The sequence below is a fragment of the Eschrichtius robustus genome, chromosome 16, assembly GCF_028021215.1.
Source record: "Eschrichtius robustus isolate mEscRob2 chromosome 16, mEscRob2.pri, whole genome shotgun sequence".
NCBI classification, from domain to species: Eukaryota; Metazoa; Chordata; class Mammalia; order Artiodactyla; family Eschrichtiidae; genus Eschrichtius; species Eschrichtius robustus.
Genome location: NC_090839.1, coordinates 6,100,008 through 6,172,096, shown reverse-complemented (window position 1 = coordinate 6,172,096; position 72,089 = coordinate 6,100,008).

The window sequence follows — 72,089 nt, the reverse complement described above, 5'->3', positions numbered from 1 at the left end:
CCTATCATTTCCTGCATCTCTTTCCATCAATATTTGCACACATACACACAGCTGCATATATGCATCTCCCCTTTTACACTGGAAGTTAATATACTCTATACTTTGTTATGCATTTTGCTCTTTTCACTTACAGACTCTGGATCAGTATTCCTTGGTGTGGACACTTAGGTTGGGCTCAGTCTTTTGTTACTACAAACAATATTCTTCTCGCACAGGTAAACTAGAACTGTTGTTAAATTCCCAGCAGTGGAAATGACTTAAAAGATATGTGCATTCAAAACTTAACAGCTCTTGCCAAAATGTCCTCTGAAGAAATCCTTCCAATTTGCACTCCCCAAAATCAGGTCTGAGAGGACCCATTTCCCTATACCTTCGCCTTCTCAGTGCCTTGTCAACTTTTTAATTTCTGTTAATCAGATCTGTGGAAATGGCTGAATGATATTTTGATGGCTAAATAGCCTACATGACTTTGGATCCGAACCCAGTCTCAAAGGGAGGATGGAGTAATGGGCTCCAATCCCGCACTGAGCCAGTAGTTCAAAATTCCTGGGAATGTTGGCCCCATGGAGCCCCTCCCCCCCCAAGAGGGGGAAGGAGAACAGCCCGTGGCAGTGTTTACCCTGCATGAATGGGGGAGGGCCCGTGCCCTTGTTTGGGGTGCGGCCCTCCCTCTGGCTGGCGTCACCCTGCCGCCGACAGTCACTCTACCCTCGGGCTAAGGGCTCCCTGGGACCCCAGCAGCGGAAATACCACCCAGCTGTGCTGGGAGGTCAAACCCCAGGACAGGACCCAGGTATCAGGCATGATGCACCTGCTTAGGCAGATGTGACCACAGTAGGTGGCTAGATCTCCATATTCTCAGACTCGACCACAGCCTTCATCCAAAGCCTTCTGGAAATCCCCATCCCCTCCCCACTCCACCCTGCCCAACGAATAAAAGGGGCGGATTGCATTGGAAACGGACAAAATTGCATATTCCTTTCGGATAAGCAAGGAGACCTGAGCAAGAATCTTGCAGGGGATACGGCTCTCCCTCAAGGCCTTGTCTTTGCACGGAAGCTCGTAAAACCTACTCTAAAGATCTGGTCTAAAATACCCTCTTTCGGCTGTGATTTCGGGTATGACTGAGGAACTCTGGGCATTTCAGCTCTTTAACCTGTTAAAACAGACCACTCAACCTTTTTTATGCCTTAGAGCCCTCCCAGCATTCCGCTTCCTTTTAAATGCGTGCCCGGGGCGGGGTGGGGTCTGGAGCCCGTTGTGCTTTGCTCTTCCAAGCTGCTCTGTAACCAGTTTTCTGCGCCTGTCCCAGCCAGCAGCGTTTTCTGTGAAAACACAGTTCTCTCTCAGTTTCTTTCTCAGGATCTTCAGCTCCTTTTGCCCCAGTGAAAATGATCCTCGGCCATGGTGGAACGTTACTCTGTGTCTTTGGAAATTGGTAAAGGCCATGAAAAAATACTTTAAAGCTTAAAGCTTCTGCTGCAACAGTACCTCGATCTAATTTTACTGGCTGTTGTTTCAGAAAAATACCTTACGTGTTGGTTTAAGAAAAATTTTCAGGTTGTCGTTATTTTTACCTTCTCTTTATCGTTGCCTGTTAAGTCTTTTTCAGGAGCTGGAAATAAATAATCTGCAAACAGCCAAAGGGGGAAAGGGTTCTGTTGTGCAGGGCTGGCGCTTTGGTTTGGTTTGGTTTGTTTTCTCTCTCCAAAGAGGACACTATCCACTCGTTCTCTGATAGAGCTCTCAGGTGTTACATCCTCAGCCAGCTCTGGTGGATTTGAGCACCTGAAGCCAGGACATCAAAGAGTTAAATGTAAATAGCTTGACTTTGCAGGACGTCTGGCTCCTACCTCACGTAGGTAGAGTTTGGAATCTGGGGTCCCACAAACCCCTTGCATTTTTGGTTGATTGTCTTTAATTACTTTTGAGGGCTGAGCAAGGTTGCTTGTGCCTCAGGGCTCTCATGACAGACAAGGAATGTTTTCCATGCCATTTATAAGGAACACATCATGAAGCATCAAACAGAGCAAAAATGACAAGAACAGCGAGTGTCTCATCATAGGCTTTATTTAAGTAGAGGATGCAGTAAACAGAAAGAAAAACTAACCACATTGGGGGGGGGGTGGATTCATTTGCTTTGATTGCCTGTTATTCAGAAAGGCATTTATACCCTGATTTTTACAGTATTTGCTGAAGCCCTAATTTCTCTGGTTGAAGGATGGAGGGACAGAGTTGGTGGGGCACGGTGGTGGGCAAAGAGGTGCTGACCTACCCTCACAGCCCAGTTAAATCCAGTTTAGTGTCTAAGAGAGAAAAAGTACTTGCTAATTATTTTTTAGAATTTATTTCTGGGGAGAGTAGCAAATATGGAGAAGTTGTTCCCATATAGCCAGAATTAGGATCATCAGATTTATCAAATAAAAATACAGGCTGGCCATATACACAAATATTGAATCGTTATGGTGCACACCTGAAATTAATACAATGTTGTGTGTCACTTATACCTCAAAAAGAAGAAGAAGAGGAGGAGAAGGAAAAAATACAGGATGGTTAGCTCCGTTTGAACCTCAGGTAAACAATAAAGAATTTCTAAGTACCAGTATGTCCCAGGCAATATTTGGGACCGATTTATATTTGAAAAACTTGTTTGCTGTTTATCTGAAATTTATTTAACTGGATGAAATTTGGCAACTCTGTCAGAGGTAGGGATATAAACTCTGGTTGCTTGCAATTCCATCGTCTGTATGTCTGGATCACAGGAAAATTAAGTGCTACTCCACAAAAAGAGAAGTTAAGGGGGGAGGTAGCACACACATTAGTCAAAGGCTAAATAATCTTCACTAAGCTGTACTTTACCCCCAAGAGCATACGTTTGTATTGGTAACTGTGGAAGCACGTGGAGGTGCCATGATGGAAACTGCACTGTGGAAGCAGAAGGGTGGGGCGTGGCCTGAGGACTCGAGCAAGGCCTCTGGCTGCTTCCTCAGGTGTGACCCTGAGAAAGTTGCTTACACTCGCAGAGCCTCAGTTTTCTCATCTGTTAACAGGAATATCTGTCCCTCTCTCCTGGAGTGTCCTCATCCAGGTAACACGAGGCTCAGTGATGGACATGTAGCCCTTTGGAAGTGGTGGGTTTTCACAGGCGGAGAGGCTGCGTCTCCTGATGGTATGGGGCCCTGGCCTTGAGAGACGGGGGGACCCGTGGTTCTGTGGCTGTGTGGCCAATGCCTTCGGTGTCCTCACTTGTGATCCTTTTGAAATTTAAACCACAGTCACCTTTTTAAAATGGAAATGCCAGTTTTCCTTATCCCTGTTCAGATATTTGAAGTGGCTTCTTATCACCCTCGGAATGAAATCAAAGTTTTTAACATGACTTAGGAGAACTTTCCTGAGGTCCCTCCCATCCACCCACCCACGTGGTTGTACCTCCCTCACCAAGTTCCTGCCACTCTGGCCTCCTTGCTGCCGTCTCAGACTCTGCAGCCGGGACTGGGTGAGGCAAGAGAGGGATCCTGGATGCAGAATTTAGGGCAGTCCTTATCCCTCTGTAGGAGCTCATCCTTTCTGCGACGGATGCAGAGCTGGTCCCTCTCGGACTAAGAAATGGCAGCTCACCCACTCATACATGGACAATTAATTTATGACAAAGGAGCAAAGAACATACAATGGAGAAAGGGATAGTCTCTTCAATATGTGATGCTGGGAAAACTGGAGAGGCATATGCAAGTGGAACTAGACCACTATCTTAGACCATGCAGAAAAATTAAATCAAAATGGATTAAAGGCTGGAATGTAAGACTTGAAACCGTAAAACTCCTAGAAGAACACATAGGTGACAACCTCACTGACATCGGGCTTAGTGATGTTTTTGTGGATCTGATTCCAAAGGCAAGGGAAACAAAAACGAAAATAAATAAATGGGATTACATCAAACTAAAAAGCTTCTGCACAGTGAAGGAAACCATCATAAAAACCAAAAGGCCACCTACTGAATGGGAGAACATATTTGCGAATCATATATCTATTACGGGGTTTATATCCAAGCTATAAAGGACTCATAACTCAACAACAAAAAAAACCAAGCAACCCAACTAAAAAATGCGCAGAGGATCTGAATAGACGTTTTCTTCCAAAGAGGACATACAGGTGGCCAGCAGGCACATGAAAAGATGTTCAGCATCACTAATTATTAGGAAAATACAAATCAAATCCACAGTGAAGTATCACCTCACCCCCATTAGAATGGCTATTATCAAAAAGACAAGAAATAACAAGTATTGGGTAAGATGTGGAGAAAAGGGAACCCTCCTGCACTGTTGGTGGGAATGTAATTTGTTGCAGCCGCTATGGGAAACATTAGGGAGATTCCTTGAACAATTAAGAATAGAACTACCATATAGCCCAACTATCCACTTCTAGGCATTTATTTAACCAAAGAACATGAAAACACTAACTCAAAAAGATAGATGCAGCCCTATGTTCTTTGCAGTGTTATTTACAATAGCCAAGATATGAGAACAACCTAAGTGTCTATCAACAGATGAATGGATAAAGAAGATGTGGTATAAATATACAATGGAATACTACTCAGCCATAAAAAAGAATGAAATCCTGCCATTTACAACATGGATAGACCTTGAAAGTATCATGCTGCGCGAAATAAGTCAGATGGAGAAAGACAAATGCCGTATGATTTCACTCATAATGTGGAATCTAAAAAAAACCAAAACAAATGAACAAACAAAATAAAGTAAAAACTCATAGATACAGAGATCAGATTTAGTGGTTACCAGAGGGGAAGGAGTTGAGGGGTGGGTGAAGGTGAGTGAACTGTACTTTGTAGTGTACATGGACATCTAGTTACAATGCTGTACATCTGAAAGGTGTATATTAAAAAAAGAAATGGCACCCCAAACCCCCCAAAGTCATAGTTTGTGCTTTGGGAGCAGTTCTGACCTGGAACAGAAACTCCGTGCTTCTGAGATTGAGGCCAGTGCAGAAATTCAAATAAACCTACAGAATTTTCCCTTCATTTATTTAAAGGGATTCATCTAACAACAGTATTGAGCGCCTACTACGTGCTTGTTACTGTTCTGAGGTCCTAATAAACCACTGAATAAGATTATATTTTTAAAAGGTAAAATTTCCATTTTAAGCACTTTGCACAGACCGGGCACCAGATCAGGTGCTTTATAATGTTGATCTTAATAAACATGCCCATTCCTAGAATTTTTGCCCATTAGATTCACTTAGTAATTAGCAAATAAGAAAAGTACAATGAATATCTCCATTGCATGGGTGAGGAAACTGGGGCTCAGAGAGGGCAAGTAACTTTTTCAAGGTCGCACAGCTAGGAAGTGATGGAGCAAGGATTTGAACCCACAGTGACCTGCCTTCAAAGACGGTGCTTTCTTTTTTTAAATTTTTTAATTTAATTTTATTTATTTTTTTATACAGCAGGTTCTTATTAGTTATCTATTTTATACATATTAGTGTACATATGTCAATACCAATCTCCCAATTCATCCCACCACCACCACCCCCGCCACTTTCCCCCCTTGGTGTCCATACGTTTGTTCTCTACATCTGTGTCTCTATTTCTGCCCTGCAAACCGGTTCATCTGTACCTTTTTCTAGGTTCCACATATATGCGTTAATATACGATATTTGTTTTTCTCTTTCTGACTTACTTCACTCTGTATGACAGTCTCTAGATCCATCCACGTCTCTACAAATGACGTTCCTTTTTATGGCTTTGTTCCTTTTGTTCCTTTTTATGACTGAGTAATATTCCATTGTATATATGTACATCTTCTTTAACCATTCATCTGTCGATGGGCATTTAGGTTGCTTCCGTGACCTGGCTGTTGTAAATAGTGCTGCAATGAAAATTGGGGTGCATGTGTCTTTTTGAATTATGGTTTTCTCTGGGTATATGCCCAGTAGTGGGATTGCTGGGTCATATGGTAATTCCGTTTTTAGTTTTTTAAGGACCCTCCATACTGTTCTCCATAGTGGCTGTATCAACTTACATTCCCACCAACAGTGCAAGAGGGTTCCCTTTTCTCCACACCCTCTCCAGCATTTGTTGTTTATAGATTTTCTGATGATGCCCATTCTAACTGGTGTGAGGTGATACCTCATTGTGGTTTTGATTTGCATTTCTCTAATAATTAGTGATGTTGAGCAGCTTTTCATGTGCTTCTTGGCCATCTGTATGTCTTCTTTGGAGAAATGTCTATTGAGGTCTTCTGCCCATTTTTTGATTGGGTTGTTTGTTTTTTTAATATTGAGCTGCATGAGCTATTTATATATTTTGGAGATTAATCCTTTGTCCGTTGATTCGTTTGCAAATATTTTCTCCCATTCTGAGGGTTGTCTTTTTGTCTTGTTTGTAGTTTCCTTTGCTTTGCAAAAGCTTTTAAGTTTCATTAGGTCCCATTTGTTTATTTTTGTTTTTATTTCCATTACTCTAGGAGGTGGATCAAAAAAGATCTTGCTGTGATTTATGTCAAAGAGTGTCCTTCCTATGTTTTCCTCTAAGAGTTTTATAGTGTCCAGTCTTACCTTTAGGTCTCTAACCCATTTTGAGTCTGTGTTTGTGTATGGTGTTAGGGAGTGTTCTAATTTCATTCTTTTACATGTTAGCTGTCCAGTTTTCCCAGCACCACTTATTGAAGAGACTGTCTTTTCTCCATTGTATATCCTTGCCTCCTTTGTCATAGATTAATTGACAATAGGTGCGTGGGTTTATCTCTGGGCTTTCTATCCTGTTCCATTGATCTATATTTCAAAGATGGTGCTTTAACATCTCACTCTTCTCCTTCACAGACGAGAGTACACAGTCTAAGCTTCACACTGCATGTGTGAAACCATCTAAAAAAGAAGTGATTTCGTTGGAAAAATTGAGATCAGTTGACCAAATTAGTCAAAAATCATTAGTTCTGCTCACGAGATAGGGTTTAAAGAAGTGACAAAAACCAACAGCAACCTGTTCACCTGTGAGTATTTTCCCTTCTCCATTGTCTGACAATAAGAGAACTAGTCTATGGCAAAATAAAACTGGTATTTTAAGTCACCATTGGATTGAATTGAAATGTTTGTTCACTTTCCCTTCACTCTCAGCTTGATTTCCTGCGTATTAGTGCAGGGGTCAGAAAACTGTAAAGGGCCAGAGAGGAAACATTTCTGGCTCTGTGGGCCATCTGGTCTCTGCTGCAACTACTCAACTCTGCTACTGTAGCAGGAAGACAGCCATAGACAACACATGGCTGGCTGGCTGGCTGTGCTCCAATAAAACTTTATACAGTCAATTCCCATTATTCATAGGAACGTTCTGTAAAGATGCCACCAACACTGAATTAGGGAACACTGAGCCGGTGTTCCTAGGGGAAGAGCAGGGTTAGGTGCTCGTGAGCCTCAGGTTGTAACATTTTGTCAGTCGATCAATACTTAACCTAGTTATGTACTGACACCTGTTTAAAGACACCTTATTTAATATACATTGTTGATTCATTAACATTGAACTCACAGCCCACAGTGCTATAACGCATGCTTGAACAAAGCTCATGTAACACCTGTAATTTCTCCATGAGGCGCATGGCAGCCTTCTTAGGCTTAGAAAATACTAAATTGCGCTTCAGCACTATGTTTGGGGGTCATTTTAAATAACAAAATCTCCAACAAAAAGCTCCAAAATGGGGAAAACATGGCACTAAATAGACCGTGAAAAGGACATTGGTTTACAGTATGAAAAAAGACAGCAGAGGGTTGTCTGTTTCGTCTCAGCTGGATGACTCAAATTTTTTGCCTCTTTTCCTGTGTTGGAGAGTGACCACAAAAGCGCCGTAAGTATTGCTTTGGGGGTTACAAATAAATTTTAGCAAGTAGACGAATTTGTAAATGTGGAATCTGCAAATAATGAGGGTTGACTCTATAAGGTCACTGGAATTTGATTTTTATATAATTCTCATGTGTCACAAAATATGATACAAAAAAATTTTTTTCCAGCCATTTAAAAGTGTAAAAACCATTCTTAGCTTTGGGGCTGTATATAACCAGATGGTGGGCCAGATTTGGCCTACAGGCTATAGTATGCTGACCTCTGGAATAGGCCATTAACTTCCCTGATGTTGAGATTTCTCATGGAAAAGGGAGAGGGGAGCCTTTTGGTGACAATGGGACTCTTCATCCCGTGTCACTGGTGGTAAGAGTTTGACTTTTCTCACTTGGGTAGGAAACTAAATCCATCCCATACCCACTGTCTAATGCTAAGATGGTGAAGTAATAACACTTCTTGCATGCAGTGGGAGCTTGGTTTACTTTCTGAAGACAAACAGGCAAGGAATGAGCTGTTTCCTGAGAGCACTGAACACACTGAGTTATCCCCCCGTAATTGCTCCATCGCGATGGTGTTAGGATGAGCTGAGAGAATCAATGCATTATTTGAGGCCCACTTTTCCCCCTTCCTAAAATTCCCTCCATACTTAGTTTATCTATAAGTAGAAGTTAAAAATAAAAAGAAGAAACGCCGGCCTTGTTTCACCCAGAGACACATCCCTTTTGCATTCAGGACAATCAAGGTCATTTATTCCAATGATGCAACCAGCTCTGAATGCCCAAAATGCAAACACAAACCGGGGCAGAAATGATAGAATTTGCTGAAATGTCTTTGCCTCCTGATTTTTAGGTTACACATTGGCGCTTGTTTTTAGAGTTCTCAAAGAAAAGCCCAGACATGTTGGAGGAGGTTGCTTCTCAAAACTCTTCCCAAAATAGAAATAGAGTCAGAGTGAATAACAAAACTGACATTTCCCAATAATCTGAGTCAGTCTTTCCATTTGAGGATTATTCATACCTTTGTCTTCCTATCCTGGGGTCAACAGCTAGCCAGTGTAGGCATTCTTCATTCATTCATCCATGCAATCATTCATTCAACCGTGTTTCTCGAGCTTCTACCACTTACCAGGGTCTCTGCCCACTCTGGGGATGAAAAAGTGAAATATCTGCTGGGTTTGCCATCTCCAGAATGTCAGGGATAAAAGCCTGGACCAACCTAGGTGGTATCTAGAATTTTTTCAAAAGCGTTTTCTGGAAATTCCATGTTTTCCCTCAAGAGATTTCAGGAATTGTCAAGTGACATATGCTCTAATCAACATATACAGGAAACATCTGGAATAGATCCCTTCTTTGCCCTGGATCTTTTAAAAGTAAAAACTGAAACTTTGATCAGTCAGTCAAATCAACATGAGATTACATTAGTCTGGCAACTTTTCTCATTAAAAAACACAACTCTAAATCTTGTGTTTGTGAACCCAGAAATTCATTCTCATTCTGCTCCTCTGAAACCTCTTGCTTTTGTTGAAGATGGTTTCATATTCGTTCTTCACTCGGTAAAACTCGCCTTTGGCCAAAAACAGGTATTAGTTACCCTTATCCAATCTAAAATCAGCTGATTTTAACTGCTTCTTAGCAAATCTTTAAAAGGCAGAAGAGGTTGGTTTAAGCACAATAGGACCTGTAGTTGTTAAGAACCAACTAACTCCTGGTTTCCATCAGGTGACAGGTGACCTAGGACTGGGAGCCTGGCCTGTCCTACCCCAAGGTGGCCCACTCCATTTGCCAAATGTCTTTTTCAGAAAGTGCATTTTTTAGGGAGGCACACAGATAGCCCTGGGTCACTTTCTGAAACCCAAGATAGCCAGATCGCTCCTTGACAGCTCGCTTCCTCCATCCCATTCCTTCATTCCTTCGGGGCTGGCTAGAGTACCAGGTTGGAGCAGTAGACCCCTGATCGTGAGCCCATTAGCAGATTCTAGAGAATTCCTAAACAATCACTTCTATTTACTATGGTTGAAAAGCTTAATATCAGAGTTCCGGTCACCCCACACCTAGTGTCTCACAGAAGTAGGTGGGAATACAAATTTTATTACTTGGCACATTTGTGGGCAATACCCCAAGTTGGTGAGAATTTAAAGGAAGAGGTCACTCCCTTAGATTGTGGGAGTAAAACCTGGAATTGCCCTAAGCAAAAGATAAAGCCTTTTAGAGGGAGATTTGTAATATAAGCATCAGGATGTAAAAGCACACATATTCCACCCAACAATTCTCTTTAGAGCAGGAGATCGGAAAACTACATCCTACAACCTGTTTTTGTAGAGCCACAAAAATTTTTACATGATTGGGAGAAAAATGATCAGAAGAAGATTTCATGATACACAAAATTACATGAAATTCACATTTTAATGTCTATAAATAAAGTTTTATTGGCACACAACCATGACTACTTGTTTATGCATCATGGGCAGAGTTGAGTAGTTTCAATAGAGACCATATGGCTCACAAAAATATTTACTCTCTGGCTCTTTCCGGAAGTAATGTGCTGACCCCTTTATTCAAGGAATGTGTTCTAAGGAAACTACAGGAAGGTAATGCCTATCAGAAGGTGACCAGTTCAGTAAATTATGAGACATCTGTTTAGGGGCATACTGTGACGGAACTATGAGGAAAGATGATGCAGAAAGGACCACATGCATCTTATTCCCATGGAGACGTTCCAGATCACGTTGCTGTATTTTTAAGGAAGAAACAGTATGTCCTAAAAGAGCCTGGAGAAAGTGAGCTTACTTTTTTTAAATAAAATGATGCATCTGCGTGGATGTAATCAGAGAAAGTATAAAGCAATTTATTTTGAAATTTAAAAACATAGCACTTTGAGTTTTTTGCTTGAGTCACATCACAGACAAGACTTTTCTCCCGTGTTCTCCTCCCACCCCCAAAAGGAGTTGTCTTGAAAGATCTCAGGGGCAGATTTTAACAATGTTTTTTGCTGTTATCTATTGGCAGATAAAATAGTTATGACGTTTCTTGTCTAATTCCTTCTTTCTGTGGTCATTGCCCTCGTGAGGTGGCAAGGTGCCTTATGTTTGTGGGTTGGTTAGTTGAGTGTAGTTTAAATGCCTTTAAACTGCATTCCAACTAACATTTACACACAGGAACTTTAATTCAGAACTCACAGGTCTGATCGTAGTCAAGGAACCCATGAAACCCTTGGTTAATCTGTCAGTCAGGTAACCCGAGAATCTCAGCCCCTAATCTCTGACACACGAAGGTAGCTGTGATCAGTCTACCAGTAAACAACGACTTGATTCTCCCATCAGAGGGACTGGACTTCTTTCGTTTGGTTTGGTTTGGTAGTTGCTCTTTTGTACAGGAGCCCTTTCCAACAGAAACTCGGTCACCACAGGGAAAAAAAGTTAAATATTTTGAAATCTTCCCAGCAGTGCATTCTAGTGCCTTCTTCTGGGGCTAGAATTGGCCTTTGGCTTCGGAAACCCAGAGACCTTGGTCCAAAGCTAGCTCCATCTCTCACTGGCCAGGAGAACTTGGGCTAGTCTCTGAACTTCTCTGAGCCTCAGTTTCCTACTCAGTAAAATGGGAGCAATAATAACTGTATCTACTTCATAGGGTTTTTGTGAAGAATCAGCAGGAGAAAACAATAAAAGCACCTGGCACAAGGCGTGGTGCCTAGTGAGCCTATAAAAAATGCCCTTGAATGTGTGTTGACTGCTCACACACTTAAAAAAAAAAGTAAAACTCTCTCCTGCATTCCAGCTTCAATAGCTACAACAGATAAACCAATATTTGCCTTCACATCTAACATCCCTTTCCTTGCAGAGGAACATCAGAGCCTCCCAACTGGGCCAAACATGCTCAGAGCTGCAGCTTAAAAAGAAGACAAAACAAGGCAAAAAGGATCCCCAACCAAGAAGGATCTCTGAGATGCTGTTTTTTCTGAGGGGTTTTGCTAATGCCACCCAGCAAGGGACCTCCACACTTTTAGGCAGCAACATCCATTCAGAGGGTGATAGTTGTGTGTTGTCAATTGCCGAAGGAGGCGTTTATTTAGGCAGAAGGAAAAAAAAAGAACTGATGGCGGAAAAATACCGGTCCAAAGCCCAAAGCCCAAAGCAAAAGGCAGAGGGGCCACTGGGATGGCTTTGTTGAGACAGTTTAGTAGAGTGACGGAGATGGGACCAGACTAGCCTGTGTTCAGGTTCCTGTTCTGCCACTTTCTAGCTGTGCGACCTTGGGCAAGTGGCTAAGCCTCTCTGTGCTTCTGTTTCTTTATGTGAGGCTAGGAATTATATCCATCTTATAGGAATGCTGTGATGATGAAGCAAGTGAGTTCATGGAACGGGCATAGCCTGGTACGTCGACAGCACTTTTAAAATGTTCGCTACTGGCTGATACTTCTTCCTTTACGTGACAAGTTGGCTTGACGCGTTAGGCATTTTTCATCGTGGAAACAGATGCTTAGTTTACAAAAGGGAGGGGGGAGTGGTGGTAGGGGGCAGTTAAAGGCTATGATCAGGTAATTCACCACAAAGAAAATGCAAAGAGCCAAAACATTCGATATAAAAAGATGTCCAGCCCTGCTAGAGGTCTGTGAAACCCTCATCCAAGCCCCCAGAATGTCAGGTTTCACTTATCAGAGTGGCAGGAATTTAGAAGACTCATAACATGTGGTGCCAGGGAGGGCTCAAGGACCTGGGCACCCTCATAGTTGTGGGTACAGCTATTGGAAAAAGCCAAACAGTGACATGGAGCCCACCAGAACATGTGCTTATTCTCACCTCTGGGGAGCTGTCCCACAGAAACACGGGTGTCAGTGAACAAGCAGGAACAGGGGAGAAAGTTCACTGCAGCATCATGAGAGCCGAGCCGGACACATCCTGAACACCTAGCAATTGCTTAGATGAATCATGGGCCATCCACAGTCTGGAATGCTACGCAGCTATTTAAAGGAATAATTGGAACTACGGGTCTTAATAATAATATTGATTGACTACTGTCCCTGTAGCCAACACGGCAATGGAAGCCCCCTCTGTGCACGCTACTTGTATTTACTGCAACTTGTGAACTAAACTTGGTTGTTACCCTAAATTTATAGGCGAGAAAATGAAGACAATTTGGGAATGAGCAGGTCACCCAGGGTCTTACCGTTCTTGAGTGGTGAGTTGGATTTAAACCCAACACTTGGCTCCAGAATCTGAGCAATTAAATGCTGGACTAACTGGAACCTCTTGGCCCCCAAAAATATGGCCTATTGGACAAAGAAGTTGTGAGAAAAGGGACTATTATAATCCAATGTTAAGTAACAAACAAAAAATGAAATGGCACCACCCTCCCTCCGTTCTCCAAACTCTTTTCCTTTCTTCATTTTCTTCCTAGCACTCACCACACACACACACACACACACACACACACACACACACACACACAATTTGTCAATTGCTCATTCTTGTCTTCCCCGCGCTAGAACACAAGCTTCGTAACAGCAGATCTTTGCTGTTTTGTGTCTCTACTACACAAGGATGGTGTATTGTGCCCAGCAGACACTGGATAAGTGTTTGTTGAATGAATGAATGAACACAACACCTTCACCTCAAGTCTAAAAGCAGGCAGCCACTAACTGGGCCACGGAAATGGGCTGGGCAGCCCCGTAGCCTGGTGCTGGTGACATGTTATGGACAAAGTAGGTTGGAAAGTCCTCTGGGCAGCGTGATCCTGGGAAAACCCAAGTTTGTGAGGACAACCTGCCAGCAACTGTCCCCTTGCCTCTCTTACAGTATCTCTTACAGTATCAACCAAGAGCTTGCAACTAACTGGACGACGACTTAATAGATCTGGAAGCTAAATTTCTTTTGGTGGCAGAGCGAAAGACTTTTGGCAACCCTAGCTGCATACATTCAGACAATAAACTGTTTTTTAAAGGTAACATTTCTAAACATGCATACACTTGAATTAACACCCATCACAAGGCTGTCAACAGAAGACAAAAAACCTGGCTGCGTGACCCGTACATGGCCCTTGCTCTTCTGCTGCGTGGGAACCAGTGCTGACCTTTCCAGAGTGTTCTAGAAAGAACAGTGTTACGAGGCCAGGCTTACCTCCGCCACTTTGTCCTCATCCAGATTGGACATTGTAAGTTATCGCTACAGCCCTTGCAGTAAGGACTCAGGGCACGATCATGTGACCGTTTTCTCTAGAAAGAACGGGTTGGCTGCAGCTGCAGTTAATTTACTCCTGATTAGTCTAACCTTTCCACCTCCGAGGAAGTTGTTTTGCAGGAGGGGAAAATGCGGTCACAATATTGTTTTATGACCGTTTATCTGTAGAGCCCAAGGGATACTGATTGCAAATACGTATGCGCGTTAAAAAAAATCTCAGCTAATGTTTGGAGTGCTTTTTTTTTTTTTTTAAAGAGTGAAATTAGATTTCGGGTGGATCTAGCAGTTTTGGAGGATTTCAAAGTCATAACCAAGTTTTCTCTACCGGCCCCCTGGGACTAATCACATAAATGTAGCAGTTAGGCAAACCTGATTAAAATACAGAATATTACCATTCTGTTTGGCTTTGGAAGGCTTGTCTTGGTTTAAAATGTCCATTATTAATGACTAGTCTAGAACTCTAAATCTTGGTCTGTGTCTTATTAAAGAAAAGGACCTCTGAATGAGAAAACTTTACATTTCTCATAGAAACACTGCTTTCCTCTTAGAGAAATGATTAGCCAAGTGTCAAAGGAAAAGCTCCAGACACAATTTCCCCACTTCCCAAGTAGCCACCATGGTGGCGTTTGCTACCCTGAGCTGACATAATGACACTGTTTCTTCTAATTCTTTACTTCTCTCCAAAGATGACTGCCTGCAGATCTTCTGCACGGTTAAGTTCTTTGGACTCTGAAGACGACACCGGGGAGGGGAAGGGGTTTCATATCACGGGTATCTCTTTGGCTTTAGGGTGCACGAGAATCTTAACAGTCACAGCTGCACTGTGGCCGTAAGGAAAATGACTTAACATCTCAAACTGTGTATGCTCCTTTGTAAGATAGGGAAAAATGCTACTCACTACTCTGTTGGTTGCAAACTGGCTTAATAAAAGAAAAGGAGACTTATTGACTCAAGGAAATGTGAAATTCAGGGACAGTTTCAGGTTCAGCTTCATCCAGGAGCATCAGTGATGTCATCAGGCATGCAAGCTCCCCTCTTCCCTCCTTCTCCATGTCTGACATTTGTTTCTCACTGGGCACTGGCCTCTGTCAGAGAGGAGAGACTTTTCTTCTACCCTCTTAAGTTCAGTGACTGGGGACTGTGAATTGAACTGACAAAAGACAGCCAACAGGAGAAAAAGCATACCCATTTTATTTGATATTAGTATTCTTACATGGCATGGGAGCTTCATAGAAAGAAGTGAAAACCCCAAAGAAACAGTTAGGCTTGAGAGCTTATATGCCCTTTTGACAAACAATAAATTTTTGAGAAGTGTTAAGACCAAGGAAAAAGGGGTTTGAGCTTTGTAAAGGGGAAGTAAACTGTGGGAAAGTGGCTAGGAAATACATGGCAGAAACTAAGGGAAGATAAGTGTTATCTTAGTAAGTTTGTATGTACAGATTCATCTCAGTGTTGATTCCCCATCTCCAGTGGTAAGGATTTTCTCCTCTTCTTGGTACAGAGAGGGCATCTTTTTCATGGGAAATTTATGCCCTGCTTTTAGGTAGGAAGGAGGCGGTCAGAGAGCCCTTCCTGCGTCTGGTGTTTCTCAGTTACCTTCAGTTCGAAAGAATCAATGTGCCAAAATGGCATATTTTGGGGTGGCATGTTCTGATCCCCTTCACCTCTTTCTCCTCCACTGTGGATAGACCATGTCTCTAAGGACCTTCCAAGACCATGATGTTCAAAGCAAAGACACTTTCTCCTTTTCCTTCAGCTCCAAAGGGAAGGATCCAAGGAAACCACTCTGCTTGGTTGGCTTCCGTCATGGACCTGCCTTGGCCTGAGAACCGTGTTCCAGGGTCATGGAGGGCCATGACTGATCAGATGGGGGTCCTGGGGCTTGGTGTCAGGCTACACTGATGGACAGCCCCACTACAATCACCTGGCTTGGGTGAGAGAGAGTCCTTCTCTCAGGAAAGTGGCGGAGGGTGGGAGATGCTATCCCCAGGACCTGCCCTGCAGTATTGATTCAAGCAGTGTTGATTGAACACCTACTGTGTGCCATGAAGCACCCTGGGCACAGAGGAGGAGGGGATGAGCACCATGGATAAGGTCTCTGCCCTTGGGGAGCCTTCATGGATGGTAGGGTGGAGGGGAGACCATCAACTGACATGTGGACCAATGTATCCGGTAATTTCAGATAGTGATGGGAGTAACACAGGGCCTGAGGCAGGCTGGTGCCGTGGAGCCTGCAGGGAGGGGGGCTGTGGCTGTCGAAGTACAGTGGACCGGATAGACGTGCATATCTGACCTGATATCTGATGAGGAGAAAGAGGGAAGGAGTCAGCTGTGGGATGCTCGGAAGGAAGGACGCTCAAGGGAGAAAGAGTGGCAAGTGCAGAGAAGCTGAGGCTTTAATGACCTTGGACCACTGGGGACACAGAAAGAAGGCCTAGAAGAATTAAGGGACGAGATGGGATTGGAGAGCTAGGTCATAATGGGCTTTTCTGGCCACGGAATGGAGTTTGGAGTTTGCTTTCATTGGAAAACCATTGGTTTCAACCATTGGCTTTCAATCAAGCCATTGATTTCAACCAGGGGAGTGTGATTGATCATATTTATCAGTTGAATGGCTGGTGGAGCTTGGACTGTAGGACTGTGTGGCAGAGATTTCTCCAAAAGGTGTTATCCCTTTCTGTTAGGAATTAAGCACTGGCTTTTGACTTGGCACACATGCCCACCAGGAATAAGGACCACATTTCTTAAATCTCAGTTCTAAGTTCTGCCCAATGGGATGTAAATGAGAGTGTAGTATATGACTTCCAAGAAGTATCCTTAAAAAGAGGGGTCATGCCCTTTAATTCTCCTTTCTTCCTGCTGGCTAGAATGCAGATGCAATGACTGGAGTTCAAGCAACTATTTTGGGCCAAGAGGTGTGAGTCATGAGCAGAGGATGGCTGAGCAATTAGAAAGAAGAGATCTGGGGAATTTCCTGGTGGTCCAGTGGTTAGGACTCTGAGCTGTCACTGCAGGGGGCCCGGGTCTGATCCTTGGTCGGGAAACTAGGGTACCACAAGCTTCAAGGCTCGGCATAATAATAAGTAATAAAAATAATAATAAAGAAAGAAGAGATCTGGTCTCCTGATGACCACCACCCTATTAAAAAATTCTAGTCTGTCTGAAACTGATACAGACCCTTGGTCGGTCCATGGGTAATTGGAAGCATGAGGTCCCCAAGTGGCCCTCTTCTGAGAAAAAGAAAGAAAGGCAAGCACATTTGCAGAGGCCTTGTGACAAACAAGGGAGGTTTGGGTCTGTTTTTCTATCCAATTCTTTCTTTTAATTTAATTTAATTTTTAAAAATGTTTATCGGAGCATAGTTGATTTACAGCGTGTTAGTTTCAGGGGTACAGCAAAGTGAATCAGTTATACATGTACATATCTCCACTCTTTTTCTTTTTTTTAGATTCTTTTCCCATATAGGCCATTACAGAGTATTGAGTAGAGTTCCCTGTGCTGTACAGTAGGTCCTTATTAGCTACCTATTTTATACATAGTAGCGTGTATATGTCAATCCCAAACTCCCAATTTATCCCTCCCTCCCTTATCCCCTGGTAACCATAAGTTTGTTTTCTACATCCGTGACTCTACTTTTGTCTTGTAAGTAAGTTCATTTGTACCTTTTCTTTTAGATTCCACATATAAGCGATATTGTATGATATTTGCCTTTCTGTGTATGACTTATTTCACTCAGTATGACATTTCTATCCAATTCTTAAGCTCAGAACCTTTATTCCCCTTTCATTTGAAAGAGCAGACGTTAGTGAGTACTGGAGGCCCAACCGCACTGGCAAGTGCCGAGGATATCCCGTTCTAGGACTTTTTCTCCATCTACGTAGCAGGTTTGAGAAGACAAACGGTGAGAAGAAAATGGGCAAATTCGGAGACCCCAGCAGGTCCGAGTCCTGCCCGCACCTTCCCTTCCCTGGCTATGGGTCTGGGCACACGTGTGTGTTTCCTGGTTCTCTGATTCCTCAGCTCCAAAGTGGGATTGGAGCCCTCTCAGGGGTAGGTGTGGGGCAGTATGAGATCACACCCAGGAAAGCCTGTAAAGCACTGCCTGGCCTGTGGGGTGCATTGTGTATCTGGTAGTCACTGCTGCTGTTACTTTGTGACTTGTGATGGACACTTCTCCATAACAAGGGAAGAAAGCAAAATAGGGAAAACTTTTTGGTGGTGACGTGTGATCCTTTCTTAGGATCCAATTTGGGGAAAGTGTGTTAGAATCCAGCTTATTTAAAATATGATTGTGGTGAGCAGTATAATGTCCCTGCCCCAAAGATGTCCATGTCCTACTCACTGTAACTTGTGAATATGTCACTTTACATGGCAAAGGGAAATTAAAGTTGCAGATGGAATTAAGGTTGCTAATCAGCTGACTTTAAAATAGGAAGATTATTCTGAATTACCTGGGTGGGCCCAGTGTAATCACAAGGGTCCTTAAATTGGAAGAGAGAGGCAGAAGAAGAGAGTCACATGATGTGATTATGGCAGAGTGGTCAGAAAGATACAATGTTGCTGACTTTGAAGCTACAGGGAGGGACCACTATTCAAGGCATGTGGACAACCTCTAGAAGCTGGAAAAGGCACTGAAATAGATTCTCCTCCAGAGCCTCCAGCCCTGCCAACACCTTAATTATAGCCCAGTAAGACATGTTTCAGATTTCTGGCTTCCAGAACTATAAGATAATAAATTTGTGGGGTTTTTTAAAAGCCACTAAATTCCTAATGATTTGTTAGGACGGCCAGAGTACACAAATACAGTAACTTTGGGGCACTGGGCAAGTTATTTTCTATATCTTCTCTTTTTATTTGTAAACTCCTAGCGTATTCTGAGGAAATTGAGCGTACCTGCTTATAGCTCTTGTAACATCCCATGACAGCTATAGTTGGTACAAAAGTTTTCCTTTTGACTCAAACATTGGACAGAAAAAACAAACAAACAAACCCTTATGTAAAACAGGAAATTAGCTCCTATTGGAACCAATTGGAAAAAGGAAACAAATTCGAACAAAGAAAGTCTGAGCTTTGCTTAGAACTGTGAACCCGCGATATCCCAACACTCTCCTTTCATGAATATCTGCGAGATATAGTGCGTACACAGGAGGAGGTACAGTCTCCTGTTGTACATTTCAAATGTGAGCGCAGGCTGTCAGAGGTAAGTCAGACAGTTCCATCGCTGGCATTTTTCAAAAGATCAATCACGCACGGACATCTCCGCGATACAAGCGTGGGATTACTTACAGCCACCATGCGAGGTTGAGACGTGGTGAGGATCTGGCCCTAAGCGCAGTACAGAAATTCATATTCAGATGGCTGAGAAATGAAGGCAGTCCTGCAAGAGCTCTGGGAAGCTCTCTGGGCTGTTGGGGTCTGTCACGGGCTTCCTGGTGACACCGGCAGCCGGTGCCATGTTGGAGCATTCCCACCTGAGGTGGCCCCTTCTCGTCCTCTTGCCCCTCGCTGATCTACGGTTAGCTTTGTGGGCCTGGAGTTACCCGCTGCCACCGTCCGTCCCGGGAGGGAAGGGCTTGGAGGTTCTAGGGACCTTCCCAACAGCACAACCCCAGCGTCGGTCAGGAGAGATTCAGCTCATCAACATCAGAGACCTAGTGATGGCTTAAAAACAGTCTGTGCTGGCTTCTGACGCACGAGGCGTAAGTTAAATCATAACCGAGTGCGTTGCTGATAGCACGTGGTGACAGGTGTTGTGAATAAGGTGGCACAGGGGCCACTGCCCTACATAGCGATTGTCAGTCACGGCCACTCCTCCTCCCCCTCCCGCTCCTGGGGACGCTGTGTCTAGCCAGGAGGGGAGCACGATTCACTGTGCCCGGGGGTGGGAACCTGATGACATCGCAACCCCATGGGGCCATCACATCTCCCACCTGCGGCTGGACTGCTGTCCCTCTCAGGTGTGAAGCTGGGCGCCCAGGCAGGCAGTGCCCCCTCACTCGGCCCCAGCATCAGCACCATCTCCCACCAGCTGCCAAAACACTCACCGAAACATCAGCTGAGTACAGACACCCGAAAACTGAGCGAAGACCCTGGAGGAAATAAATTATTGGTACACGTGATATTTAAAAACCAAAAGGTATCAGAATGGTCATTCTGGGAACCTTCAGCATTTTGTTGGACTTCTTCATATTCGTGTTGTGGTTTATTATAGTTTTAAAAAATTCCCTCTAGCAGAAGCACCCTAACCCTTAGGACTTTTCTAGAACGTTCTCTGGGGCAGAGAAGCCCCAAACCCAGACCCTCCATCCCTTCCATCCTGTTGCCGGGAGGGCTGTCTCCCGGGAAACTCTCGGTTCTCTGTTCCTCTCCCCGCTTGGCTCTGGGGCTGGCTTTTGACCTTGCATCTTGCTGATACAAACCTTCAGGTCCAGCTCAAGAGCTGCCTTTTCTGAGAGCGCCTGGAGAGCATCCTAATGAAAGGTGGCCTGCCCCCACTCTGCCCTGCTGGTCTCCCCCACTGCGCTCGTCACAGTCGGAAATGGCTCTGGTGGAGTCTGCCTGCCCACCGTCTCCCACAGGAGGAAGGTACCCCCCAGGGGGCAGGGATCCCATCCGGTTTTCTCACCACGACCGTCCCTGAAGCCTGGCGACGTACCTGGAGCCGAGGATAAGCTCCGTGGGCATCGGGGGAGTGAAATGAACGGACATCGAAATCCAACACGCCTGTGTGCCCGTGGAAACTTCCGTTCCCAACTCCAGTCAACGCTCCCTGCTCCGAACCTTCACGGCACAATGACCCAAGAAGCGTTGCGACAGCTGTCACAGTGTGTCACTGTCACCGTGGGCCAGGTGTCACCCTGGGTCACACAGAACACCAGCGATCCCAGCCCTCAGCCCGGAGCCCCCTCCAGCCACAGAGGCTGCCGTCTCTGCGCGCTGGGAGCTGTCAGGAGAGCAGGTGGAGGGCCGCTGGCTGGGCTGACCTCTGTCACCACCTCTCCTACCTCCCCCACCACCGCCCAGCCGACTTGGGACAGTCGGAGTGAATGAAGAGGACTTGTGCGAACGGTTTCCGAGAACTGGAAAATCCTGGGCAGTTGAGCACTGCAATTAGACAGATAGTAATTTCCTCTCTCCACACTGGCCACGAGATCCTGGCAGATACAGACACTACCCGAGGCAACCGACAGACCAGCTTCAGACACACACCGTCTGGGGGCGGGGGCCACGGTGCCGGACAGCGTGCCAAGCATTTTGCACAGACTGGTTTATTTTTTTCTTCACACCCAATTGAAGGGGCCTATTCTTATTTCCCTACTTTACAGATTAAGAATTGAGCCTTACAGACGTCAAGAGGCTTCCAGGATTTAAAATCAAACTCTCTTGAGCCCAGGATGGAAATTGCTTCTCTGGGTCTTGCAGCTCTGCATTTCCTGATCTCTGGAAAATTCTGAGGAAAAGGGAAATAATCCCCCTTCTGACATACGTAAAGGGCTTTGCAAAACACATCCAAGAGGAAAGAATTTTCTTCTTTGAAAAGATTCACATTTAACTTTTAACTCTAGTGGAGAAGAGGCAGGGGACGTGAATGTGGATGGAGAGACCCTCAGACCCTGGGCTTCGAGAGCACAGTGCAGTTCTATTAACTGGGCAGCTTTATTAAGCTGCGCCTGAGCCCAAAGCCAAGGTGTCTTTGTTTCCGAATGTCCTCCCCGGGGATAAGGAAGCAGAGGGCACGGTGCACAACAGGCAGCAGGAAGTTATCACCCCAGACCTCCAGGTTCTGGTCCAAAGCATTTCCTTGGCTCTTGCCATCTGAAGCCTATTGATATGGAGCGAGCCTACTTCCTCCCCTCACCTGAGCGGGTTGGGGGTTCCTTGGGGGGAAAGGGATGTTGTCCACAGACCTACCTGGTGGGACTGTAGATGAGTTAAATAAAGGAGCTCATGTCCAGTAGAAATATGATGTGAGCCAATAGAGTAATTTTACAATTTCTAGTAGCCACATTATAAAAAGTAAAAAACAAAACAAAAAACTCAGGTGACAATATTTTTTTAATTGTGGTAAAAGACATATAACATAAATTTACCATCTTAACCATTTTTAAGCATACAGTTCAGTAGTGTTAAATATATTTATATCATCATGTGACAGATTGAGGTGACGTTAATTTTAATCATATAGTTTATTTAACCCAGTGTATCACAAGTATTATCATTTCAACATGTAATCAGTATAAAATGATTAGTGAGATATTTTACTAAGTCGTTAAAATCTGGTGTGTATTTTTTACACACCAGGTTATTGAGATGTGCAGCACATCTCAATTTAGGCACTAAACTTTCAATGGAGATACTTGATCTCTATTGAGATCTTGTAAAATTTACAGTTGAAAAAGCAAGTTGGGGGACTTCCCTGGCGGTCCAGTGGTTAAGACTTTGCCTTCGGGCTTCCCTGGTGGTGCAGTGGTTAAGAATCCACCTGCCAATGCAGGGGACAGGGGTTTGAGCCCTGGTCCGGGAAGATCCCACATGCCGCGGAGCAACTAAGCCTGTGTGCCACAACTACTGAGCCTGCACTCTACAGCCTGCGAGCCATACTACTGAGCCCGGGAGCCACAACTACTGAAGCCCGTGCACCTAGAGCCTGTGCTCCGCAACCAGAGAAGCCACCGCAATGAGAAGCCTGGGCACCACAACCAAGAGTAGCCCCCGCTCGCTGCAACTAGAGAAAGCCCGCGGGCAGCAACGAAGACCCAATGCAGCCAAAAATAAAATAAATAATAATAAAATAAATAAATAAATTTATTTTAGAAAAAAAGACTTCGCCTTCCAATGCAGGAGGTGTGAGTTCAATCCCTGGTCAGGCATCTAAGATATCACATGCCTCCAGGCCAAAAGACCAAAACATAAAACAGAAGCAATATTGTAACCAACTCAATGGAGACTTTAAAAATGGTCCACATCAAAAAAAAAAAAGAAAAAGCAAGTGGTTTCAAGAATACTTAAAGGTTGTTTAACAACTGAATTGTCAGTTTTTTAGAATGAAATTAAATAACATTAAAAATCCACTTCCTCCGTCACACAGGCCTCACGTCAAGCGCTCAATAGCCACATGTGGCTGGTGCCTACTGTGTTGGATAGTGCAGGTCAAGAGCTTCTACAAAGTGCTTTGTAAGCAGTAGCATTATTATTCTTTGGAGTAGCAGATGAGAGGAAATGGAAAGTTTCTCGACCTTGACCCTGACGGTGACTACACTCATCCTCAGAGCCGACTGATGGCTCCTGTTCCCCACCCCCGGCATCAGCTCAGGGCCAGCCCACCCCCAGCCCCGACAAGAGAAACCCTCTCAGCTTGACTTTTTCTCTCCTCGCACTCGCGCGAGGGGTTTCTGCATGAAGTTGCTGACCCAGGTTAATGAGGAGATTGGACCGGAAGGAGAAAAAAGACTTCAGCCCGAAAATTCAGGATCACCCGGTTTATTTTATCACTGGAAGATCACTTCAACAACTTCCTCCAGGAAATTGCAAAGGGAAGTCATTATCCAAAAAAGGGGGCGGGGATGACGGTCCACATGAAGCCCAGATGCAGCCCCCTGCGTGGGGCAGGCTGGGGGCAGGGGCGGTGTTTCCTGGGCCATTTAACCAGGGTCCTATTTTTAAAGTTTCCTTTTCCACCATTATTTGTTGACCCTAATTGTTCCCATGCCCATGAGATGCGGCCCTGGACTTCCTCCCCCGGCCTCGGGGTCGGGGCGGGCTCTCCCTAATTGCCTGTGTCCTGCCTTCCCCCCGAGTCTCCAGGGCAGGCGGGCCCATTCCCACATATGCTTCCAGAACCATCTTAATAGAGGGCAGCAGCGCCCAGCTGACGACATATGTTTAGCTGCTTGCTGAGGTCGGCCAAGCGTGCAATATCACGTTACATGAATGGGAAGGTCAGTCTCAAACAAGCTGCTTTTTACAAGCGCTGGCTTAAGGATTTGCTGCTAAATAGGGCTTACATGTGCGGGAGGGGGGTGGGTAATGGGCTTCTTGTGGAGCCCTGTTCTCTGCGTTTTGCATTGATTAGAAAGTTTCTGGTCTCCCAGGACAACGCTCCGTTTAAAAAAAACGGCTTTGCAGCCACTGGGACTCCTGGGCCCAGGTCAACATCTGGGCCTGGAACAGAGAAAATGTGGGTTCGGGTCTCCTGATGTCTGGGGAGGGGGCTGCGATGGCCGGAGTATCTGGAGGGGCAGCCACGGCCCTCTGCTAACTGGCACTGCATTTATGCTCCATTAACCCTGTGCAGGCCCCAGGGACAGATGGCGGCAAGGGGGAGAGAGAGAGAGAGAGAGAGGTAGGGGGGCTGTGACTTTTCTCACCTGCCCAGCTCCAGGCGGAATGATAAGGCTGCCGCTCACCTGCTGGGGCCCTACAGCCTGCCCAGCCCACGAAATGCACCTGCACAAACTTGGCTCCAGAAACCATCATAGAGGACACCCAAGGCCCGCCTTGAACCTGAGCAGCCAGCCAAGAGCCTGAAGAATATTCTGCACATAAATCAGAAGGGCATTCAGGGCCCTTTTCAATAATGATGAAGATGAGAGCACTTCCTGAGCTCTGCCTGTGTCCTGGTGCTACACAGAGGGCGTCACAGGGGCCAACTGACTTCATCCTCTCCACCGCCCAGTGAGGCCAGCACTGTTGCTACACCCGTCGTAGAGCTGGGGAAACGGAGGCACGACAACAGAAATAACAACAGAAATAAGGTTTGCTTCAGCCAGAGTTCCTTCCTTCTTTCTTTTAAATTATAAAAGTGGCTTTTCAAAAAAGTTAATGATACAAGAGTGAATAAGGTGAGACTTAAAAGTATCCCAATCCTGTCTGTGCCTTGTTCCTCCCCTCACGCTGCTAACCATTTGGTGACTGACGTATGCGCAGTAATACATCTTTTATTCATTCAACAGACGTTCATTACGAATTCAGTACGAGTCAGGGATTATGCTGTGGGGATAGATGAGCGTTTCGCAACCTTGGCGCTGCTGACACCTGCGGCCGAATAGTTCTCTGTTGTGGGGTCTGTACACCCCCTACTTACCATAACCAAAAATGTCTCCAGACATTGTCGCATGTCCCCTCGGTGCCGAAATCACCCCCGATGAGGACCACTGGTTTCGATAGATGTGGCTGAGTGTGGTTCTTTTCTTACTTCTTCCTCTTAGCACGACATTGAGGCATCCTGACACTTCAGTTCCAGCGTTGCTGCTTCACTCTTTTTGTGTCAGTTTCCAGGGTACGGAGGGCTCAGAACTTAGTATGCCTCCCATTAATAGACGTTCTGGACTGATTCCAATTCCCCCATCATCATCAATGCGAAAGGCCCTTCTTTGTTCGTACCTACATTTGTATCCACACACTTGAGTATTTCCAGGGGACAGATTCTTTCAAGCAAAATTGCTGGGTCAAAAGTGTAAGCGTTTAAATGTTTACTTCGAAATGCCAACGTCCACTCCAAAAAGAGGATTGTACCAGTTTACCCCCTCACCAAGTGCCCCCATCACGGACATGAACAGAAACCGTCAGGAAGATTGTTATGAAGAGAAGGATATATTTAACATGTTGGAAAAGAAGGATTACACTGTTTCATTCAGAGGGGCTCTGAGAGGTCTTTGGTTTACATGTTGCTATTAACATTTTTTTAACTCCTCAGGTGACAATTTCAAAATTTCCAACATGAGCATATAGAAGTTTAGCATCTTTGCTTTCAAAAATTAAGTTATTTGGACTTCCCTGGTGGCACACTGGTTTAGAATCCGCCTGCCAATGCAGGGGACACGGGTTCGAGCCCTGGTCCGGGAAGATCCCACATGCCGCGGAACAGCTAAGCCCAGGCGCCACAGCTATGGAGCCTGCGCTCTACAGCCCACGAGCCACAGCTACCGAGCCCACATGGCACAACTAAAGCCAGCGCGCCTAAAGCCCATGCTCCTCAGCAAAGAGTAGCTTCCACTCGCTGCAACTAGAGAAAGCCTGCATGCAGCAATGAAGACCCAATGCAGCCAAAATTAAAAATAAATTAAAAAAAAAAATTAAGTTATTTAATAAACTAAAGGGGGCTCAGGGTTAGTGACCCTGTTACAGAGTGGGTGAGGGAGGGGCTGCCAGGCCGGGGCAAACTCAGGGCTCCTCTGTTACCCCAGATAGAGGCTGAGTCCTGAGCCTCAGGGACATGTGGGTGGCCCAGGAGCATTGCCTCCTGTCCCCAGAGACCTGCACTCCCCTGGGACAGTGGCTTCCTAAAGAGGACAGGACAGCTCCCCGAGGCTGCCCTCTTCACCGTCCTGCCAGAATCACCTGCTGAGAGTCCAGGGCTGCAGCCACACTTCAGTGGGGGCCCTTGACATTGCCACCCCTTCTAGTTACAAAACTGCTCAGCTTGCATTTCTTCCTCTTGATTAAAGGAATTTGAAGCCATACATTATTTTTCCTGTTTTTTAAAAAATTTTAATCAACTTTGTTTATTCGTCAATCTCCCACCCATTTTTTAAAATTTTAATCTTGTTTTTCCAGCTTTTCCTTCTACCAGTAGATGGAAACACAGAATTTAGATTTGGAAGCAATTAATTACAAAGTTTTAATTTTCAAAATGTAACAACATCAAACATTGTGAATGTATTCACACTGAATTGTACACTTACAATGGTTGAAGTGGTACATATTATGTTATATATATTTTACCACAATTAAAAAATAAATTTTTATTGGAGTATAGTTGATTTACAATGTTGTGTTAATTTCTACTGTATAGCAAAGTGAATCAGTTATACAAACACATGTATCAATTAAAGGAATTTGAAGTAATACATTATTTTTCCTGTTTGAATAAAAACAGGCAAGAGAAATTGCCTTTATGGAACTGCAGGATAACAGTGAAAGTGCCTTTATGGAATTGCAGGATAACATTGCTACTGCCTGTTTGACCAGAATGGGAAACACCAATCTTTATAAATCATTTTCCAATGGATACATGCTGATCATCTATTTAAAAAATTAAATGCTATCAAATTTTAAAATAGCTGAACTATGCATATGGTACAAATTCTCAAAGTGCAAAAAAGTGACACTGGGAACCGTCAGTTTCCCCCCCCACCCTTGTTCTCCAGTCACGCAGTGGCCCTTCCCAGAGACAACCACTGTTACTGTTGGGTCGACCCCAAAGAAGTTGTTGATATTATCTGTTTTTCACCAGCAAAATATGGGAGTTTCATATGATTCAATGTGTAATTCCTAATTTCTTATTCAGAGACACTATGCATGTATAAATATGCACATAAGTAGAATCTTCCTATTTCTTTCTTTATATAAACGATAGCATGTTATATGCACTATTTTTCATGTTGCTTATTTCACTCAACAATGGATCTTGAAGATCCCTCAATTTCCGTATATAAAAAAAATAGCCTCCCTCTCTTTTTAACAGCCACAGAGTATTCCGTTGAGTTGGATGTTTCACTTTCTGTTTAGCCAGCCGCGGATAACGCACAATTAGATTGTTTCCAGTCTCTTGCTATTGAGAACAATGCTGCAAAAATCGACCTCTGTGTACACATTCTGTCTCACAAGTGGGGGAGTATTTGTAGGATAAATTATTTGAGGTGGGATGGCTGGGCCAAAGGATGTGTGTCTTTTTAATGAAGAAATCTATTGCCTAATTGTCCCCCGTAGAAGTTGCGTGAATTCGTAGCCTGCGTAGCCTGACAGGGGTCCAGCTTGACACTGTGCCTGATTTTCAGGCCCACAGAGCAATGAGTGCTCGCCGTGGCGCAGGCAGGAGTGATGATGCCAGGGGCGGTCTGGGAATTGCAGATCCTCTTGATGAGGTGCCAAGTACAGTTGTGTCTCCTCCAAAAGATGGATAAGGACAGAGCAGCCCCCTTCTCTGTGAGCAGCACCCCAGCCTGGAAGGTGGTGGGTGGAGGAGGGGAAGGGGAGCGCCATTCGCTGGCATGAAAACGCTTCCCTTCCCTCCACCTCCCACTGCTCCCAATCCAAGAGGAGACTAGCTCAGGCCCCACTTCACAAAGCATTAGGTAGAAGACATCGTTGACACATATGTATCTTCAGTTGTGACAAAAGTGTGTGTCACAAATTGACCATCCCTGGGTGGTACCAAGGAAGGAGCGCTGGTCTACCAGGACGGCAAACCAGTTGGCCGTCACTACTAGGCTAGGCATGGACATGCCAGAGGCTGGTCTTGGGAATCAGTTTGGCGAGTTTAAAATTTGTTCTTGGGGGACTTCCCTGGTGGTCCAGTGGGTAGGACTCCACGCTTCCAATGTAGGGGGCCTGGGTTCGATCCCTAGTCGGTGAACTAGATCCCGCATGCATGCTGCAACTAGGAAGTCTGCATGCTGCAACTAAGAGTCCTCATGCCGCAACTAAAAGATCCCGCATGCCGCGAGGAAGATCCCGAGTGCCGCAACTAAGACCTGGTGCAGCCAAAATAAGTAAATAAATAAATATATAAATTTGTTCTTGGAATTTGGTGGTCCAGTGGTTAGGACTCCGCGCTTCCACTGCAGGGGGGCACAGGTTCCATCCCTGGTCAGGGAACTAATATCTCGCATGCCGAGCTGTGAGGCCAAAAAAAAAAAACAGAACTGTTCTTAAACCCTTTAATGCTCTCCCTGCAGAAGGGGAAGGCTTATTCCCTCCACTCGAGTGTGGGCTGGCCTCGGTGGTGAAATGATGGTTTGTATCTTCCGAGACTGACTCATACAAGGCCACATCCCCAGCTCTCTTCCTCATGGATTGCCTGCTCTGAGTGAAGCCAGGGGCCATGTTGTGAGGACACTCGGACAGCCTTAGAGAGGCCCTCATGGGGAGGACCCAAGGCTGCTCACCAACCACGGGCACCTTGTCAGCCATGGGAGTGAGTCACCTTGGAACTGGATCCCCAGCCCCCCGAAGCCTTTGGATGATGCAGCTTTGGCCAACTTTTTGACTGCAACCTCCTGAGAGACCCTGAGTCAGAACTGCTCAGCTCACCTGCTCCTGAATTCCTAATCCATAGAAACTGGGAGAATGATACATGTTTATTGTTGTTTTAGGCCACCAAGTTTGGGGTAATTTATTACACAGTAGTAGGTAATGAATGCCTGTGGCCAGGAGGCTCAACTCCGTGAAGAGCCCCTTTTATCTGCTCCTTTGCCTCTGCTTCATGTCCCCCATTCCCTGCAAGGAGGCAGAAGACCTCTTCAAACCATGAGGAGCGGGACAGAGAGAAGATTCTTAAATCTTCCTCGAGGTTAACATGGCGGCTGTGTGGCCAATTACAAGTCAACAGGGTTCAGTATGCTGTACTCCCCACCTTCCCCAGCACACTGCCACCGTGGGACATGGGTGCATTCTGTAACCTCACTTACCCTCAACTGTTTCATCTGCTAAATGGGTTGATAACCAAAGGCATAGCGTGAGCCCAGAGAGGCTCCAGAAGTCCCTTCAAGCATTGAGCCCCAGGTATCTATAAATCTTAACTCGCTCATCTGCCATGCACGCATCCATCCACTCAGCAAACTTGCGTTAAACATCTACCATGTCCCAGGTACCGTGCAAGGTGCTGGGGATACAAATGAGAACAAATCAACATCATTAGTATCAAGGGATGCCCAGCCAGTGGGAGAGACAGATGGAGAGATGGACAGGTAACACCTGATGTGATGGGGCTGAGACAGGGCTGTGGAGGAGCAGAGATATGCAGAAGTGAGCCATGTGACACCTGCTGCTCAGGAACCATAACATCAGGCATAGTGTGCCAGGCTCCTTCTCCCCTGCAAGGGTCGGAAGTGGAATCAGAGAGGCTCGGGATGTTAAAACAGATGTCCTGACCATCTGGCTGGACACGTGTGCTGAATAAGGCCCAAGATCATATAGAGCCATTCACTCTTTGAACTTGCTACGTTCCTTCCTGCCCCAGGACCTTTGCACATGATGCTTCCCCTCCGCCAAGGTCACTCCCACCTCACCTCCTCCTCCCAGCTCAGGCAGTGGTGAGCTCCTAGTCACCGTCCAGGTCTCGGTTTAAACGCCTCCCTCCAGAGGGAGCACCTCTTTGTCCACATTCTCTATTCAGCACGGTTTGTTTCCATCATGGCACTTTTCACAACTGTAATTGCTCTATTACATTAGTTTCCTTTTTTCCCCCCATCTTCCCCATTAGAATGTAGGTTACAACCACGAGGTAGGGATCGTGTCTTGGGCACCACTGTAACCTCAGGGGCAAAATGTATCCAGTACTGAAAAAAAAGTGTTGGGTGAAATAATGAATGAGTGTATTAGTCACTGTATATTCTTGATCATTTAATTTTCACATCAAACTTTCAAGGAATTGTTGGCCTCGTGATTGCCTACCCATCATCATCACCCCACACCATACCCAGATGCCCACACATGGTTCTTCCTTCATGGGGAGTCGGATCCACCCTTCTGTGCTCAGGGAGGGTGGTGCCTCCCCAGCCCAGCCCAGGATGTGAAATGAGGATGGTTCTAAACCAATTATGGTCATTCCATTCCTCCTCTCAGTGGCTGGGTTAGGCATCTGCCTATGATGCAGCTCTGGCCAATCAGACTTCAGGGAAAGCCTCCTAGGGCTGCCCAAACTGGAATGTGCCCAGGAACTACGGGGCATCTTATTAAGATGCGGATTCTGATTCAGCAGGTCTGGAGTGGGGCACAAGACCCTGCACGTCTAATGAGCTCCCGGGTGATGTTGATGTTGCAGTCCGTGGACCACACCTTGAGTTACAAGGTCCTAAGGAGTTTCTGGGCAAGATTTTCCTCCCCTACAGAAAGAGACCCACAAAGAGAAGCTGTCTTTTCTGTCGTTATGCAGGCACGTGCTGCTAGCAGCTGCCACTGCAATTGTGACTGGCCACAGCTGGCCACCTGGGACAAAACCAACATGGGGAGGTGGGGCAGAGGGAAGTAGGGAAGGCTCTGGGGTCTGTATGACATCACAAAATCTCCTAACCAACCCCAGAACTGCTCTTGTGGGACAATAAATGATGATTTTTTTTTTAAAAAGCCAAATTAAGTTTGGGACTCTTTTCCTTGCAGCCTAAAGCATCATGACTGATGCTATAAATGGACCGCTTGGTGTAGAGCACAAAAGACCAACCGTGGAACCAGACCAATCCTGGTACTTATCTCTGCCCCTTAGTGGCACTGCCGTTTCTCAGCTTCACCAAGCTTCAGCTTCTTTGTCCATACAAAGGGTTGTTTTGACCATCAGTAAGAGGATGCATGCATGCTAGAATCCTCTAGCACAGCACTGTCCAATAGAAATAAAATGCAAACCACATACAGACTTTTAACTTTCCTAATAGCCACATTCAAAACCTAAAAAGAGACAGGTGACATTAATTTTAATAATATAATTTATTTAGCTCAAAATACTACCATTTCAACATGTATTCAATAAAAAATTTGATATGTTACTTTTTTTTTTTTTGGTACTAGGTTTTTGAACTCTGGTGTGTATTTTACACTATGGTACATCTCAGTTCAGACCAGTCACATTTCAAGTGCTCAAGAGCCACATGTGGCTAGTGGCTGCTGTATTAGCTTCATTCTAACACAAGACTGGACTCATAATAAGTATTGTAGAAAAATGGATTACTTCATGCTGCTCTTAACATGGGCAATGGAAAGGAAGAGACTCTGAATTTCCAAACACAGTAACTCCCATGCTGGAAGCCAACTGGTGATGGAGTTCTGCTGCTTTGGGTCAACTCTTAAAATCCTGGACATCTACTCACCTGCATGGTCTGCACAGAAAACCAACAATGGGAAGACAAATGATAACACAGCATTTCTCAGCAGCATCACCTGGGACTAAGGCAGTGACTCGAGCAAAGGATTTGTATTAAATGACTGCCGTGAATTATATTTAGGGAGTTTCTGATTCCCTCTAATCACTGCTTTTTAAATGTCGTGTCTCCTGCTCAATAATCTTCAATGTGTCCCTTCTTTCTTTTGGGTTAGTGTTGAACTCCTGGGGCTTCTAAACTCTTCCAGAGCCCGAACACACCTCACTTGATGCAATTCAGTCTTCCCTTTGTCCAGTTTAAGTCCAGGTAGCCTCAGGCCAGGCCTGTGGGTTGTCAGGGAGGAGGACGAAGATGTACACGATGGTGCTGAAACCAAGGGCTTGGGCCAGAGTGGGTGGAGCCAGGCTGGCTGAGATCACAGCCGTCCGCAGCAACATGTCAGTCATGGTGCTCACTGAGCGTGTTCATGCACGTTAACTCACTTGGTTTCTGCAACAACTCCACGAGGTAATGTGGTGGATGTTCATTGTTTTTGTCTGCCCTGCATTATTTTCTCATCTCTGGTAAGGGCACCCCTTTACACCCCACCCCACCCCACCCCTTCTTTCAGGAATCTGCTCTCTGCACTCTCTCAGTGTGGTTCTGATGGGCATTACCAGTCACGTAAACCACTCCTCACCCTGTGCCACAGGGAGGCCCATGACCCAGGCCAGGCCAAACTTACCGCCCCCTTCCCTAGGCAGTGAGCGGAACTGGGAGCTAAGCATGTGTCATGGATCTGGCCAATCAGAGCCTTTGCTGGGATCTTTATATACTGATGTGAGCTGGTTAAGCTGTGGAGATGTAAGAATGAAGCTTGTCTTCATCAAGTCTTGAGGCAAGTGGAAGAAGCCTCTTGGAGAAGAAGAGCATGAGGCCAACTTGCAAGAGAAGAAGAGATGAGAGAGGGAATGGAGGAGGGAGAGAGGAAGTGATAGCTCATTGGAACCCCTAGATCCAGCTATGCCTGAAGCTGGCACCACCATTTATCTTCTTTCATGTCATGAACCTTCCTGGGATCTTTTACTTCAGCCAGTTGGAGTTGGAGTTCTGTCACATGCAACCAAAATAGTTCCAACTAATATAAGTAAAGAATAGCCGCTCCATTGCATGGGTGACAAGACTGAGGCAAAAAGAGGCTAAAAGATGACTCCAGGCCACTTAGGACACAGAGCCAGGATTTGAGTCCACATCATTGGGCTTTTCATCCTATGCTCTTTCTACTACGTCCCCTACCGCACTTAGCCTGTACTAGTTTCCCATGACTGCTGTAACAAATTGCCACAAACTTGGTGGCTTAAAACAACAGAAATGTATTCTTTCATAGGATCTGGAAGTCAGAAAACAGGACTAATACACTGGGCTAAAATCAAGGTATTGGCAGGACCTCACTCGCTCGGGATGCTCTAGGAGAGAATCCATTCCTTACCTTTCCAGCTTCTGATGGCTGCTGGTGTTTCTTGGTTTGTGGTCCATCATTCCAATCTCTGCCTCTGTCTTCAATGGCCTTCTCCTCCCCTGCATGTGTTTGTCTAGTCTCCCTCTGTCTCTCTCTCAGTTGTGATGGCATTTAGGGCCCACCTGGATAATGCTAGATTATTCCCTCATCTCAAGATCCTTAATCACATCTGCAAAGATCCTTTTTCCCAATAAGATAACATTTACAGTTTCTGGGGATAAGGAGCTGATATCTTTGGATGGCCGTTATTTAGCCAAATACACTGTCTAGGCTACCTGGGATTTAGTGCTTAAATGTGATGAATCAGTCGTGAGAAAAACCTGGCCACTATCCAATTGTCCTGTCTCCCCAACCAGATGTTTAGTACCTTCAGGGTCCGGCCCAGCCCCAAGTGCACCACAGTGGCCAGCACGGGGTGGGCGAGCACCGGAGTCTATCCTGTTTCAGCCCCCCTTCTCCTAGGTTGAGCACTGAAGCTCAGGTGTAAACGAGAGGGGTTCCTGCTGCCAAGGTATTGCACTCCTTTTTATGGACCCTTTTCTCATTTCTCAAGGCAACGTCTACTGCTTACTTTAATTTGCATCTTCTGGTTGTAAGAAACAGTCACCACAGGTAGCCCACATAACGGGGCTCTTATTATTACACTGAGCTGCATGTGGGAGGCAACGCAGGGGTCTAAGTGCCTGGGCTGGAATCCCAAGTCTGCCATTTCCCAGCTGTGAATCTTGAGCAAGTTACTTACCTGCACGGAATCTACATGGAGACCTAAGGGTCAGGTTTACAGGATAGTAAATGAGAACCTTGGTAACTTGGCAATATTTCTAGTACAGAGCACTCAGTAAACGTTAGGTTATTATGACTGCCACATGGAATCCGCATCTGCCTCTCTCTTTTTAAAATGACTGTCTCAAGTTCTAAACGTTAAGGATTATTATTTCTACCGAATAGAATCTGAGGGTTATAAAATGATTCCCTTGGGCCCCTCGTGGTGCCTGCGTTCTCAGTCGGGCTACACACTATCTCTGTTGCCCAGGGCCCCTGACCAACCCCAGAGCATCCTTCCAGCGTCTGCCTCCATCCCTATCAGCAGGTTCTTCCACCGCTCAGGGGAGAACCCGGTTTGCCCTCGGCCCTGGTCTGAGCAGCTCTGGGAAGGGGAGGGTGGTTGGGGGCGAGGTTGGAGGCGTGGCCGGGGCGTGGCTGGAGGCGTGGCTGGAGGCGGGAGAGTCACAGGTGCAAAGCTTGTTCTCTCCCCAGGGCAGGGCCTGAGATGGCGGGGTGTGAGCAGCGCAGGGCCACGGCGTTTCTTCCGCCCGTGCTTGTTCCCACCTCTGTGGCTTACTTCATGCTCTCCTTCTCCACGCAGCTGGTTTACCCTTCCTCCAGCCCTGCATGAAACCTCCTTACAGCTATCCTCAGGACCCTCGTAACTGTCCTTCTTGGAGGATCCTCTTCATTACCTATATCAGGATACATATGCCTTTGCAAATCCTTCCCTAAGCCTGGGGCTCCCTTAGTGTTTCTGTCCCGTTTTCTTCATGGGAAATAACTACAACAATAGCGTTCACGGTAATAACCATCATCTCAGCTAACTATTGTGTAGATGCCGTATTTGCCAACACTGCGCAAAGTCCTCTCATGCGGTTTAACTCATTTCATATCACACGCACGCGCGCGCGCGCACACACACACACACACACACACACACACACTCTATATGGTAGGTACTATCAGAAGTTTTATTTTATGGATGACGAAGCTGAGCGACTGCAAGGTCAAATAACCACATGTTAGTCCCCTTTTCTTGCTCAATAAATCCCTAATAAATAAGAATGAATCGTGCAGCCCCACAGCAATATTCTAAAAAACAAAAAACAACAAAACGAATGTTTTTTTTCTGATTACAAAGCAATATCTGCTCACTATAGAAAATTAGAAAAATACAGAAAATCGCACTAAGAAAAAGTAAAACATCACCCATAATATTTTAGTTGCAACTATTTCTAGTCTGTCTGTCTGTATCTCTGCATTTTCCAGGGAGTTACTTTTTTTAAAAAATTTTTTAAAGGTCTTTATTTTTTTTTTCTAACATCTTTATTGGAGTATAATTGCTTTACAATGGTGTGTTAGTTTCTGCTTTATAACAAAGTGATTCAGTTATGCATATACATATGTTCCCATATCTCTTCCCTCTTGCGTCTCCCTCCCTCCCACCCTCCCTATCCCACCCCTCTAGGTGGTCAAAAAGCACCGAGCTGATCTCCCTGTGCTATGCGGCTGCTTCCCACTACTTATCTGTTTTACATTTGGTAGTGTATATATGTCCATGCCACTCTCTCACTTCATCCCAGCTTACCCTTCCCCCTCCCCATATCCTCAAGTCCATTCTCTAGTAGGTCTGTGTCTTTATTCACGTCTTGCCCCTAGGTTCTTCATGACCATTTTTTTTCTTAGATTCCATATATATGTGTTAGCATACGGTATTTGTTTTTCTCTTTCTGACTTACTTCACTCTGTATGACAGACTCTAGGTCCATCCACCTCACTACAAATAACTCAATTTCGTTTCTTTTTATGGCTGAGTAATATTCCATTGTATATATGTGCCACATCTTCTTTATCCATTCATCTGTTGATGGACACTTAGGTTGCTTCCATGTCCTGGCTATTGTAAATAGAGCTGCAATGAACATTTTGGTACATGTCTCTTTTTGAATTATGGTTTTCTCAGGGTATATGCCCAGTAGTGGGATTGCTGGGTCGTACGGTAGTTCTATTTTTAGTTTTTTAAGGAACCTCCACACTGTTCTCCATAGTGGCTGTATCAATTTACATTCCCACCAACAGTGCAAGAGGGTTCCCTTTTCTCAGGGAGTTACATTTAAGCCATGCTTTTTAATGGCTTTCAGGCCTCTGGGCCTCTCTGTTTGGACATTTAAGTTGTATCCAAATTTTCTTTTCTGCTATTACAACATTTGACAACTATTCTTTAACATGCTATCTTTGCCCACGTTTCTAATGATTTCTTTAGGATAAAGGGTCTGCACCTTGAAGCTCTGGATGCACTTTGCCACGTGCCTGGGAATGGGGGTTGCAAGTACCAGTCGCTCCAGCCAAGTGCAGAGGGCGCTGCTTGTTCACCTCTTCACCAGCTCGGCGGCTTCTGTTTTTACTGTGCCATCCTTGCTGCTGTCTTCACTGCATTTTTAAGTTACTAATGACATGAATTTATTTTATTTTTCTCTATGCAGTTTGTTGGCCGTGTGGGTTTCCTGTCCTGTTCTTTATAGCACAGACTTTGAACATCTCCCCAGTTTATATGCCATTTTCTCCTTATTATCCCTTCATCTTGATCCACTTAAAGAGCAATGCTGGCTCTAAGCCTCCTCTGTTTATTTTTTTTTTAATGTTTTAATTTTATTTATTTATTTATTTATTTTTGGCTGTGTTGGGTCTTCGTTTCTGTGCGAGGGCTTTCTCTAGTTGTGGCAAGCGGGGGCCACTCTTCATCGCGGTGCGCGCGGGCCTCTCACTATCGCGGCCTCTCTTGTTGCGGAGCACAGGCTCCAGACGCGCAGGCTCAGTAGTTGTGGCTCACGGGCCCAGCTGCTCCGCGGCAAGTGGGATCTTCCCAGACCAGGGCTCGAACCCGTGTCCCCTGCATTGGCAGGCAGATTCTCAACCACTGCGCCACCAGGGAAGCCCCCGCCTCTGTTTTAAAGACGGGATGAACAATGTTACGGCATCGACTCCACGACCCAGTTGGTTTTCAGGTCACCCCACCCAGCTATGTTGTTCTTGCCACTGTACCCCCTCCATGCGGGAACGACGCAGGCCCCGTGGGGAGATGAGGCCTTTCTGAAATATACAGAAAAAATATGCTTCTGTAGAATAACATCTCAAACTCAATATTCACTTCCCACCTCACAGGGTCATGAAGATCAAATGATATAACATCTATGAAAACACTTCATTTTCTGCCCAGTACTGAGGGTAGAAATATTTAGACAGAACATTTTAGAGTTTATAAACTTTTATCAAGAGCATTTTACAGCTGATCCCCAGGCTTTCTTATACACATTGTATCATCTGAAATGAGCCAGGCTTTCCTGGCTCTAGAAGGTTAGACAAAAGGCAACTCAAAATGAAGGAATAAACCTTTACCATACACCTGCTCGGTCCCTGACAGTTTTCTTATCTTATCCCAGCTAATGGTTTACCACCCTGCAAAGCAGATGGATTCACTCATTCAATAGGTGAATGTTTCTTGCGTGCCTACTGTGTGCCAGGCTCCATTCTAAGCCCCTAGAGATAGATCAGGGAAGAAGATGGATAAATTCTCTGCCCTTATGGGGCAGAATTCCAGTGGTTAAATACCTAGGAGATGCTATGCTTATTTTTTGAATAGAAGTCTCAGGTATGTGGTCACCTGCCATGGTCACCCAGCCAGGATTCGAACCCAAATCTCCTGCCCTAAAGGCCCCTCTACCTCCTGGGGCTCCCAGTTCTCTGCTCCAAAGAACCAGCCAGTACTGGATGTGTATCCTCATCCCAGTTCAGAAAGGTCCTGGCTGTATTTCCCAGACACCTGGAGGGTCCAGTGCTGAGGTCTGTCAGGTCAGGGCACAGGGGCTGCCATGGACATCAGCAAAACCAGAACCGAGCTGAGGGACTTAACCCTTTAGTGTCCCTCGTGCCGCTCTCAGGAGGCAAGGAGGGCTGGAGCTGCCCCAGAGACAAGACTTCCTCCGAGTTTTAGATGGCGGAATTGAATTTGCCGACACCTCACTCCTGTTTACTTTCTCCCTGTGTTTCCCACCGTCTCCTGGGCTTAAAAACGCAGAGAGGGGCGACTCTTGTTCTCACTGAAATGAAACCCTCCAGCTGCTGACAAGAAATAGCGATGAGAAATCTCTCTTGTCTTGTTAGAGGAAAAACAAGTGAAACGGCAGACGCTGTTAGGTGTGGAAGCTTCTGAGATGTCAGAGGAGCAAGTGAGCAAACCAATAACAAAACGACACTTGTTAAGGAAGAAACCTCCGCTGCAGGCTCGGCCTTGAACTTGCCCCAGACCAGGGCTTCGCCTGCTGGAACCTCATGTCTGTCACCCAGACCCACCTCTCCCTGCCATGCAGCCAGTGTCTCCCTGGAGCCCGCACAGATCACCCCTCTTGTCTGCTGGGGACAAAATGGGGAATAATGCTACTAATCATGGTAAATCAGTGGAACATTGGCTTTCTTTTCAGAGCTCTCCCATAGGCTCAGCTTGACTTTCTGGATGATTCTTTCAGGGCTTTGGCAAATGGGTTTTGAGTTTGCCGAGGGCTCTGTGCCCACACACAGTAGAAGGCTGAGAAGCAAGGGACGTGTTCAGGTTGCTCAGAAGAAAATATACAGAAACAGAGCTCCAAAGGTAAACCCTTCTGATGTTTCTGTTCAGAAAACGTTTATGTTCCGAAATGCCAGCATCCCTGAGCAGCCGCTGTCCGCAAGAATGACAGACAATTATTTATAAGACACGGTTGTGACTCTCGTGACCGGCGGTGGCTGGAGCGGGAATACGGCACTGATGGTTCACATCCACGGCCGCCCTCTGAGCCGGGTGAGTGACATGCAGGACAGCCCCGCCGTGGAGCGGGTGGCATGTGGCCCCCTTCACACACATGGGCAGACAGATCCAGCGAGCCGTGCTGGAGGTGGGATCCGAGCACTCCCCGGGCCCGGGCCTGCTTTAAAGCAGAGCCTGAGGTCTCTTGCCCTCGGGGGCCCCTGGAGCACGTCAGACCCCCGCCTGGAGCGCTCCTTCCAGCACCAGCATTCTGCCCCAGGCCCGGAGCTCAGGGTCCCGACTTTATGTGTGCACCCAGAAGGCAGAGCCCTCCCGGACCCATCCTGGGTCTGGTTTGAACTCAGGGAGCTGGTCGTTATAGTGTGGAAACATTGTCCTGACTTTCAAGCAAACAATTAGGGGCTCATCTTGGAATCTCCCAGTGCCCACCCCCATCAGAGTCAGGACTGCTCATTGCCATGCTCTGCTGGAAGGCAGGTCTGGTGGGCACCCGCAGACAGACTGCCACTGGGCCTTCCAGAGCCTGGAGACCCCATTCTTGTGCTGAGGGAGAGAGTGGTGCCAGATGACACCTCCTGTGTCCCTTCCCAGGCACGTGGCCGTGGGCCAGGACGTGGCTTCCTGAGTCCTCTGCCGTGATAGCGGCATCCTCCTCGTAGGGCTGATGGGGGTCCTGTGGAAACGTCCCGGGCAAGTGCCCAGTGTGAACAGGACAAAAGTGGGGAGGTGGTGGGTAGGAGGACACAGCTGCCAATGTGGTGCCTCCAACCTGCTGTCTCTGCTTTGTGCCTTTTTTGCTTTGCCGGTGACTGATGGGACTCAGAGGAACGCTCCAGCATCTTCAAAAGAGAAGCTGTTTGGAGATGGGGTTCTCACTTTCCAAGTCCCCAGGAGGCCAAGGTCACAGGACTGGAACCCGAGAACTCTGGACCACTTGGGCCTCCTGAGGCCCTGGATGAGGGATGGGGGCCTGGCACCTGAAATCCCAGAGGCAGGGGCAGATGACCGGGCACCGAAGCCCCAGCTTCTCCCCCTCCTCCCCAAACTAGATCCTGCAGTTTCCCGGGGGCTGGGCTGGGGCTCTGCTTTCATCTCGTTCAGATTTTGGCAGGACTAGCTCTGGGATTTGTAACCAGGAGGGACCCTATAGAAGTACTTACAGGAGAGGCCTGGGGACCTGTCTTGAAGCTGCATTTATCTGTAAAATAAACTCAGTGTTTCTGCTTTTATTTGGAGGATTAAGTCTCCAAGCCACCCCTCCATATTGCCACAGTGTTGTGGGATTCTGGGTATGACTGCACCCCCAAAAAGTGTTCTATGCCAAGAAATGAAAGTTGAAAGCCACTGGGTGGACCTTTTGTCACTCGCACTAACAACAATAGCCATGTACAGCCTCTCGGGAGCCTGAGCTTTATTCACCCATCAGGCTCCAGAATTTTTTTGTTGCTGTTGTTATCCCCACTTTCCAGATGAGGAAACTGAGGCTCAGAGAGGCTGCCTTGCCTAATCACACACCTTGTCAGAGGTGGCTTTCCAAGCCAGGTCTCTGTGACCATTACCACCAAAACGCTGAGCCTTTCTCTCCGTGGATTAAGGAGTAAAGTCATAGACGAAAACTCTTTATAATTTTTTAAAGCTGAGGAGTCCTCAGTCATTTTAATGTTTTTCATCGCACGTTCATTATCATTTGCTTTGGAGGATTTTTTTCTTTTGAACTGGAGAAGCACCTGGCTTTCCCGCTCTTATTTGCAGATGTTTGTTAAACGAATTGAAGGAATACAGGAAGGCTTGATTTTGTAGTAAGCCCCCAGCATCCCCTCCCCCACCAATGAGAGTAGATCAGGAGAAGGTTCCAGTGGGTTCACAAAGCCATTTCATCACACTGGGGTAGTGTGGACGATTAAAACAGAGTCTGCTGCCCTGGAATGGTTTCCACCCCTGTCCCCACCCCAATCCCCTGCTTTCAAAGCCCTCCGCTCCGCAGGAAAACGCTGCCCCCTCCTGGCTTAGAGGGACCAGCACAACGGACACAAGGGTTCAGACCGATATGAACGTCATTAAATCTCAACAATAGGTTCACAGAAGACCAGAGAATAAATTAGGGCGAATGGAGCTGGGTAAGACAATACCACTGGATGAAATGAAGATCTCGAGATACTCTCTTCACTTCATGAAACTCACATGGTCCCTTTGGGGCAACAAAAGCATCAGCCCCCGGTTGTACACCCCCAGATGTTGCTGGGCACAGACTGTCCTGTACAGAAGAGATGGTCAAAGCATCTCTGGCCTCAGGAGAGGCAATAACTCCGACAGTTAACACAGTCTCCAGAAGTGACCCTCTTCCTAAAGGCGGGGCTGAGGCAGGAGGCTGCCACCCCACAGCGGGGTCTTTGGGTTGGAGGGTGAGGCAGGCAGGCCTCTGTTTGCGTTCTGTGCTCCTTTACCCAGTTTCAAAACCTCCCTCACCTGCGTCTTTCTCCATATAAATAAGCCCGGCAGGGAAAGCAGGAGGCTGCTGGAGATTTCACAACCAGCCCAAAAGCTGCCCCATTCCTGGGACAATGTCAGTGAAAAATGATTTCTGGAAGACTCTCCGGACTTTTCTCTCCCCCTCTCCACTTCGAAAGGAGAGACTCTTTTGCTTTCTGAGTTGCCTCCTACTCACTGAAGGGGGGGGGGGGTGGTGAGAGTAAAGGGGTAGAAAATACCTGAAGACTTTCATGTGACTTAGGACACTTATTTTCTTCTCAAGGGCTGAACTAAAGCCAGAAAGTGATGCAAGAAAAGTCTCTGTAGGTTTCACCTCTGAAGGACCAAGTGATGCCTGGTGAACATGCTAAAGATCCTACGGGGAAAACGTGGGGGGGTCAGATCGGGAGGAGCCTGAGGGTCAGATGGGGAGGAGCCTGGGGGTCAACTGGGGAGGAGCACGGGGGTCATCTTTGCTCTTCTGGTTCTTTTTTTTTTTTTTTAATTATTAGCACCTTTAATTATTATTTATTGATTTATTTTTTTGGCTGTGTTGGGTCTTCGTTTCTGTGCGAGGGCTTCCTTTAGTTGCGGCAAGCGGGGGCCACTCTTCTTCGCGGTGCGTGGGCCTCTCAGTATCGCGGCCTCTCTTGTTGCAGAGCACAGGCTCCAGACGCGCGGGCTCAGTAGTTGTGGCTCACGGGCCTAGTTGCTCCGCGGCATGTGGGATCTTCCCAGACCAGGGCTCGAACCCGTGTCCCCTGCATTGGCAGGCAGATTCTCAACCACTGCGCCACCAGGGAAGCCCTCCGTGCTCTTTTTAACCTGCATTAATCTCACCAGCCTGGACACCCCATGGGCTGGAACTGCCTCCTTTATCAGTGTCTCCCCAGCGCCTGGCACACAGCACTGGCTCAGCACAGCTGCCTTTGCTGGATGAGTGTGGGACAGTGGCCTCTGGTCAGGAGAAGAAGGCCCTGTCCCTTCCCCTAACTGGGCCACAGTGGCTACCTTGGGAAAGGAGGGAAGTGGACACGGTTTTCTCAGCCACCTGCTGGCCGGTTATTCAAAAATTCTCTGTGGTGCTGTAGGTCCAGCTTGGGTTGCAAAAGTAAGTAAAGCCCAGGGCTTCCCTGGTGGGGCAGTGGTTAGGAATCTGCCTGCCAATGCAGGGGACACGGGTTTGATCCCCGGTCTGGGAAGATCCCACATGCCACAGAGCAACTAAGCCCGTGCGCCACAACTACTGAGTCTGCACTCTAGAGCCCGTGTGCCACAACTACTGAGCTTGCAAGCCACAACTACTGAGCCCGTGAGCCACAACTACTGAGCCCGCGTGCCTAGAGCCTGTGCTCCACAACAAGAGAAGCCACTGCAATGAAAAGCCCGTGCACCGCAACGAAGAGCAGCCCCCGCTCGCCCCAACTAGGGAAAGCCCATGCGCAGCAACGAAGACCCAACACAGCCAAAAATAAATAAATAAATAAATTTATTTAAAAAAAAAAAAAAAAAAAAAGAGTAAGCAAAGCCCCCACCCCCGGGATGTCACAGTCTATTGGGGGAGACAGAGATTAAAGAGAGATCCGTAAGATCATGAAATACAGTTGTCCAAAGTGGCCCTGAAGGAGACTCTCTGGGGATCCTATGTGAACCAGAGAAACGGCATGAGTAGAGGTAACCAGACCTCAAGGAGAGGAAGGGCATTCCCGGGGAAGGAACAGCACGGGTGAAGGCCCCGAGGCAGTGTCCGGGGCAGCATTTGCTCTTTTGACAGCAGGGATTGTGCATCTGGCACCACCAATTCCCCCTCCCCCAAACCCCGCCATGAATGCAGAACTGATGCCCAAGAGGGCGACAGTCATCTCGTAGCCATGGGAGAAAGGCCACGGGAGCCAGTGGCACCAACAGTGCTGGTCCCTGCTGCCACATCCTTCCAGGGTCTTGTCACGTGAGAAACAGTGATTTCTGTTACTTGCAGCCCAAGGCATCCTGTCTGAAACAGAGCAGAAAGGCCAACAGCCTTCCTAACTAGCCAGACTTGGGGATGCGGTTAGGCGGCCCCGGTCACCACAGGGTGGGTTCACATGCAAACGAAAAGCTGCCTGTTCCCGTGACTGCCCACCACTGAGGGGAGCCCTCCTTCCCTCTCTGAGGACCCCTTACTTCCACCAGAGTTGGAATAATCCTTGGAGAAAGTATCACCTCCGGGAAGATCCAGCTCAGCCCCCTGGGTGAGCTCCCAAATCCCAGGATGACAGGGGGCAGGGGAAGGCTGAGTTGGCCGCTCACCCTCACACAGTCCGAGTTCAGCCCATGTGCCTGGCAGCTCCTCCCTCCTCTGCTCTTCGGGCCGGACCCGCTGTCCTGGGGGCAGGGCGGCTCCAGGGCAGCCTGGCCGCTGGTTCACACTCTCCCGCCCTCCACGTGGAAGGCCCACCGGCTCTCCGCGGTCAGGAGTCTCCCAGCGGGCCTGTTACTCTGTTTCCTCATTAATTACACTGGGATTTTCCTTCCTGAACAGAGAAACTTCTCTAATTTGGGTTATACAACATCTCTTCGAATTTTCTCCAGAGTCTGCAGTGACTCTAATAATAAAACAGACCTGGAACAGGAAGGCTTTCATCCCAGCAGCTCAAAGCTCACAATAAACAAATCGTAATTATGTATCTCAACAGCACCCCCCCCCTTTTTCTTTTCCTAGTGGGGAAACTGAGGCAAAAGGAGGTCAAGTGCTTGGCGCGAGGCTATGGCTTCTCTTGGCCACCAAGAAGCCCATGTAACTGCTGGGACTATCATCATGACTTGCTTTATTGAAGGGGTCTGGAACCAAACCTGCAACATCTCCAGTTTGCCTCTATCCTAGGCCTCCAGTGGTCATGGGGCACCCACCTGTTACCTATGAGATTACATAGAAACATACAAAACCATAAAACATACGACTCATGTGTATGCTGACCTTGTTCGTTTAAAGCGTGTGTCTTTCTCCCTAGAGTGTGAGCTCTCGAGGGTGGGGATGTGCCAGCTGTATCATGGCAGGTCTTGTGTTTATTTATTTAAACACACACCCCCTTCAGCAATCAGAGCTTTCTTCATTTCTTCAGAGCTTGGGAAGCAGGGGCCCAGAAAAGAGGGCTGGGTGTGGAAGGAGCAAGTCTACGGCTCAGGAAAGCTTCAAGGAACTCAAGGAAGAACCCCTTTACTTCTCTGAGTGATGGAGAAAAGAGTGACATCTTGGCCCATAAAACACTCCTGCCTCTGGGGGCTTCCATTCTAGCCAGGTGTCAGCAGACGGCTTCTTAAAAGGCCAGAGAGTGAATAGTTTTGCATGCATGCACCAAGGAGCAAAACTGAGGCTGTTAAGTAAGCATCTGTATAACCGTTTACAGGGCTTCCTTGGTGGCGCAGTGGTTGAGAATCTGCCTGCCGATGCAGGGGACACGGGTTCGAGCCCTGGTCTGGGAGGATCCCACATGCCACGGAGCAACTAGGCCCGTGAGCCACAACTACTGAGCCTGCGCGTCTGGAGCCTGTGCCCTGCAACAAGAGGGGCCACGATAGTGAGAGGCCCACGCACCGCGATGAAGAGTGGCCCCCGCTTGCCGCAACTGGAGAAAGCCCTCGCACAGAAACGAAGACCCAACACAGCCAAAAATAAATAAATAATAATTATATAACCGTTTACAATGTAACACTTTACAGATGCCAGAAACATTCTCAGCTCTCGGGGCAGAAGGAAGAAACAATCAGGCCTCTTGAGGGCTGAGACGTGCCAAGCCCATTTAGAGGTAAAACAATAGCTAACATTTATTTAACGTTTGTTGTGTTCCAGCGCTGATCTACTCAAGTCCCTTCCAGGGAGAAAAGAGCACGTTGCAAAGGGCCTGAGGCAAGAGCATGTTTTTCGTGTTGGAGGAACAGGTGTGGTAGATGCAGCCTCTGAGGCTGCGCATGTAAGATGTAAACTCTCGGGAAGTATATGAGACACGTTTACATGAAACTCACCACAAAGAACGAGATGTGACCCACTGGGATCAGGACATTCACGTTCACGCATTCAACAGATGTCCTGAACCGTCCTGTTACTCAAGGCTCTCTCTTCTGCCTCCCAAGTTTTGGGCTGGTGAAGTCTTGCCAGACGTTGTGGGGCCTGGAAAACTTAGCCCGTGACTCAGTGTCCACAGGAAGAGTTTGTGTGTGGATGTGCCAGACCACAGGACTGAGCCGCAGTCTGGGCTCGGGGTCCCCCAAGCTAATGACAAGGGCCCAGAAGACACGCAAACTGCTACCGAGTCCAAGTTCGCTCTGCTTGCCGCACGACAGGCCGATGAATCGGAGACGAGGTGCTGAGGCAAGGAGTAACAACTTTATTCGGAAAGGAGGCAGACCGAGAAGATGGCAGACTAGTGTCTCTGAAAAACCATCTTATCTGGGTCTGGATGCCAGTTTCTTTTATAGAATCAGAGAGGGAGAGGCAATGAGGAAGTAAAGTAAAAGGGCCAACATCAGTCTCGCAAAACATCTCCTGGAATGACCAGCCTCAGTGAGGGGATGTGTTAGTTTCTTTTTTCTTGCAGCAATTCACAGGTGGGCAGGGTTCCCTGAGGCAGGCCATTCTGTATGATTATAATAACAAAAGCAACGAAAAGCAAAGGTTAAAGTCAAAGAAACAGATGGAACAAGGAGTCCGATTTAACTCTTCCCTGTTACAAAACCAGGGAGTTGAAGAGACCCAAACAAAAGCCCTAAGTTTAGCTGGACCTCAAACCATATCAAACTCAGCCAAAAAAACGTTACAAGCTTGGTTTGTGGTTTTCTCCCTCCCTCCTTGCCTTCTTTCCTTCCGTAAAATGCAGGATGGGTAGCAGAGGCTCTTGCAATGAAAGAATTAATAAACACTAATAAAGCTGATGGTCATTGAGAACTTGTTGGCTTACATTGTCAGAAGAAATTGTGAAACGGACAAAAATGGTCACTGAATGCACCTTCAGTTTTCTGATTCTGTCAAGGGCTTGTGCCTTTCATTGTCTTTATTGATAGCCATGCAAATGATTTTGTCCCTAGAAATGCAAATGAGTTTGTCCCTTGGAATACAATTGATTATCGTCCTATGACTATTGACCAGTTTTGCATCTGTTTGTAAATTCATTTCAGCCTTTCTGATTGCTGGTATATTTAGGTGTGACTCTGAATTATCCCTTGAACCATTTGTGACACCTTCTCAATTCTCTCACTGATTCAGGAGTTAAATACAATCTTTGACACACGTCTGTTTTAGGTTTATATGAGTCATGATTTTATCTTTAAAAATTTTTTCCTTTAACGACATGTATAATCTTATTTACAAAGCTGTGAAGTGGCTATCATTGCCATCACCCCCATGTTATAGATGAGGAAAACGGAGGCCCAGGGTGTCGTGAAATCTGCTCAAGGCCATCCACGGGGCATCGTTGGAGTCGAGCTCTGCACCCAGGCAGTGGGAACCCAGAGCTGGAACTTTTTGTCACTGTCCTATGCGGTCCTTGTTGTGCAATTGGATGTGTCGCCCCAGTTGTGCTATTGGGTTTCAAGTTGGTTTTCTTACCATTGGCCCTTCAGGATGTCCAGTACTCAATGCCTTTGTAGCTGCCAGTCTGTGAGGAACTCCCGAGGTCAGAAAAGAGACCTCCTCCTCCTCCGTATCATAGCTCAGAGCTATGAGCGATGTGGATGGCAGGCAGATTCTTACTGCTGGGTCTTAAGAAGCCAATTCAGAGAAGGCCTCAAAATCTCCAACTAAGGGACTTCCCTGGTGGCGCAGTGGTTAAGAATCCGCCTGCCAATGTAGGGGGCACGGGTTCGAGCCCTGGTCTGGGAATATCCCACGTGCTGCGGAGCAACTAAGCCCATGCACCACAACTACTGAACCTGCGTGCCACAACTACTGAAGCCCACGTGCCTAGAGCCCATGCTCCACAACAAGAGAAGCCACCACAGTGAGCACCCCGTGTACCGCAATGAAGAGTAGCCCCCGCTTGCTGCAACTAGAGAAAGCCCGTGCGCGGCAATAAAGACCCAACGCATCCAAAAATTAATTACTTAAAAACCCTGCAGCTAAGAGTCTTTGAGTACTTTCTCCTCAATGACGCCAAGGGTCCACTTCTTTAATCTACTTATTTTAATAGTATAAATATTTTTTTAAAAATAGTTGTGATTGTTACCACAGGAATGTCAAATTCTTTAGGGGGTAGCAAAGGACAACTACAATCTGAGTACCTTACTGCCTGATGGATGAATCGATTTTTAAAAACTCTCAGGAACAAGCTTACACCGGAGCCAAAGCAAGTTATTCTTTAGAACTGTTGAACCACAAATATCACCTGAAGGGAGAATGAACTAATTGACATTTCATTTGGTTGCTGTTTCTGTATGAAATTCACATTACAGCTCAAGGGTGTCAGAACCCTAATACTGATGTTGTGTATTTTGCGAGCCGTATGAATATTTGCAGGTGATAGTGTTGCCAGCGAACATTTGTTGAATTTTTCTATGTAGCAAGCACCTCTGGAAATGCTTTACGTGCATGTTGTCATTCGATCTTTCAACTCTGTGGTGTGAGTTCTATAATTAGCCTCACTTTAAAGATGAGGTAACTGAGGCCCAGAGAGGTAGTCACCTGCCAAAGGCCACAAATCTGCTAAGTGGAGCCACAGACTAAACCCCAGTGCACACACATGATTCACACATATCCTGGAAGAAGAGGGAAGCTGAGTGCCCCCTGTGTTCCCTACTACCTGGGCTCACATGCCCTTGTGTTTTCCCTTCCGTAGTGAATCGGCGTGTGACTTCCGAGGCCAGGTCATAAAGGGCGTTGCTGCTTCTGCCTTGGCCCGTGGATGGTTGCCCTGGGAGATGCTGGCTGCCATGTCGTGAGGACACTCAAGCAGCTCTGAGGAGGGGCCCACGTGGAGAGGAACTGAAGGCTGATGAGCTTCTGATGGATTTGCTCAGCCTCCATTCCCTCCTCCCTCTAGTGGTCTTTCTTGTAAGTCAGAGGCTGTAAAGTTGAAGGCTCTATTGTCCAGACTCCTTTGCAGCTAGAGTTCTGGATGTGAATTCGGTTCTGCTGTTAGATGTACCCAGGTGGGATTTGGAAGGCAGAAGTGAGGCAGAGGCCATTGTTCTGCCCCATTTGGGATGTGAGGGGCAGGGTTCACTGCAGCTGCACTTACCTCCCTGTCCATTTTCCAGCTTCTTCAGTGTCGAGAAGCAGGTACAGTCACATGCTCTTGGATTCTGTGGTCCTGCTGGCATCCTCAGAGAATGTGGCTCCAGGGAGGGTCAGTTCTGCCGGCCATGGAAGTCTTTCCCGGAAGCACAGCCTCGAGGCCCCTGCCCCGAATTCCGAGTGGTTTTGCAAGCACCCTCCTTCCTGTATTAAACCATGGAATGATTTCCATTTCCTGCTCTGAAACTTGATGGATACTATTAGATAATTCAACATTATAGAAATAAGTCAATAAAGAGTAAAGGCTTTCCTCCTTACCCCAATTCCAATTTTCCTTCAAAAACAGTAACATTTTCCTATTTATTAATTCAGAAAATTCTTCTTTGTGAATCTATACATAGATAGATAGATGATAGATAGATAGATAGGTAGGTAGATAGATAGGTGATAGATAAAATACACTATGTAACATAATGTTACTCAGAGAAGGGGTCATAATATAGCCATTGTTTTGCATATTAGTATTTTTTCACTAAAAATATTTTTTGAATCATAACGAGATACCACTACACACTGACCGGAATGGCTAAAATAAAAGAGAGAAAAAAAAAACCTAACAATTCCAAGTGTTGACAAGGACAAGGCACAACAGGAACTCTCATACTTGCTGATACAGGAATGTAAATTGATTGAACCACTTTGGAACACTATTCGGCAGTTTGTATTAAAGTTACACACAGACCTACCCACTGACCCAGCCACTTGTCCACAAAAAGACTTGTGCAAGAAGGCTCACAGCAGTTTTATTTATACTTGTCAAAAAGTAGAAACAACACAAATGTCACACATGTGAATGGATAACAAATTGTGTTCTATCCTACAAAGGAATACTATTTGGCAATAAAAAGGCAATAAAAAGGAACAAGCTACTGATATACGCATAACCTGGATGAACTTTGAAAACCTTAAGTAAAAGAAATAGATGCAAGAGAGCACATAGCGAGTGATTCCTTTTACAGGAGGTTCAAGAACAGGCAGGACCACAGTATGGTCCCCGAAGTCAGAGACAGTTTATCTCTGTTGAGTGTGCCGGTGATGGGCTGGCAAGGGGCACAGGGAACCTTCTGAGGTGCTGGAAATGTTCTGCATCTTAATCTGGGTGGTGGTTACACGGGTGTACACACGGGTAACATGACTCAAGCTATCCACTTAAGATTTGTGCACTTTACCGATTAAAAGATTATCTTTGGATATCAACACACTTAGAACCAGTTCAATCTGTTTCACATTTGCAGAGAATTCTATTGGATGGAGTCACCTTCATTTTACCCACTCTACTATGTGGGGACTTTTAGCTTGTTTCCAGCATTTTTGCTATTACAGGCAAAGGTATGGTCAATATCTCTTGTGTGTATCTTGGAATTCTTCTGCCAGTGTATCCATAGGGTAAATTGCTAGAAGTGGACTTGCCGGGTCAGAGGGAACATGGCTGTTGATGTTTCACAGGTACTGCTCAATTGCCCTCCAAGAAGATTGCAGCAATGCCCACGCCCACCGCACCATCACTTCTGAGAGTGCGGGTTTTCCCACGCCCTCACCAGCACTGAGCATTACCAACCTTTACAGTGTTTGCCAATCTGATGGGTAAAAATATTTTTTCTTTCTTTCTTTCATCCTTCCTTCCTTCCTTTTTTCTTCCTTCCTTCCTTCCTTCCTTCCTTCCTTCCTTTCTTTCTTTCTTTCTTTCTTTTCTTTCTTTCTTTCTTAATGGATCTGCTCTATCTTGACCCATTTCCCATACTGGGTTTCTGCATCTGATTTTGTTTGAGGTAAGGGTTTGTTGCTAAACAAAATAAATTAAACTTTCAGATTAGATCAAAGAAAAGATCATGCTTTCCAAAACTGAACTGCCAATGACGAACCACAGAATTTGTCTCTGGTGGGGCTCTTCCATATAACGGGGTTGGGATACAGTGGGGATGCCCAACTCACAGCCATGGTGTTACCTCTGGCTTTGGGCAAGATGCGCTGATTTTCCTTGCCTCAGTTTCCTCATCTGTGAACTGGAGCTCATAATAGTAGTATTATTGTTGTGAAGATGAAATGAGATAATATTCATCCAGGGCTCAGGCTGGGCCAGGCGTGTCCTAGGTCTTGTATAAGTTTCCTCCATTGCTGTGATCATGGTGACTCATTATGGAGGTGTCCCCTCTGGGCCTTAGTTTCTGTCTTTATAAAGTGAGACTGTTGCATGAGATGTTCCTGCTCTTCTGCCCCTTCCTGATTTCCTGCCCCGTGGCCTCTGCTCTTGGTGGCCTGTGAGCACCCTGCTTCCCGCCCCCCGGCACCATCCTAGGCTCCTGGAGTCACCCACCCGCCAACTTACCACCCAGGCTGCACCGCCCGTGGCCGTCCCCAAACTCCAGGTGGCTCGTACTTGGTCACCTGGCCCCAAAGCAATGCGGCTTGTTGCTGAGGCTCAGAATCCCTGGAGAAAACAATTCCTTTGGCTTCAACTGCAGTCTCTCTCTCAAAGGAGTGAGGCTCCAGCGCTGCTGTCCCACAGCGGGTCAGACACTTCTTCAAAGCACTGAGCCCAGCCTCCCTCTGTCCTCCACGTATCAACTCAGGCAGTGACTCCAACAGACCCTGAACTCTAAATTAGGCTCGGCTGGGTCCCTTCCCCAGAAAGATTCCTTCCTCTTGTTCCTGCTACAGCCCCACCTGCCTTGACTCACATCATGGACCCCATTTAGCTCACATCATGGAACTTTGCAAGCATTTGTCTCCCTCTGGCTCTGGATCCAATGCCAGTCCTGCAGGGGAGGCCCCTCATTTCTCTAGTTGAGAAATCTCCTCCTCCACATTGTAATGGGCCCAGACAGAAGGATCAGATTATTTGAAAGCCAAATGCCCTCTGAGTAAATTTCAACACCATCTATTAATATTTTTTGCCTCTCCTGCCCCTACCCTCTGCCCACCTCTTCTGCTTTACCAGCCACACCTGGCGGCCACCTGTCAGATTCTCAACCCATCACCTGGGCAGCGTGGCCCCATCAAAGTCCAGTGTCCCAGGTGGAGACGTCTTATTCCAAGCCTTGACAGCAGTGCCTGTCTCTAGTCCCTGGCATGTTCATTGGAGCCCCAAACTGACCCCTGCTTTTTTCCATTAAATAAGCAGTTATACACTCACATCAAAGCGAGGTCAGCAAGGAAGGAAGGAGGGAGAGAAAGTTGTGTGCTTGTTTATTAGTTGTTGGTTCTGACAGCTCTTTTCATGTTCACTTTGAGGGCTGGGGGAAGCACAACATACGTTTGATGGAATAATTATTAAATGAGGGACTTCCCTGGTGGTCCAGTGGTTAAGACTCCACACTCCCAATGCAGGGGGCCCAGGTTCGATCCCTGGTCAGGGAACTAGATCCCGCATGCCACAGCGAAGATCCCGCGTGCTGCAACTAAGACCTGGTGCAGCCAAATAAATAAACAAATAAATAAGTATTTTTTAAAAATTATTAAATGAGGTTTGAGGCACCAAGAGGCACACTCATAGAAAGAAGAGTGATTTGCACTGGTCATCCTGAATGTTGATCCACAAGCTAGGAAGTTCACTGTGTCAGGGTCCTCCTGATGGTGAATTTGGCCCTCAAGCCAAAGTTTGCAAAGGCTACTTTTCTTCCAACAGATGATAAGAGAGACAGACATGCAGTCAGAGAGTGATCACAGCCGGGATTTAGGGACATACTATGTGTCAAGTATCTGCTAAGCATTTGTTGTGAATTATCTTATGGAACCCTCACACCCATCCTTGAAAGAATTTAACTGCCACTAACCCCAATTTACAGGTGAGAAAAGTTAGGGTTAACAGGCTTATTAACAAGAAGTTCAAGGTCACACAGTAAGCAGAGGCAAAGCCAAAACTGAAGATTGGTCTGCGGCTTCTTCATCTCCCACGCTTGACATTTGGGGCTGGGCATCCTTTCCGGTGGGGGCTGTCCTGTGCGTTACAGGGTGCTCAGCAGCGGCCCTGGTCTCTACCCACTGGATGCCCGCACCACCGAGTTGTGACAGCCAAAGCGATCTCCAGACATTGCCAAGTGCCCCCTGGGGGAGGGGAGGTAACATCACCTCAGGTCAAGAACCACTGTGTTGAAACTTTCGCTATCTCTGTCCCCTTCTTGCCACCCCCATGTGAGTTGGGACATGCCCCTGGGACCCTCTTCAGACTGGAGAGGCTGCTTGAGAGGCGGCTATTCTTTTTTTTTCTTTTTTTAAATTTTATTTATTGATTGATTTTTGGCTGCGTTGGGTCTTCATTGCTTTGCGCGGGCTTTCTCTAGTTGCGGCGAGCGGGGGCTATTCCTCGTTGCGGTGCGCGGGCTTCTCATTGTTGTGGCTTCTCTTGTTGCAGAGCATGGGCTCTAGGCGCCTGGGCTTCAGTAGTTGCAGCATGTGGGCTCAGCAGTTGTGGCTCACAGGCTCTAGAGCACAGGCTCAGTAGTTGTGGCGCACGGGCCTAGTTGCTCCGAGGCATGTGGGATCTTCCCGGGCCAGGGCTCGAACCCATGTCCTCTGCATTGATAGGCGGATTCTTAACCACTGCGCCACCAGGGAAGTCCCGGCTATTCTTATAGTCACAGGTTTTCTGAATCCTACTCTCTCCATTTGATCAGTCGAGGGCTCCCAGTTCTGAGAGAGTTGTCACCTTACCTACATTTATCAAGGAGCTATTGTGTGTGCTCAGTCAGCTTTGGGACGTTACAGAAATGAGCAAGACACAGCCTTCTCTCACCAACTAGAATAGAGGTTGCCATCTAGTAAACCACAGCCAAATCTGGCCTAGGGTGTGTTTTCCTTATCTTGTGAAATATTTATTCGAAAACTGAATTGGCCAGGGTCTAAAGATTTGAAGATTTCACTTTTTAAAATACAATATCCAAATGTATGGCTTATTGTGAAAAAATCAGAAGACCTAGCAGCCATTGCCAAGTGTAGGAAACCCCTGAGAAAAATCATGAGCTCTTTTGCACTTTGCCCTGCTTCCGGATGCTTCCCATCACCTCACTCCTTTCCACCAGGCACCCCCAGCTCACTCCTTTACAGTAACGGCTTAGCCCCTGTGGGCAATTCAGTGTGAGGCCCTGGAGCTTGATCAGAAGCTCCTGTAGGGCTGGTATCAATATCAGCGATGTTAGCGCTTCATTCCCCATGCCAACTCCTCATGGCTGGACCTTAATGCAGCAGGAGTCTCAGAGGAGGGAGAGATCGCTTTGGGCTGGGGAGTCAAGGAGAGATTCCCGGAAGAGGTGAGTTGGAGCTGGGAAGTAAAAGTAGGTAGGGTTTGGCAAGATTGGGATTCATAGAAGGAAAAGCCACATAGTGTGTGCTGAGAACAATAGGAGCTCTCAGTCCAGAAGGGGACCAGAGGCAGAGCAGGAGGGCCACCAGGAAGAGGTACTGTTCCTGCCCTCCAAAGACTTCCATCCTGACTTCAAGACCCCAACTCAAGCACAAGGAAGAGCAGTGAACATAAGAGTTCATCCAGTCAAGGCTACAGGCTAGGCCTGTAGCAAGGCCTTCTGGAGAAGGTCACACAATGAAATGAAAACCTTAGGAGTCAGTCATCTGCAAAACAGGGATAATAATGGTACCTATTTCGAATGACGGTTTAGAGGATTAGAGGAGAGGAAATGAAGATTCTTAGTGCCTGGTACATAGCAGTATTGAGAACAAGGGGCTTCTGTCTCTGCAATAGGCATGTGCATGCCTGCAGGTATACCAGATGCCCGAGTCAGCTTGTCTGGACATCTGCTGCTCATCTAGGGTAGTGTTGGAGACTCACAGATAGTTTCTTCTTCTTTTGGTAGCAGGACAACCTCTGGAGCTAGGAGGCCTAGATTTGGAACCTGGTTCTGTGTTCTCGAGCAGGTTATCTAATCTCTTTGTGCCCCAGGTTCCATACCGGAAGAGTGGAGAATAACAGCGGTACCCATCTCCACGCGTTGCTGTGCCCCGGGTGGGGCGTGGGTTGGGGGGTGGACTCTTCCGTCTAAGGAGTCTTGTTCACCTATCTCAGTTCTCTCTTAGTAGTTGGTCTGTAATTGGTGTCTATTTTTATTAACATTGATAGCACATCAGACCCACGTAGGTGGGTAATCCAGGGACCAAAACGGAGGCAGGATCCCCTGGAAGCTCACATGTCCTGAGAGAGTCCCCAGGAGAGAGTGAGGGCTCCTGGGTGGGGGGCCTGGTGCAGGCCCGGGGGGACCGTGACTGCCCTTCAGAGTGAAAGTCCAACTGGAAAAAGCAAATCAGTGGGAACAGTCTCCCCAGGGACACCCAGGTGTCAGGGGAGAATTCTCCGCTGGCCCAGCTCATTTCTAAAACCACCACACTCGTTTCTAGAAATGTCACTTGTCATAACCAAGGGAGTGGTTGCTTCCAGCTGGGAAGCCGGCCAAGAAGAAATGGGCAGTAAAGTGTTTCATATAAAATTGGTTTGGGAATTGAGGGCTGGCTTCACATCAAGGCATGTCAGAGAGGCACTGGCCTGAGCATCACATTTACTGTCCAAATGGGTAAGTGTAGCCGCAAAATGGATATATATATATGTTTTTTGGCCCCGCTGTGTGGCATGTGGGAACTTAGTTCCCCGACCAGGGATCGAACCCGTGACCCCTCCGTTGGGAGTGTGGAGTCTTAACCACTGGACCACCAGGGAAGTCCTCAAAATGGATATTTAAGAGTGAGTCTTATGGAGAAGTCTCACCAAGTGCTTCGGTGGCCTAATCATATAGGTAGGAAATTAAACAGCGGAGTTAGAGTTAATAATAAATGATGCACAATAACAGGTCATTGCTGTCTTGGCTGGAAGATGAATCAGCACTGGTGTCCGTGGTCGGATAACCTGAGGGGCTGCACATCTGGGATTCCCCCCTCCTTCCCTCCACTGTGGATTTTAGAGCTGGACCCTCAAGGCTGAAAGAAAAGAACTTCTTGTTTCAAGTAGAACATTTTCTGGGATAAAGGAAGGGCATAGGGTTGTCTTTTTGTTATTATAATTTTAATTTTGTAAATTTTGAAAAAAATCAGAATATTCTGGACGAAGGTAACTAAGTCTTTGAACGCCCCTCCCCCATCCGGGTCTCCTCCGCCCCGACTTCCCTGTACAAGAAATTAATATCCGAGATTATGTTTAATCCTTACAACAAGGAGGAGTTTATGGGGAGAGTAACTTCTCCAATTTTCCAAATGAAGAAACTGAGGCACAGAAAGTTTGTGACTCACCCACAGCCAGTGAGAGGCAGAGGGGGGATGTGAGGCAAGGTCTCTCTTGCATCAAAATGTGTGTCTTTCCATCATGCTTGTCTCTGGAGCTAGAATCTGGATACAAATTTTTTTGAGGCTCTCAAGTTGGCATAAGGTGTTCATCCCAGCAGTGATGATTAGAGAGTGGATATGGGTCCGTGGCTGACCCCCTCCGCTCTGTATAAGGCACAAGGAGACGTCACTTTGGGTGGTTAATCACACCTGTCTCCTGGCTTCCTCAATGTTTTGTTTCCATTTATCATCTAACCCAGAGGTCTGAAAGCTTTCTCTGTAAAGGGCAAGGTAGTAAATACTTAGGCTCTGTTAGCTAAGAGGCAAAAATGAGCAACTCTTCTCAATGAAAGACTGACGGTCTTTTTTTTTTTTTTACAATTTAAAAATGTAAAAACCATTCTTAGCTCATGGGTCACATAAAAACAGCAGGAAGTGGCTGGGTTCAGCTCATGGCTGTAGCTTGTCTATCCTGAATGCTAACCTATATCACTTCTGCCCAGTGAGACTATCAGTTCTTGAAAGGTACAGATCGTTCATTTCTACCCAGGGCATCAGAGCTTCACTGTGTCTGTAAAGAAATAAAGGGGAAAAAGACCCTGCTTCTAAATGCTCCCCCACGCCCCAGCCCAGCGAGCAAGTTCCAGGTGCTGGGGGTACAGCAGTGTAAAGAGCAGACCAAAAAGTCCTTGGCCTTGGAAAGCTCATGTTCTAGCGGGGTAAGACCCACCATGTAACTAATATCAGTTAATGGTAGAAGGTAGTAAGTGATGGTAAAGACTAGATTAGGGAGGAGGGACAGAGAATGCCAGGATGGGACATGGCTTTATTTTTAAATAGGATAGTCAGGGAAGGCCTCGCCAGGAAGGTGACCTTGAGGAAAGACCTACAGGTGAGGGAGGGAGCCATGCGGAGATTTGGGGCAAGAACATTCCAGGCAGAGGGAACAGCAAGTGCAAAGTCCCTGAGGCAGGAGCTGCATGAATGTGGGGCGTGTGGAAGACAAGGCCAGAGAGTTTCCTGGGGCCCTGTCTTCCTGGGTCTATTTTGAAGATGGATCTGATGGGATTTGCTCACGGAACGGACATGGGTTTGGAGAGGAACCAGGGGTCAAGGATGAAACCAAGGGCAGTCAGAGCATTGGAAGGACAGAGCTGCCTTTACTGAGATGGGAGCTGGTACGGCAGGAAAACTGAGAACTCCATTTGGGATGTATTAAGTCTGAAAGGCCTATTAAACCCCAGATAGATAGATAGATAGATAGACAGACAGATATAAATCAGCTCTGAGGTGGGAAGTGGCTCCAGCCCCCTGATGGGGTGAGGGGTAGTCAAAATAAGGAGACTCTCCTGCAGCACTCAGAGAGCCGTTCTGCCATAACTCAGCACCCACGGCCATGGCCTCCTGGGAAGGAGAAGCGAAACGTGAGGCCAAGAGGGATACCCCGGGGCCTGCCCTTTCACTCGGATTTCCTCAGCCAGCTTTTCTTCACAGGAGCTGCTGTCAGGCCCAGGCCTCTCTGGAGCGGCTGGAGGAGACCAGTCAGTAGAGGGTTTGCTACGCCCGTGCCCACCTCCGAACACACACACCGCCCAGAGAGTGGCCTTCAGAGGGCAGGGGTGGGACAGAAGGCACTCAGGAGTGGGTGGTTCCAGCAAAGGGAGAAAGGGACCTCTGGGTACATTCACAATGTTGTTCATTGAGCACTTACTACGTAGGTAGCAGGCACTGGATGTGTGCCCGGTAGGGAAGGAAACCAATGATAAATTGTTTCAGAAAATAGTACCATACACAATCTGGTCTCTACAGTTCATGTAATTCATGAACTACGCATGATGGATCTATATGTTCTGTGCTGCGGAGGTTAAACAAATGGCAGCCCTTTCATCAAGGTAGAAAAGAAGAACAAAGAAAAACTCAGAGCACCTCACTTGTGCCTCCTGGTGGTGAGACCTGTCAGCACGGCGGCCAAGCTACTGTCTCCCCCCACCCCTCTAGGCTACCCCCGCGGGGTGTCACCCGATTGGGTGCAAGGAAGGCTCCTAAAGCTTGTCTGGCCCCCAGGACCCGGTGAAGCCAGAGGAGGAATGCTCAGAGTCACGGAGAACCATCGGCCTTTCCAGCTTGAGGAGTCCAGGGGCCACTGATGAAGAAGCTCGACAGGTCGGTGGCAGCCCCGAGTGGGCGTCAGCGGGGACAGCCCTGCTGCAGGCTCCTGGGTTTGGGATGGTTTCTGGTTTCTAACTCCCCAGAGTCTCAGCTTGGTCTCCACTGAGGAAGGGCCCTTCTTCTCCGAGGTCCATCAGCTGAGGGCGCCCTGATTCAGTGAGGAGGGGTCCGGACTGGAGGAGGGACACGGAATGAGGAAAATCACCGCCCCCCAGTCACCGGTAACCGCACCCCGGCTCCGCCACCCACGTCGCTACAACCAGGGACGCGGGACCAGAGAGACTGGTGACTCAAATCTCCCGGGGGAGTTGCTTTACCTCTCTGAGCCTCTTTTCCTCATTTTATAGAAAGAATAACAATATCCTTCTTATAGTGTTTCTGTAAGGAGTAAGCAAGGAAATGTATCCGAAGCACTTAGCCTGGTGTCTGGCAAAACCCTTCAGTAAATAAAAGGCAGTTATTACGATTATGATTGTGATCATTACTATTATTTCTTGAGCGTTTACTACGTTCCAGGTATCATAGCAAATGAATATTAATTGTAACAGGTGACATTTGATGAAAGCTTTCTCCATGCCAGGCACTACAGCAGGAGCTTTACAGTCATCTTTTCGACCTTCACAACACTATAAGGTAGTGCTATGGTCTGAATGAATGTTTGCTGTTCCCTAAAGTTCATATGTTGAACCATAAGCAAAACCAAAAGACAGTCCACAGAATGGGAGAAAATATCTGCAAACGAAGCCACCTACAAGGGATTAATCTCCAAAATATACAAACAGCTGATGCAGTTCTATGTCAAAAAAACAACCCAATCAAAAAATGGGCAGAAGATCTAAATAGACATTTCTCCAAAGAAGACATACAGAAGGCCAGAAAGCACATGAAAAGATGCTCAACATCACTAATTATCAGAGAATTGCATATCAACACCACAATGAGGCATCAACTCACACTGGTCAGAATGGCCATCATCAAAAAGTCTACAAACGATAAATGCTGGGGAGTGTGTGGAGAAAAGGGAACCCTCTTGCACTGTTGGTGGGAATGTAAATTGATACAGCCACTATGGAGAACAGTATGGAGGTTCCTTAAAAAACTAAAAATAGAAATATGATCCAGCGATCCCACTCCTGGGCATATATATCTGGAAAAAACCATACTTTGAAAAGATACATGTATCTTTGCCCAATGTTTATTGCAGCACTATCTACAATAGCCAAGACATGGAAGCAACTTAATTGCATGGAAGCAATTTACCCATTCCATCGACAGAGGAATGGATAAAGAAAAAATGGAATATTACTTAGCCATAAAAAAAAAAATAATGCCGTTTCCAGCAACAAGGATGGACCAGGGGAGGGATAAATTAGGAGCTTGGGATTAACGTACACACACTACTATACATAAAATAGATAACCAACAAGACCTACTGTATAGCACAGGGAACTCTACTCAATATTCTGTAATAACCTATATGGGTAAAGAATCTGAAAAAGAATGAATATATGTTTATGTATAACTGAATCACTTTGTTCTACACCTGAAACTAACACAGCATTGTAAATCAACTATACTCCGATAAAATAGAAAAAAAATTTTTTTAAAATAAAATTCATGGACTTCCCTGGTGACGCAGTGGTTAAGAATCCGCCTGCCAATGCAGGGGACACGGGTTCAAGCCCTGGTCCGGGAAGATCCCACATGCCGCGGAGCAACTAAGCCCGTGCGCCACAACTACTGAGCCTGCGCTCTAGAGCCTGCAAGCTACAACTACTGAGCCCACGTGCCGCAACTACTGAGCCCGCATGCCTGGAGCCCGTGCTCTGCAACAAGACAAGCCACCGCAATGAGAAGCCCACACACCGCAACAAAGAGTAGCCCCCCCTTGCTGCCCCATGTGCAGCAACGAAGACCCAACACAGCCAAAAATAAAATTTTAAATTTTAATAAAATAAAATTCATATGTGGAAATCATAATCCTCAAAGTGATGCTATGAGGAGTTGGGGCTTTAGGAAGGTGCTTAGGTCATGAGGGTGGTGCCCTTGCAAATGGGATTAGTGCTCTTATAAAAGAGACCCCAGAGAGCTCCCTAGACTCCCTGGCCCACAGAGCTACCGCCATGTGAGGACATAGCAAGAAGCCACCAGCTATGAACAGGGGACTTTTTTAGACATTTTTCCTAATTGCTCCCCCTTATGAAATTTAATACCACAGATACGGTGTTTACCTCTTTATGTACTGTGTATTTATTTGTGCTTTATCAAAAGAGTAAGACTTCTCATCCACTCTCTTCCCCCAACCAATTTTTGTTCCTCCTGGGGACAATTTTGTCCCTCCTAAGAGTGCATGAGGTTGATCGACATCTTGTTCAGAGTCTCCCTGCCTAGCCCGATATACAGATTGCCTGTTCTTGACCGAGCCCACCTGATTCAGAACCACCGAGAGAGCTCCTGGGAATCTGCATTTTAACAAGGGCCCCAGGTGATTGTGATGATCAGATAGGTTTTGGAAATGATGATGCATTTACCGTGGGTCCCGAATGTGGTTGCACGTTGGAATCACCTGGAAGCTTTTAATTGGTATCCATGTTTAGTCCCCTCCTCCAGAGATCCTCAGTGAATTGGCCAGGGGGGCGGGGGATCCTAATACACAGACAGAGAGTTAAGCCCGGTAGAATGGAGGATGCAGAGCTACATGGAGTGAGTCAGGGTCCTGCTTTAGCACTCACCAGCTGTGTGTCCTCGGGGAGGTCGCTCACCATCTCTGAGCTTCAACTTCTCAGGCCTGTAAGATGGACTAAGGTGCCCACCGGGAAGGTTAGGTGAGTGTCAGTGAGATGGTGACCATGAAGTGACCAGCACATATTCTTTTCTTTCTTTTTTTCTTCTTTTTTGCATCATTCTTTTTAAAAGAATTTTATTGAAGTGTAGTTGATTTACAATGTTGTGCTAATTTCTGCTGTACAGCAAAGTGACTCAGTTATACATATACATATATATATATATATATATATATATATATATACTTTTTCATATTCTTTTCCAGTATGGTTTATCACAGGACATTTAATATAGTTCCCCGTGCTATACAGTAGGACCTTGTTGTTTATCCATTCTGTATATAATAGTTTGCATCTGCTAATCCCAAACTCCCAATCCTTTCTCCCCCGCCCCCCTCCCCCTTGGCAACCACAAGTCTGTTCTCTGTATCAGTGAGTCTTTTTCTGTTTTGTAGATATGTTCATCTGTGTCATATATTAGATTCCACATGTAAGTGATATCATATGGTATTTGTCTGACTTACTTCACTTAAGTATGATAATCTCTAGGTCCATCCATGTTGCTGCAGATGGCATTATTTTATTCTTTTTTGATGGCTGAGTAATACTCCATTGTATATATGTACCACATCTTCTTTATCCATTTCTCTGTCGACGGACATTTAGGTTGCTTCATGTCTTGGCTATTGTGAATACCGCTGCTGTGAACATAGCGGATGACCAGCACATATTCTGATTCGGAGTTTGAACACCCAGACCTGTGATTCCCAGACTCTGACGTGCACGTGGACCCTCTGGGGAGCTTGTTAAAATGCAGATTCTGATTCAGCACGTCTGGGCGGGATGTGAGATTCTACCTTTATCACAAGCTTCAAGGGGATGCCAGTATTGCCAGTCTGAAGGCCATGCTTTGGCGAGTAGATTCTGCCTAGACCAGGCTTCTCAGCCTCAGCAGTACTGACAGTTGGGGCTGGATTACCCTCTGCTGTGGGGTGTCCTGTGCACTGCAGGACGTTTAACAGCATCCCTGACCTCTACCCACTGGACGCCAGTAGCATTCTCCCCCTGCCCCAGTTGTGACACCCCCAAAACGCCTCCAGACCCTGCCAGATGTTCCCTGGGAAGGACAAAAATCACCCCCAGTTGAGAAGCACTGGCCTAGACCAGTTTGATGAGAGTGAGGAAAAGGATGAAATAAACATCGACTCAAGTCAGCTGCCTCTGTCCAGCGGGAGCCCAGACAGGCAAACCCTGGGATGTATTTGTTTCTTGGAAAGAAGCAAATGGAACGACTGAGCAGATGCAGAATACTGGGAGGCGGCGAGGCTTCATCATGAGACACTAGACTATCAGCTCGGTGCTTTGTGTCCACCTAGAGGGGTGGGATAAGGGAGGGTGGGAGGGAGACGCAAGAAGGAGGAGATATGGGGATATATGTATACGTATAGCTGATTCACTTTGTTATACAGCAGAAACTAACACAACACTGTAAAGCAATTATACTCCAATAAAGATGTTAAAAAAAAAAAAAAAGAGAGAGAGAGAGATCTGTAAGCTCCGGTTCCCTTGGCTGCGAGAGAGGAGTGTAGATGAAAAGCCGTCACATGACTCACCCAGAGAACAAACCCCGCCATTCAGGAGCGGAGCTGGCGCCTGCTCAGCACGGTTTGGTTCACCCCAGAGGAGGGAGGCAGCATCCTGGTTCGTGTGCAGACACGACGTGGCGTAAGTTTACCATTGGTTCTGCTGAGGCTGCCTTTGAAGGGAAGCGACACGAGACGGTAACACTAAACAAACACGACTCTAAACCAGGGGCCCCGGATTTGCCAATCCAAACCTGGTTGGCAGGGGGACCTCTGCACACACACCTCCTGGGTGCACAGGGTGGGGATGGGGGTGGAGAGAAGACGGCGTTTGGCATCTCTTGTCCTGAAAAAATGCAAGATCATGCTTATGCAACGTCCCCGAGCTCCTGAAAGCCTGCGCTGTCTTGGTTTTGTTTTACTTGCGATTCAAATCCATGACCACCCGCCTCCATAGACCAAATCATTTTCACAGAACTTCTCTGCAATTCTCAAAGCCATTTAACTTTCATTACAAAAGAACAACAATAATAATAACTACTTTTCTTGCACATTTGCTCTGCACCTGTCGAGGTGCTAGGCATTTCATAGAATCATCTCCTTGAATCCTCACCAAAACTGAACAGAAAATACGCCTCTGTTCTGCTGATCAGAGCACAGAGAGGTTAAGTGACGTGCCCCAAATCACACAGCTCGGAAGTGGTGAAGCTGGGATTTGAATCCAAGTCTGTGTGATTCCTGAGTCCAAGCCCATAATGACTACACTTTCTGGGTTCCTCCCGACCCTAGATTCTTATTTCCCCAGCCCAGCAGCCACATCACTACAGAGAAGCCTGTTAGAAATGCAGAAACTCAGGCCCCCTTGGACCTGCTGAGCCACAGTTTACCGCTCCAGGAACAGAATGACACCCCAACTCCTGGCGTCCTGCAATCCCTCATCTCCATGGGTTAAGGGTTTCTTTAGATTTGGTTTTCAAAACTTCATCCAAGAAATTCATGCTCACACTTTTAAAAGCATCAGATATGGCTCAGGGGAACTTAGGACAAAAAAGCAAAATCTGCCCTCCTCCTGCGCCCCATCCCCAACTCAGGCACAACCACCTACGTGGTTACCACCAGTCTCCTAAGAATGTACTCAAATAGCTGTGCATTGACTACCCAGGGCCACGCGTCTGGATGATGATGAGCATTTAGCTCGAGTGCAGAACCTCCCTAAACCTCTTCCCCTCCTGCCAGTGTCACTGGCCCGAGTGCCTCCGCTGCAGCCTTCGTGAGTGTAGACGTGTCATCACGCTGATGTTTCTTGTGCTTCTACGCGTTGATGGAGCCCCTGACCAGTCCCGTTTTGCAAGATGGGAATACCGGTGCCCCACCCCTTCCTCCTTCTTCCCTGTGCCTTTCCACTGCTGCAGTGGGTCTGGGGGAGGGGACAGGGTCTTAGGGCTGAGCTGCGTGAACTGCTGATGTCAAGAGCAGAGTGACAGAGAACTGGGGAGTTGGTTTTGACTCTGAATAGCTCCTTTGCTCTAAACCTGAGACTGAAGCCAGAGGTTCTAGGTCCAAGCTCTGCTTTGCCCCTGCTCCCCGATGAGCAAGCCCTTTCTCCAACCTGAGCCTCAGTTTCCCCGTCTGTAAGATGAGAAGGCTGTTTTGGCTGGACCGGGACGCTTGGAGTCAGTACCCACAGCTTTCATCGTTTCCAGGGCTGACACTCTGAGATTTCCCTTCTTAGTAAAGTCATCTGAGACACCATCTCCCCGCAAAGTTCAGGCAGCCCCTCTCCACAGCCTGGCGTCTCTGGGTCCTGAGGTCCACTGAGACCCCTTTCTCTTCTTCTGCTCCTTTGGGCCCTGATGGATACAAACATGGCTGCTTCTGTGCTGGAGAGGAAAGCCACACTGCTCTTCTCTCCCGGTGGGGGACTTGTGTCAGAGCTCTGGGGAGAGGTGTGGCATCTCAGCACTTTCTGAGCACACCCTCTCCCCCTACTGCACCCAGCTCTCTTCACACCAAGGTGGCTGGTGGAGGGGCCTTGAGCGCTCCCCTTTGCGCACACCTCTGCACGCCTCCGCTGGCGCTGGCTGAGCCAAGGAAACACTGCCAAGCTTTGCGTAGGTATGTCACACCATCACCCGGGCTGGCTCCCAGGCAAACAGACGAAAATGACAAAACGGCTCTCAGAGCTGAGTTTGCGGGCAGCTGGTAGGGAAAACTGTTCATGAGCACCAAAGAACAGGAGGCTGCTTTGGACTTTATTAAGGAAACAGTAACTGGAACATCTTTAAAATCCTCAGGCGGGCTTTGTGGGCTGCGTTTAAGGTTTTCTTCTTCCTGGTTTTTTTGTTTTGTTTTGGTTTTGGTTTTTATAAATTTACGTATTTATTTTTGGCCGCGTTGAGTCTTCGTTGCTGCGTGCAGGCTTTATCTAGTTGCGGTGAGCAGGGGCTACTCTTCGTTGTGGTGCGCGGGCTTCTCATTGCGGTGGCTTCTCTAGTTGTGGAGCACGGGGTCTAGGCAAGTGCTATGGGAAGACATAGCTCTAGAGCGCAAGCTCAGTAGTTGTGGCGCACAGGCTTAGTTGCTCCACAGCATATGGGATTTTCCTGGACCAGGGCTCGAACCCATGTCCCCTGCATTGGCAGGCGTATTCTTAACCACTGTGCCACCAGGGAAGTCCCTTCCTGGTTGACTAAGATAAACAGCCAGTAGAATTGGTATGTACATCTGCTCAGGTGGGGTGGGAGGTCCAGAGGAGGGGAGAGAAGACTTGTCATTGTGAAGGAAGTAACTCAGGAGACCCAAGGTCAGAGAGAACAGGCTAGCAGTGGACCATGAAGAATGCCATGTGCCCACATCCCTGCCAGGGCTCCCGTGGCACTGAGTCAAAAGTAGAGTCATTGCCAGAGCTTCCAGGACCCCACAGGATCCCCTCCCAGTTACTCTCTGATCTCACTCCCCTTGCTGTGCAGCTCCAGCCACGCTGAACCCCTTGCTGTCCCTGCAACATGCCGGGCATGCTGCTGCCTCAGGGCCTTTGCACGTGTTCCCTCTGCCTGGAATTCTCCTCCCCATGATATAAGCATGGCTCACTCCCTTGTTCCCTTATAATGTATCGCTTCAGAGGGCCCTTTCCTGACCTCCCTGCAAAGATCAGAAACCCCACCCTCACCCTAGCACTCCCTGTGCCCCCTCCCCCTCCCTTTATTTTCCCAAAGGACCCATCAATGTCGACATGTTATATTTAATTATTTCTTTATTAGATTTTTGGCTCACCCCTCAAGAGCTCCAAGAAAAAGGGCATGGCTGTGTGCTTGCTTTATTGATGGCCCCTCCCCTCTAGGACATCCGCATAGTGGACACTTAAGAAATATATATTTGTCAAAAGAACCAATTTAGGTTGGGCATTTAGAGTGCCTTGCTGTAATCCTATCAGCAGAGGTGGAAGAGATACTTTTTTTTTTTTCCAACATCTTTATTGGAGTATAATTGCTTTACAATGGTGTGTTAGTTTCTGCTGTATAGCAGAGTGCCTCAGCTATACGTATACATATATCCCCATATCCCCTCCCTGTGGAAGAGATTCTTTAGGGAGGGGGCTGTCACAGGCCCCCGGGCACACCTGATCCTTGGAGGATGGGGAGACATAGCTCCTGTGGTGACATTTCTTTTGCGTGGTTAGCTCTGTTGCTAATGACACCAGTGTCCCCATCAGAGCCCTTGCCACATGGCAGGAGATGGCCTGTTTCCTCCTCCAAATGTCCGCTGACTGCCAGCTTCCCTGCAGAGTCCTTGGTACCCAGGAAGGATCTCCCATGTAGTGATTCTGGAGAGTATTTGTCCATTTGCTGAAACCATTTCCTTTTTAGTCGCCACAAAACCCCCATGAGTTAGGGTCTGTTGTCCTCGTTCTGGAGATGAGGAGATGGAAGGGGCGGGGCCTGGACCTCAATCTAGCCCATCATTAACTCCAAAGCCGACAGCTGCCACTTCAGTGCAATAAAGGCTACCGGGATCATCCTAGTGCAGAGCCGGTCACTGACCAGACCGGGCTGTGGGGTCTTCTTATCAGGAAGCGCCTGCCCCCCCATACTGATAACTCAGCTCGGCAGTCACTTCCGGAGCAGTTATTGATGACGTGGCCCTCTTGGTGACGCTATGTGGCACCAGTTGGGAACGCTGCCCTCAAAGGTCTCCGGATCCAGGAAACAGGCCATCTCCTGCCATGTGGCAAGGGCTCTGATGGGGACACTGGCGTCATTAGCAACAGGGCTAACCACGCAAAAGGAACGTCACCACAGGAGCTATGTCTCCCCATCCTCCAAGGATCAGGCGTGCCCCGGGGGCCTGTGACAGCCCCCTCCCTAAAGAATCTCTTCCACAGGGAGGGGATGTGGAGATATATGTAGACGTATAGCTGATTCACTTTGCTGTACAGCACACAGAAGCTTCTGGAGTCAGCAGACTAGATTCCAGAGGAACAAACAGAAGGAGCCGCAACCCTGGCAGCAGGGTGGCAGCAAAGGTGTCCTCTTGGCTGAGCCAAGGGCAGTGAGAGGTCAGCAGGAGGTGAGCAGAGGGAAGTCGGGCAGAGAAAGGCCTGAGCAATAATCCCTCATGGCCATGGCAAGTGGCAGGAAGCCGGCGGTGGCTGCCTTGGGCCAAAGCTTCTAGGCGCTAAGGGAGGGAGGGAGGTGACAGCAGAGGTGGGTCAGAGCCCCACACGGCATGGATCTGAGACTCAGATTGTGCTTCCCAGGTGTCAGGGTTCAACTGGAGGAGCAGAACCTGTAGGAGGTAAATAAGAGATTTATTGCAATGTGTTGGTGGCAGCAGCCGCAGGCCTGGCATGTCTGTGACCTGTGGGGCAGCTTGTTGGGAGGGGTGGGACTCTCGGGCACCAGCCAAGGCTGCTGTCCGCGGGCAGAATTTCCTCTTCCCCAGGGAGCCCCAGGCCTGCTCATAAGGCTTTTCAACTGATTGGACCAGGCCCACCAGACCATCTAGGACGGTCTCACGTAACGTCACCTGATTATGGACTGTAGTCACGTCTATAACCCACCCTCCCCCAGCACCTAGATGAGCGATCAGTTGAATAACTGGGGACGGGGTCCTCAAGGTGGATCCCCCAAACTGACCCTCATGGATGTCACCCTCCCGCCCCCTCTCTCTGCCCTCACCTCCCACGCGCTCTCCCTCCCTCAGGCTGCCCCAGGCGCAGTGGCCTCCTGCCCCTTCTCCAGCCACGCAGGCGACTCCGCCCCATGGCTTTGAACTTGCCGTGCCCCAGGCCCCTGCCAGATAAAAGCTCCCCTCCTCCCCTCCTTCAAGTCTCTCCTTAAATGTCTCAGGGAAGGTTCCCTCACATGCTTATCTAAATAGCCCACCCCACATCCCTCTCTTTGCCTGCTTGTTATATTTTTATCAATAAGCGTGGATCACTCCCTGATATGATGATATTGCACATTTATTTGAAAACTCCTAGAATGAAAGCTCAAAAAAGAGTGGGGATTTGTTTTGCAGTTAAAGGTTGTGTCTTTTAAAAAAAAAAAAAAAAAAAAAAGTTGTGTCTTTTTTTTTTTAATTAATTAATTAATTTTCTGTACATAGAGGTTGTGTCTTTAGACTTCAGATCTTGGTACTGGGAGGAGAGTAATACACATTTCTTAATGAACGAATGGGAATGAAAATGTTGTTCATACTCACCTGGATTAGGTGTTATCAGCTGCTGCCTTTAACATTTTCCCCATGACCATGATCAGACCATTCGAAACTTGTTCCCGCTTAAAAAAAAAAAAAAAAGACCTATAAAACCCCAAATCTATTACTTTAGTGAGCAAAATTTTCATGGCATTCAATGATGAGAGAGGAGAGGGAGACTCTGAGTGCAAAATGGGGAATTCCTAAGAGACGTGGCCAGCAGAAACACCAGTCTACATAGAATGGATGAACGGCAAGGTCCTGCTGTATGGCACAGGGAACTATATTCAATATCCTGTAATACACCATAAAAAAAAAAAGTCTATGTTGTATCCCAACTCATGGGAACTTTACAATGATTACGAGACCATGTGGAGAATTCCCTGTTTCTCACATTCCCTACTACTTAGATTTAAGTAACTGATCATCGTCTTAAATAAAACAGCCCCCCGCTCTCCACCACCACCCCATTGACAAAGAGTTGGATTTCTCAGCTCTGCTAGAACTGTCTGTCCCTTTCAAAGCTTGGAAAAGTGGGATTTCCAAAGAACATTACAGCCTCAGCCCAGGCGTGGCTTCCAGATAAGGGCCGAGTTCCAGGGCTGGCTAAACCAAGTATTAAACATGAAGACCGAAGAAATTCTTCCCCTTGATTCCTAATAAGAAGCTTTTCCTTTGGCTCTTTGGCTTCTAGTAATTAATTAACTGCCCTTAAAACGAGCTTGCCAAATTTGCGGAATGAGCTTCCATTCCCTTGAGAATAAAGCCACTTCTTCTGGAGATTTTTTTTTTGGCTTGAGGTTTTGGGGCTGGTGGTACATGAGAGATTTGAGAAATAGTGGCATTTGTTTATGAAAATAAAGACACCTGGCTTTCTCAACCAATAACCACCCTCCCCAGCTCCCCTTTCCAGAAAGGTCTAGGTCCAACTTTATCTTTCAAAAGCTCTTTTTACAGAAATTCTATTTGAAATTGCTGCCTGTGCTGCAGAGCAACTAAGCCCGTGCGCCACAACTACTGAGCCTGCACTCTAGAGCCCGCGAGCCACAACTACTGAGCCTGCGTGCCACAACTACTGAAGCCTGCGCACCTAGAGCCTGTGCTCTGCAACAAGAGAAGCCACTGCAATGAGAAGCCCGCGCACTGCAGTGAGGAGTGGCCCCCACTCGCCGCAACTAGAGAAAGCCCGCGCGCAGCAACGAAGACCCAACGCAGCCAAAAATAAATAAATAAATAAATAAATTAAAAAAAAAAAAAAAAAAGAAAAGAAATTGCTGCCTGACATAAACTAACAGGGTTGCAGAGTTAAAACAAATTACCCAGGCAGTGAGAGAGGGGGAAAATGAGAGTAACAGGCCTCTGGGGAAATGTATGTTTTCAAATAGGATTTCAAAAGGAGATCGTTGCTTGATTTCGAGATTTAACAGTTCCTCCTCAACCAGAGAGAAGAGAGAGAAAAAGAAAACGTTCAGAGGGCTTGGAGTCAGTTCAAGACTTCTTACATTCATCTTTTAAATGGCGGGCATTCATTTCCAAAAGTTTCTAATTACATTGCAGAATGGAGAGAACTCTTAGCTTCGCTTACAAAAATATACCACTTCAACTATTTGAGTTTCTCTCAGAGATGTCACGGCACAAAGAAAATTTTCTGCTTTTTTTTTCCCCCTTAGACCTAAAGATGATATCATCTAATATCATCGTGACTCACAGCAAAAGGTATTCTCGGATCCCTGTTTTGTTTTATGAACTGTTATATATTAAATATTGCCCCTTCGGTGAGAGCTGTCAAAACAGTTTCATGTAATCTTCCCCGGGAGAAAGAGCTTTGTGATGCCGCATAACTCAAATTATACAAATAACTGTCAAAAGCCATTAAAATCAGCTGCAGAGGCCGGGGAGGGGGAAACGCACCAGCCAAATCCTTACTTAATGTTCAGAGAAAGTCTAAGATATCTGTTCATGTTGATGAACAAGAGTTCCTCCTGTCTGAAGTCTATGGACGAGCAATTCATGGGCTGGTGGCCCGGGGAGAGAAAATGTTGAGTCTGGGTGAGGACGTGGGCCCCAAAAGACCGACTGCCTGGGTTTAAATTCTGGGGTCATCGTTACTATGTCTGTGACCTTGGAGGACCTACTTAACTGCTCTGGGTATCAGTTCCTCATTCCTGAGACGATTTTAATCCTAGAGCTGATGTCAAGGGTCGGTGTGAGAGAGAGCTGAGCCGACGGGTCGCGGGTAGATAATACTGGGGTGCCGAGGATGACAGGTGATAACCCTTCCCATATGTGTTTGCACCCCAGTCCTTGAGACACAGCCTGGTGCAGAGAAGACCCGGGGCTGCCTTCTCTCTTCTCCACTCTGTGTGGTCCTGGCAAACTTGGACTTCTATAAACACCATGGGATGAGAGCTTGGGAAGAAGTCACTGAAAATCTTAGATGCAACGGAGGTTTCAAGCCTGTAATGTTCTCAGGAAGTGGGAACGAGGCCCCATCCCCTTGAGATTACGTTCCCTGGTTCCTGGGTAATGAGAGCCAGGCCAGGGTGCCCGAGAAATCGCAAAGCCATCTCTCTTGGATGCACAGTTGAACTCAAGGCCCGGCTTCCTGGTCACCTGCCCCAAGGGGGGATGGGGCACACGACTCTCCCCAGTGCCCCCGCGGGGTCTCAAAGCAGAAACAGCTGTGGGAGCGGGAGCCAGCTTTTGTGATGAAAAAGTCCCCATGAAGGCAATAACCCTCTATGCCTGGCGCTGAGCAGCTGAATTCCTCGACACCCCTCTCTGCAGGTGGAGCCCCGAGTTCTCAGCACAAGAACTTTTTTCTTTGGCAGAAGCCGAGGTCAGCTTGACCTTTGAGTCTCAGCAAAGCCCAAACACTCTTCTGTGAGCCCATCTCAAGCCTGTCCAGTTTCTTGCCCAGAAGCCAGAGCCATCTTTCTAGAACTGGAATTTGATGCAAGTTCCCTCCTTGGAATAATGCAAAGCCTGCTGGGCAGGATCTTGGCTACTTGACACATGGGGGACAGGACATCGAGGGGCAGGTCTCCTCTTCCGCAGGACCCCCTGCCTCACCCTTAGTGGGTGGCACTCACCCCGGCCCCAGTGCTCTTCCTTGTGTCTGTTCCTTCGTTCCTTCTACTCCTGCTTGGAACGCCAGCCCTCTTCCCCACCATCTTCACTGGTTAATTAAAATAAAAATTTTTTTTTAATTTTTATTGGAGTATAGTTGATTTACAGTGTTAGTTTTATAGTGTTAGTCATTTATAGTGTTAGCTTCAGGTGTACAGCAAAGTGAATCAGTTATACATGTACATATATCCACTCTTTTTTATTTTATTTATTTATTTATTTATTTATTTATTTATTTATTTATTTATTTATTTATTTTATCCACTCTTCTTTAGATTCTTTTCCCATATAGGCCATTACAGAGTACTGGGTAGAGTTCCCTGTGCTGTACGGTAGGTTCTTTTTTTGTTTGTTTGTTTTGTTGTATTTAATTTTTATTGGCGTATAGTTGATTTACATACAGTCAGTTCTTATTAATCTATTTTATATATAGTAGTGTGTATATGTCAGTCCCAATCTCCTAATTTATCCCTGCCCCCCTTATCCCCTGGTAACCATAAGTTTGTTTTCTACATCTGTGACTCTACTTCTGTTTTGTAGATAAGTTCATTTGTACCCTTTTTTTAGATTCCACATATAAGCAATATCATATGATATTTGTCTTTCTGTGTCTGACTTACTTCACTCAGTATGACCATCTCTAGGTGCATCCATGTTGCTGCATTCACTGGTTAATTTTTTCTCTTTTTTACTTGCTGAACCAGGGGCCCTCCTTGAAAAACGCCTTCCCTGGCACCCCCAGGGGGGACTCAGCCTCCTCTGACACCTGTGTCCTGTAGCTCTGGCCCCACCTCTCTCCCATAGGACCAGTGGGTCGAAACCCCAGCTGCACAGTGGAAC